At 42.5% G+C, this 72,089-nt stretch overlaps 3 protein-coding genes across 9 annotated transcripts in view; 2 read left to right on the top strand and 1 right to left on the bottom strand.

Annotated features, from left to right (window-relative positions):
* Positions 1-6,555, top strand: part of LOC142661941 (GDH/6PGL endoplasmic bifunctional protein-like) — a 15,908-nt gene extending 9,353 nt beyond the window's left edge. For all 4 annotated transcript variants that reach the window (XM_075839678.1, XM_075839679.1, XM_075839680.1 and 1 more), the window contains exon 6: positions 1,081-6,555. In XM_075839678.1, coding sequence (XP_075695793.1) covers positions 1,081-2,435 — 1,355 coding nt within the window. In that variant the 3' untranslated portion in view covers positions 2,436-6,555. The remainder of the gene's footprint in view (positions 1-1,080) is intronic.
* A 14,237-nt stretch (positions 6,556-20,792) lies between these two features.
* LOC142662738 (protein spinster homolog 1-like) lies at positions 20,793-30,886 on the bottom strand. The gene is made up of 14 exons (XM_075840963.1): positions 30,782-30,886; positions 30,206-30,454; positions 29,849-29,914; positions 28,928-29,064; positions 28,135-28,286; positions 27,941-28,010; positions 27,294-27,436; positions 27,067-27,219; positions 25,550-25,739; positions 25,088-25,153; positions 24,724-24,822; positions 24,048-24,219; positions 22,203-22,301; positions 20,793-21,176 (listed from the first exon to the last, which is right to left on the bottom strand). The coding sequence occupies exons 2-13, from the start codon at positions 30,426-30,428 to the stop codon at positions 22,297-22,299; spliced, it is 1,476 nt and encodes a 491-aa protein (XP_075697078.1). The 5' UTR covers positions 30,429-30,454; positions 30,782-30,886; the 3' UTR covers positions 20,793-21,176; positions 22,203-22,296.
* A 17,705-nt stretch (positions 30,887-48,591) lies between these two features.
* Positions 48,592-64,499, top strand: LOC142661940 (GDH/6PGL endoplasmic bifunctional protein-like). 4 transcript variants are annotated; one of them, XM_075839673.1, is made up of 6 exons: positions 48,592-48,718; positions 52,234-52,319; positions 53,634-54,279; positions 55,336-55,453; positions 56,847-57,116; positions 59,025-64,499. In XM_075839673.1, exons 3-6 carry the CDS (start codon positions 53,653-53,655, stop codon positions 60,377-60,379), a joined length of 2,370 nt encoding a protein of 789 aa, XP_075695788.1. In that variant the 5' UTR covers positions 48,592-48,718; positions 52,234-52,319; positions 53,634-53,652; the 3' UTR covers positions 60,380-64,499. The 4 variants fall into 4 exon arrangements, with proteins under 4 accessions (XP_075695788.1, XP_075695789.1, XP_075695790.1 ...); XM_075839674.1 differs by having other exon boundaries at positions 48,592-48,725; XM_075839675.1 differs by lacking the exon at positions 48,592-48,718 and adding an exon at positions 48,748-48,788.
* Positions 64,500-72,089: the final 7,590 nt, after the last annotated feature.

Raw genomic sequence — 72,089 nt, 5'->3', positions numbered from 1 at the left:
CAGTCCCCAGCAAGAAACCGGAAGAAATTACTAAATATAAAAGAAAAAAAAGTCCTAGTTATTTGAGCGAGCTTTCCTTGTGATATCCGTGTGTGCTCTGATATCTGATCATGTAGAAGATCTTGCGTCACGGTCCAGTGTGACCACAATGCAAATATATGTAGTACAACAATGTAGTGTAGAAACAATTACCTGTATTCAGATCCTGCCTTATAGGAATAGTCCTAAAATACACTACAGACCATAAATACTAAATATGGTTTTTAAAGTGCATGAAAAGTATGTCGAAAAAGGGTTAATAGTGGGAGCTACGTGTTCCCACTATATAGCCTCTGAAGGGGAAAATGGGTAACTGCACACTACTACCGCCCCTTCCTTGAAATAAATGGGAATACATATAATTGACCTAAACTCTTGAGCCTATTACCTGGAGATAGGAGGGGATTCCCTCGCCCTTCATCGTATATATGACTAATTAAATGAGTAGGTGGTAGCAGTGTAGCCCGACAAACTTTGTTTTCGGCGGAGCTATGCAGTGTGTGCCTGCTTGTTTACCTCTTTATAAGCCGCTTTCATATAACCATTTGTGACAGATGCACTTGAAAGAGGACCTTTTAGCTCTCCGTACATGTCTGTAGCAGAATTTAGTAAACTTTCCATGAAATAACCGTGCTTTTAATGAACTCTGCATTGTGCCTTTCCTCTGTTATTCCTCCTGGAAACTTATGGATAAGTTCACAACTGGGCGTTACCATTTCCCTTGTCAAAGAATGTGTCCCTACACTGTCTGACACAGTTGGCACTGATTATACAGTTTAGAGTGGGTAGGGACACGCACCATTGCCAATGGGAATGGTAACACCCAGATGTCTTATTTATTCATATATTTCCAGGAGGAACAACAGAGGAATGGCACAATGTAGCCTTTTAACAAAAGATGCTTCAGAATTGTTGTTTCCTGGGGAATAAAAGCAATTACTAAAACAGACATGTCAGGAGAGCGGACAGGTCCTCTTTAAGAAATATATTGTACTTGTGTTTGAGGCATTGATGTTTTGACTCTTAATCTACATTTTAAAGGTGTCCTTGTTTACATTGACAATGCTCGATGGGAAGGAGTGCCCTTTCTCCTGGTATCTGGAAAAGATTTGGACGAGAGGACATCTTATGTCAGAGTGGTCTTTAAAGATAATTCTTTTTGTGTCCAAAAAGAATCTAAGGAAGAAACTGTAAAAAGTTCATGTCAACCCAAACAGATCGTCTTCCACATTGGAAATGGGGACCTGAATTTTCCAGCTGTTCTAGTAACACGGAGTCTTTTTAAGCCAAGCCTTCCCTTCAGCCAATGGGAGGAAGCATCAGAAGTCCCAAACATCTCTTTTTTTGGTCAACCTATCTCTGATTTCTACGTACACCGTCCAATTCAAGAAAGAGATGCTTATACTGTGCTGATATCGAATATTTATCGTGGAAGAAAGGGGTCCTTCGTCACAACAAAGAACCTGCTAGCGTCCTGGAGGTTCTGGACTCGGCTTCTGGAGAGTCTGGCCAACGGGACACCTAGGATCTACCCAGGAGGATCCGAAACCGGGACTTTGCTAGACTTTGTAATAGAACAGAGGGGGCTACGTTTCCTTACAAATGAGCATTTAGAGATTATGGGTATGGACCAAAAAACAAATGCATTTGCTTCTGCCCAGTCCATCTTCCTTGGCAACACCATGGTGTCTAACTGGGCAGAGCCACTCATACAAAAATTAGCACAAGATATACAAACAGCCGCGGAAGAGGCCGTCAAGAGCAAAGGAACTTTCCACTTGGCCCTCTCTGGAGGCTCGAGTCCTGTTGCTTTGTTTCAAAGGTTGTCTAAGCACCACTACGGGTTCCCCTGGAAACATACCCATCTGTGGATGGTTGATGAGAGGTGTGTGCCATTCACAGACACCGACTCTAACTTTGGTAGCCTTGAGCGGCATCTCCTGCAGCATGTGAGGGTCCCCTATGTGAATATACACCCCATGCCCGTGTACAAGAACCAAAGACTCTGTGCTGAGGAGGACAATGGCACGAAGGACTATGCACAAGAAATCTCTGCTCTTGTCAGCAATTCAAGCTTCGACCTGGTGCTATTGGGCTTGGGTAATGACGGCCACACAGCCTCCATCTTCCCTGGTTCCCAGGATGGCATCACAGGAGATAAACTTGTGGTATTCTCAGAAAGTCCATTAAAACCCATAAACAGGATGAGTCTTAGCCTCCCACTCATCAATAAAGCCCAGAGAGTTCTTGTTCTTGTCTTAGGTAAAGGGAAGCATGATATTATTACACTGATCAGCCGAGCAGGGAGTCAGCCCAATAAATGGCCAGTGTTTGGTGTAAAGCCCGCTTCTGGCCAGTTGGTCTGGTACATTGATTATGATGCCATGTTTAGATAAAATGCCTTGACACTCTCATCCCCAAGTGCCTTATATTTGGTCCCGTTCACACTTTGCAGAGGGAGGGCTTATCTTCTGGTACTGTATTTTAGGATAGACGGGATTAAAATGTTTTTGAACTCCCATTCGCGCACAACATTAGTGAACACTGAAGTTTTGAAAGCCTTTTTTTTTTTTTTTTTTTTTTTTTTACTTCTGCATAACTTCTCCTTGGTACTAAGGTAACTTTACTGCCCCCAATTGATCTTCAATGGGAACCTCACTGGGACTCATGCATATAGTATGGAAGCTCCACAATACTGGAAAGAACTGGGTAGAATTGCCTGGACTATGTAAATGTAAATCCATGTAAACTTGGATGTAAAAATTTATACTGCTTTATATTGATATGCCCCCTATTATATTTGGAAGTTATTAGTCAAATATATAAGTATCTGAACATTTTTGCCCTCACCTATGTGTTCTCACAGAAGAATGACATTCTATCTAGTTGCAAACGTTTTACTAGTAAATATTACACATTGTCCATTGTAATCAATGGGCATTCCTTGTATTTCATTGCGGCCCCATTCAAGTATATGGTGGGAACCCCTTCTCCAAGGATGTCCAAAGATCACTAAGATCAATGCACTGCCCACTTTTGCTTTGAAGACCACTGGGGTCGCTACATAGCAACTGGTAACCCCTGTGAACCCCCTATGATTAAACTTTTTGACATGAATCTATAATGACATGACAAAAGTTTTAGGGCCTGTTAATGTCTGAGTTGGTGTTTCCGTTGTTCTGCTCAGTCAGCGGAGCAGAACAATGATAATACCGAAAGCGCCGGTTCTGTTGTACGGCGGACCATACCGGCGACCGACAGAACACCTTGACTTTAATGGGTTCCGTTGAGCTGTCTGTGATTTCTGCTATTGTTTCCGGTATTTTTGGCCACATCTGCGATGGGGACCCCTAACGGAGCATCCAATGCAGATGTGAACAGGCCCAAAACTAGAGCTACACTTTAATGTTGTTTGCCTATGGGATTACATATAATGAGCTGAATGGCCTGAGCATTCTTGTTTCTGCTCATGTGCTGATTTTGAAGTGGACCACTGAATGATAATGACTACTGAATATTTCAGGTTTTTGATTCTACTGGCGAAAGGAGAATCCACAAATGAATGGTACAATGTTCTCCAGTTGACTTCACTTGTGGCACTTTTGTTTATTTTTCTGCACATTTTTGCCATTGTTTTTTCTTCTTTTTTTTTTCTTCAAAAAATAAAACAAAGGCAGTAAGATATTTTCCTGTTATTTTTACACAAAAAAAAAAAAGCTGTGGAAACGCCATGTGTGAACATACCCTTATAATACATTTTTTTTCATCGGCAGATCCTCTTTTTGTAATATGTGAGTCTGTGTGTAGTTTGTACCTGAATAAATTGGAAAAAAAATATTTTCAAGTCAAATTTTGACTATTGTGTTTTTGCATTTGGAAGGAATATCATTGATGGAACGCGTGAGTTTTCTTAATAATTTATAGTAGGAGACACATCCTCCCATATATAACGTCACCGACATTTCAGGAGTCTGTAGGTACAGATTGTCTGGCGCCGTAGACTCCACCCATCAAGTAGGCCACACCTTAAGTCATTTATGGCTTTAAAATATTTGTCTACTCCTACGATATAAAGCACAAAATTGCGGTGCGGTTCTGACATTATCTAGCGCCCTCTGCAGTCTTCCCCTTACTTACCTCCTCTTGTGAGTGCCTAGTTAATATTTAGAAACATATGATTTACATATGAATATACACACTATTCAGTGTATTATGTAAATTATCCCTTCAGCAAGTGTCCTACACCGACGGTCACCTATAGGCATAGGTCTACTGTCCCTATATGTAAATCCGGCCCTGCTCAGGTGTCTTAAAGTGTTGCATCAAATGTCTCCAACATATTAAAGACCTGCACCAAGTTATAGGTGTATACCAGCTACGAGGTGGGGTAAGGAAGAGAAATGTATGTGACATGCGCAGCAAGATATATAATACAAATTATGCAGCATTCCCCATTTGGATCATTTAGGCCCATAGTTGTTAATGAGAAATTCATGCCTCTTTTGACACTATTGATGATTTTTACCCTAGGTTCAGGAAATATTTACTCCAACTTGACAAATTATATTTTCTCCAAGTCCGATGTATCAGTTACACTCTTCTGCCACAAGGTGGTGCTGCTTCACTACTTGTTCAAAAACCAAGGCTGTTAAACTTTGTAATATTTCAGTCAGTTTGTCAAGGCCAAAATAGTAATTATAGGCAACACGGGGACTCTGCATCACTGGGGCGTTGGGTTAGAATCGAACCTACTATATAATCAACGTATATGTTGCTTATATACCGCCAACATATTCTCAAGCGCTGTACAGAAATGATCATCATACACGTCAGTTGCTCTCAGACACACTAGGGCCAATTTCATAAGTTAATAGGCTTCCTATCAGTATGTTTTTGGAGTATGGGAGGATACCCATGCAAACCCGGGGAGAATATACACATTCCATGCAGATGTTGTCCTTGGTCAGATTAAAGCCCAGGACTCCAGCCCTGCAAGAAAACAATGCTGCACTCTTGTTTTTTATTTTATAAATATTAATTATTGTACATTTTATAATTATATCCTGCAGCTCTCCGATGCCCAGCCAACCCAACTTCACGCATTTTCTTCTAAAAACTCTGCTCTACCTTCTAACTTATCTGACCGGTAAGCAGAGGCAGGCTGAGAATGGTTTGGGCCCCTCCTGAATAAGGGAGGCCTCCCCTCTAGCAGTCTAAGTCCATCCATGTATTACATGGTTGGCGACTGCTAGGTGCCAGGTGTGGCCTCGCCAGGCAAGAACAGCTGAGAGTCAGGAGTAAGAGTAGCCGGACCTGCAGCGATCAGCTTATCACTAGACCGGCTTCGAATTAAAAAAAGGAATTCACCTTGTTAGACATGTTGTATGAGACTAGGAAACATAACGGCTTCTTTTAAGAAACAGGGCTACTATTGTCCATTAGCTGTGCCGGGGTATTGCTGCTCAGCCCCATTCCAGCCACTTTCAAATCCGTCTACAGAATCACTCCTACCCTCCAACCACTAGGGGGTGCCAATATTCCAGGATGTAATAAACGCACGTGTTAAACTTTTTAATACTTTGTCAGCAATAATTTTAAACTACACACACAGATCATTATTGTTATTGTTACTTTCTATAAAAAAAAACACTTCAGCCCATGTGTGATACTTAAGTATTTTTTGGATAAAAACAAAAACAGGAAGGGTAAAGTAAGGCCTCTTTTACACTGCGTTTTATCCGTAAATATTACGAATATGCCGGGAGAGCTCCTGACATTCTCGTTAAACCTGTTTATAGGGCACCGTGTAGGGATATTCTATCCAGAGGCATCTAGTAAAAAAAAAAAAAGTATACATTTAACGAATGCAATAATAGCTTATGAGTGATGGACGCAACTATATGAAACCCCCATATCTAGCCTAGCGCACATTCACCATACCCAACCGAGCAGCGCTCGACTATCCCCTCTGTGCTGCAAGACCTTTAAAGCAGCCCACCTGCTTTTAACCTCTGCCCGGGAAAGCTACCGGCTGTAGCACGGGCCCTGTTTTTGTTGGTCGGCACGGTCCTGAGTAGAGTTTCCCCATGGTCACTATACCCAAACTATACCCTCTCTGTGTCTCCTCCTGGGGAAGCCTCAGTGGCGTAACTGGCCATTTATGAGCAGTTGGGTCACTAGAGCTTACACCGAGCGGATACCCTGCGACACAGGGGGGGGGGGGGGGATTGTCGGGCTGCCGTGCACGTGGGTAAGGTTACCGTGCGCTAGGCTGGGCGGGTGTGGGATTTTCTGGCACAATTGTGTGGGAGCTTCTAAGGCTGCGTTACCGGTTGGAGCGGAGTATCTTGAGCAGCTGGCACGAGGGACCTTGTAGCCGACGTATCTCGCTGTATGTCTCTACAGTGAGGTACAATGAAATTCTCCTGGCGTATACAGCCGAGAGACGGCTCAAAATGCTGTACGAAAGTGGCCTAGACGTAATGCTGCGAAATGTATTTCAAAGGTTTTTTTAAAGTATTTTTGAAAAAAAATCCTGTCCCAAAAAGCTTAGTGTTCTTTTTGATCCTGTTTAAAAACCTCAATAAACTGTATGCGGACGGAAGGAGAACACATTAATCAATGACAATCAGTTTTTATCTTATTGTGTTTTGTTTTTTCTTCGCAACTTGAAAATAAATTTCCCAAAGTTACCTCTTTCATGCGCAGTGATACTGTGGTTAGTAAATCAGGTATTGGTACTTTTGCCAGTGTGGGCAGGTGCCAAGTCCTGCTGGAAAATGAAATCAGCATCTCCATAAAGCTTGTCAGCAGAGGGAAGCATGAAGTGCTGGGAAATGTCCTGGTAGATGCTGCGCTGACTCTGGACTTAATATAACACCAGCAGATGACATGGCCCCCCATCACTGACTGTGGAAACTCCACACTGGACCGCAAGCAACTTGGAGTGATGCTTCTCCACTCTCCCTCCAGACTCTGGGAACTTTCATCTAAAAACAGGACTTTGGACACTGAACACAGACCAGTCCTTTTAAAGGCTTAGGAAACCTTTGCAGTTGTTTTGTGTTGATTCGCTGATTAGAGCGTGACATCAGGAGTCTACAATCTTCAACTTTTACCCAATATTAACATTTTCTGGGAGACTAAATTTGGTGTTTTTATTAACCGTTAGCCATAATCATGAACATTAAAATAAAAAATGCTGGAAATAGATCACTCTGTGTGCAATGAATCTATAGAATATATGAGTTTCACTTTTTGAATTGAATTACTGAAATAAATTAACTTTTTGATTATATGCTAATTCATTGAGAAGTACTAGTATATAATATAATATATCGGGGCTTGCTTCTATCCAACTGGATTAAATGGACAGTTCTTATCCCATTTGGCTATAGAGGTCATGGTCATATCGTTCAGGAGTCTTCAACAGCCACCCGCATTTGACAGCCACCCGCATTTGACAGCCACCCGCATTTGACAGCCATCCGCATTTGACAGCCATCCGCATTTTCGGCCCGTGCACCCATACAAAGTATAGAAGCACGGTCCGTAAAAAGCAAAAGATAGGACATGTCCTATCTATTGCGGAGGCTTTCTACGGCCCAGACACCTTCCCACATCTATACGGGAAGGTGTCCGTGGTCAATAAAAATGAGTTTGTAATTGCGTACCGTAATTACGGTCCTAAATTACGGACGAAACCTACGGTCGTGTGCATGGGGCCTAGTCTAGGCTCAAACCACACTATATTCAGTGTCTATGCTGGGCAATTCCTCCAATATGTACGCCTAATGTGCCCATAGACTGTCATTAGCCAAATGTTCTGGAATAAAGTCATATAAGTCTGGGGCATACTTTTGGTGAAACATTTCAAATGGTCCTGCTAAACTGATTGCCCGAGCGCAATGTGAATGTAATTGTTAAAGCATACAGGGATTTTTAGCATTATTCTAGTATTATGGCATTAACAGTAAATCAGCACCTTGTTTTTCTGAACCTAATATTTTAGCATGTCTTATGGTCCAGTTATAGTCCTAAACTGAATTGTTGTTGTTATAAGCCTCCATAAAATGGAAACCTATATGGGAGTGGAGTTACAAAGTGCATACACGGAAATCACAGAAACACAGAGAAAACCGGATGGGCTCGAGTAAATGCTTCGCCAAATGTACAATTTGTATTTTTTTATTAACACTAAATGTTCACCATATTTAATATACATTGCTCCCCACAGAATATAGCTTCACATTATAGTCATATAGTTACATGATAATAATCTGTCTGCATGCAACCACCACTAGAGGGAGCTCACTGACTATATCTTTATATATCTAGCATTGAACAGTGAAGAACCCCTAGTGGTTGTTACCGGCCAGTCATACCCTTCTCATCATGGGTCCCATATTAGTCACATGGCCTGTCTCTATGGTAGGTTCGCCACTGGGAGTTACCCTTTAAAGGGATAAAAACTGCTTTAGACACTACATATTGCTGTTTGGATTAGACTTCTTTTCTTGGTGGGACTTTGTCAGCTCCGTATATAATATTTCATCAAAGGGATTACAAACTCTGTTAGACATTAGATGATGAAGTAAACATGTAGTTATTATTTACAGTGATTGATGCAAAGTTCACAAATTCCCTTGCATATAATGTATCTAGTAGACAGAATATAGCAAAATGGGCTGCCAGTTCCAAAATCCAGTGCTGGCTGGAAAGTGACAGTAAGACAAAGTGGTCTACGTACAAATGAGCGCAGTGTAATAACAGCGGTGCGGGCTGGAAACAGAGTGTTCCTATGATGGCATTAAGTGAACCACTGCTTCCATTTCACTGCAGCTCCAGGGTGAGATTTAGCAGATGGAGTAGCATAGATTGGATGATTGTCATGCAAGGATTTGGTTAAACTTTGTGAAATGCCGGCTGTTTTGTTGGGCTGTAGCTGATGAGCAGAAACGGTGGAGAGATTATATATTTATACTAGGCTTATAGTGAACATGTGGTTTGGAGCCAATTAATATTACAGAATTGCATAACTATCAATTCCCTAGTATAATGCGATTATCGAAACATTGGCTAGATCCAATAATCACTGCAGGGATGTGAGGGAGCAAATTTTATGCTGTTTTCACTTATTTTTCATTTTTATTTGTGCAGTGTAGAAGGAGAAATATTTTACTGGAAACCATCAGTAAGCTGCAGCCGGCAGTTGTTTGTATTTGTCTCTATTCAGCTCTGCAGCCTGGTGTCTGTCTGTGGGTCTAATTGGCTCAGTCATACCTTACCCAGTGCAAGTAATCAGACCTTATTCACACAATCGTAAAAAATAACGGCCGTACTACATCCAGAAAATGTAGTTGTAAGTCGGCATATTTTCAGCCGTATTGCATTCCATAAGCAGGTCCGTATTACGGACATTTGTCCATATTGGATCCGTGTTTCTGATCCGTTTTTTTCTACATCTCTACATATTTTCCGAAATCATCAACAATAACATTCTCTATCGTCCCAATCATAATACGGATCTAAATCACATGGTTTTTCTTAACCTATTACGGATGCGATTATTTTGGGTCTCCATTGACATTTACGGGCAATTCTCGGACGCAAATCATTATTGGATGAGGCACACTGCATTCGTTGTTTTTTTTTTTTTTACAGTGTCTGTCTAATTTTGTAAATGGTAGACTAAGTCATATCACAGAAATATAATTTGTCACAAAATATTTTGTGTTACAAAATGAAATTGGGTGACACAGTGTGGCGTGATGTATCATAAAAGAAATCTGGTGCCATCTGCTCTTACATCGTTTTCATTGGAATTAATTACAGTTAAAGGGTCCCGTGGATATGCCATAAATATCTTTGATGGGAATAATCCTTTCATGCCTGTTTGCCAATCATATGTGCGTTTATATATTCCATTGGTGAACTATGACTGTTATCTTGGCCAATCATATGCAATTTATACCTGATAATATCTCCTGAACTATGTGTCTGCTCCCAGCACATGTGCATTGCATGGCTATAGGCTTCATTCACCAGACAGAGGCCCGAAGAGTGTCCTTTTTGCCACCGTCGGGATGGTATGCGTCGGCATACTTTTTGTTTTTTACTGTATGGGAAAGCGCAGCAGACTGCATTTTCCTATACAGTGGTCCACAGCAGAAAAACATACTGCACAGTATACGTCTTTTTTTAACAGTGTTGCCAATCGGTGAAGAATGCCACTATGGCCATACAGTGGCATACGTCGGAGCCTTAGGTTAGAGGCCTACGTTGGTAATATATTACCAACATATACCGCCGACGTATTTCTCTGACGTGATGTGAACAGTGCCCAATGTCTGTATGTCGACTAAACGGCATCAGAAGTCTGTTTGACGATTTTTGCAAGATTCTCCTGTAAAACAGGTTTTCTGAAAATGTACCGGGGAGGATTTGTGAGCATTTCTATGCGGTCCAGGGCTTAAAATGTTCCACGCGAGGGTATTCCTATATTGGAAGGTATCCGACTGAACGCAGGCTGCAATTTTCAGGTAGTAGTTTACTAGAAGTGGTCATCCAGAAAAGCCCCCGTCTCTTTTAAGAGACTGTGATAGTTTACTGTCCTGGTACCAGAATCTTCCCTCGTCCATTATGAGAAGTGTAACATCTCATGCACACAACCGTTGTGCCACTCGGGCCGTTTTTGACGGCATCCGAGTGGCACCCGATCGTCTTCCGAGGAAAGATAGGACATATTCTATCTTTCCTTGGATCACTGACGGGACTAGGCCAGCGCACACGGTCGTGTGCATGAGGCATAAGAGTCGTAGCTATTCTTTCCTTCACCTTGGTTAAAGATTCCGCTTGTTGCCCCAGCCCATGGTAGCACAAAGCCCACTAAATCTTATCAACTGAAATAAAACAGACAACAGTTTCTTTGGATAAAAATGCCCACTGTGTTTATTAAGGGTAGCATAAGATAAAATAATTAGAAGAGAATAACCATAAATAATAAAATATAAATATTTAAACCAATAAAAACCAAGTCCGCCCAGCATTAGCTGGGTGACAAACCCCTCTAACAAACATTGTGACGTAAAGGAATTCAAGACATTAGGGAGGGAGGGTGGGCGACGGTCCAAATGTTCAAAACTGGCTGCTTGACCACGACGAACTGCTTCTTTTATATCCAATTTTCCCGCCTTTGGGATTTTGAATGTCCAATCAGCAGACCTTGTCCAGAAATCTTCCTGGAGATAGGAACTACCAGAACATGCTCATGCACTGCATAGCTGACCTGGGTCCAATCAGCTGGGACCAACATAAAAACTGCCCGGAAACAGAAACATCTGGAACCGGCTCGTGCCACCAACACAGCTTACCCGGGGGACACCAAGATGGGAAGTACCATTCTAATATAAAAATAATAATGGAGAAAAGAGGGAATGGGGAGAAAGAAAAACATGCCAAACCAACATACAATATTATTAAAAGCTTATGGGGCCGTGCGACCATGTGTTCCCCAGGCAATAGCCTGGGGGGCCCCTGACATTATCTAAATATTTGGTTAAGGCAGAGTAACTTGTTGGCGCCCTCCCTGGCCCCCGGGGTACATGCCCCGGCAGTCTGCCTGCTCATCCTAGCTGTATCAGTAAATGCTGTGATATCTATCCTTTTCTGATTATCGTGTGTGAACAGCTGGAGTTGAAAGCAATATATAGCAAAAAACAAAAACAACTATAGAGTGGTTCATCCATGCTACGACCTCTAATAGATACTGCAGATAAGGATTCAGGGGTCAACTGTTTATTGCAATTTGGTTTCATATTTATTGCCTTGTTTATGATGTTCTTCCAGTTAACTGTTGTTGAAATAGCTGGGAAAAGGCTTTGAAATTGCAAAGCCCCTGACTCCTAAAGAGTCGTCCTTTGGCACGCAGGAAAGATTAAAAAAAACCCAGTGGTGGAAACATCTACGAAACCATGGCCTCCGGACTGCCCTTCTCCTGGGCTTAGGGGGTCAATACCAACAGATGTAGTTCTATGAGGATAGACATCACTTCTGCGTTTTTGCCTGATGAACTCTTGCCACCTAAATCTTCCTCAGCAACTGCTACCAATAGTTCTTCACAACTAGGAACGCCACCGTAATGCGACAGATCCCTCAGAGCCGCATAGTGACCTGCGGCTATAAACAAGTGTTAAAAACAAGAAGAGGTAGAGCCCACGGATACAAATCAGATTCTAGATAACTTTTTCTTTAAGAAATTGTACAAAAAGAAACATGATTGAGTAATAGATTATTTTCTGGCGTCAAGCAGCTGCATTGCCTTACTTCAGAAACATGCCAGTTAAAGTAGTTTGCAATTTGCACAGCACTCCCCCATTCCCAATAATGGCCATACTTTGTGTGAGCGGAATTATGAATGTGAGTCAAAATGTACTACTACTACTATCAGAGGCGCACCTAGAAATTTTGCTTGGTCCCTGTGCGTACTGCTGCTGCCGCCCTCCAGTGCCCGGTAGATTTCCAGTCCCTCTCTGACCAACTGGGAGTCTTGACGCTGGCCAGCATAAGGACGTTGTGAGTGCAGAGCACACCATGTCATGGTACTGTTTGGTGTCGGGACCCAGTGTGGCAGCGCATACAGAAGAAAGGACCTCGCAGCTCTCTTCTGTGCCCAAAATATAAAAGAGTGGCCAAGGATCCAATCAACCAAACGCTTACCTGTAAATATATAATTAAACTGCTAACAAATCTGGTCTAATATAGAGTTTAAATCTGTTAGACTCCCACCTATCAATTCTTTTAAAAATCCCTTTATCAATCCCTAACCGAGCAGCTTCCGTAGCTGCACCTATCCTAAAGGAATGGGAAGAGATTTTTAAGTGTTCAATCTTCAGGAACTTCAAACATTTCTTCAAAACAGAATTAAACTGAAATCTGGACAGCTGATCACCATTTTGACATTCGAAACTGGGCATAGGACGGAACCAAAAAACGGATTAATTCTAACCAAACAACCTTTTCCTAATTGATCTGTCTTCGATTTTTTTAGCAATAACAAAACATGGTCAACCTTGCAACGAACATCCTGAAATGAAAGGCCCGAGACTGAAACTTTACTCTCTGCTCGCTTATCCGTAAAGCTGCAAAAAACATTAACACTAATGCTGTTCTAAACAAACACACTTCAAACTTATTAAAACAAACTAAAGGTAACACATTATATAATTTTAACAACAATTCTAAAGAAATAGGCCTTCTTCTTTCCACAACCGGAGCTGACCTATGGTAACCTTTCAAAAGCTGCTTAACTGGGAAGAGCGAAGAAATAGCCGGACGACTGTTTAATTTAAGAAAGAACGAAATGCCTGCCAGAGACTTAGAAATGGAGGCAAATGACAGCCTCCTACTAATCAGGCTACATACAAATTTCAAAACTAGACCTACCTAATTATGAAAGAAATTATAGTTCTCATTAACACAAAAAGTAACCCACTCCTTCCAAGCAGCTGAATAATCAGCCCATGTTCTCGGAGACAAAGATCTCTGAATGTTAACATAGATTAATGTCCCAAATCAGATTCTATAAATGAGGAGGACACGGAATTCCACAAAGCTCCGCCCTCCTTGATGATGCAATCGGCTGTACTATCTCCGGCGCTTGGTGCGCACATCCCAAATTGCGCCGCCCTCATCGATGACACTGCTGCTGACTTCCTCTTGGCTGCAGCTGATGACGGAACCTCAAGCAACGACCCGGCAGGAAATACCGCCTCCTCTATGACGTCTTCCGGCGCATTAAGTTCCCTTCTTCCCGCGTCCTCTCTCTCCGGCGCCGCTGCTAGACATTGCATTAGCCCGTCTTCTCCTTCCAACTCCGCTCTTCTCATCAGCTCCATCAGCAGGACATCCGTGACGATCATCCAAATGTTCAAAACTGGCTGCTTGACCACGACGTACTGCTTCTTTTATATCCAGTTTTCCCACCTTTGGAATTTTGAATGTCCAATCAGCAGACCTTGTCCAGAAATCTCCCTGGAGGTAGAAACTACCAGAACCTGCTCATGCACTGCATAGCTGACCTGGGTCCAATCAGCTGGGACCAACATAAAAACTGCCCGGAAACAGAAACATCTGGAACCGGCTTGTGCCACCAACACAGCTTACCCGGGGGACACCAAGATGGGAAGTACCATTCTAATATAAAAATAATAATGGAGAAAAGAGGGAATGGGGGGAAAGAAAAACATACCAAACCAACATACAATATTATTAAAACCTTATGGGGGCCGTGCGACCATGTGTCTCCCCGGCCCCCAGGGTACATGCCCCATCAGTGTGCCGGCCCATCCTAGCTGTATCAGTAAATGCAGTGATATCTATAATTTTCTGATTATTGTGTGTGAACAGCTGGAGTTGAAAGCAATATATAGCAAAAAACAAAAACAACTATAGAGTGGTTCATCCATGCTACGACCTCTAATAGATACTGCAGATAAGGATTCAGGGGTCAACTGTTTATTGCAAGTTGGTTTCATATTTATTGCCTTGTTTATGATGTTCTTCCAGTTAACTGTTGTTGAAATAGCTGGGAAAAGGCTTCAAAATTGCAAAGCCCCTGACTCCTAAAGAGTCGTCCTTTGGCACGCAGGAAAGATAAAGAAAACCCCAGTGGTGGAAACATCTACGAAACCATGGCCTCCGGACTGCCCTTCTCCTGGGCTTAGGGGGTCAATACCAACAGATGTAGTTCTATGAGGATAAACATCACTTCTGCGTTTTTGCCTGATGAACTCTTGCCACCTAAATCTTCCTCAGCAACTGCTACCAATAGTTCTTCACAACTAGGAACGCCACCATAATGCGACAGATCCCTCAGAGCCGCATAGTGACCTGCGGCTATAAACAAAAGCATTACTATACAGTCGTGTCCAACAGTGTTAAAAACAAGAAGAGGTAGAGCCCACGGACACCAATCAGATTCTAGATAACTTTTTCTTTAAGAAATTGTACAAAAAGAAACATATGATTGAGTAATAGATTATTTTCTGGCGTCAAGCAGCTGCATTGCTTACTTCAGAAACATGCCAGTTAAAGTAGTTTGCAATTTGCACAGCACTCCCCCATTCCCAATAATGGCCATACTTTGTGTGAGCGGAATTATGAATGTGAGTCAAAATGTACTACTACTACTATCAGAGGCGCACCTAGAAATTTTGCTTGGTCCCTGTGCGTACTGCTGCTGCTGCCCTCCAGTGCCCGGTAGATTTCCAGTCCCTCTCTGACCAACTGGGAGTCTTGACGCTGTCCAGCATAAGGACGTTGTGAGTGCAGAGCACACCATGTCATGGTACTGTTTGGTGTCGGGACCCAGTGTGGCAGCGCATACAGAAGAAAGGACCTCGCAGCTCTCTTCTGTGCCCAAAATATAAAAGAGTGGCCAAGGATCCAAACAACCAAACGCTTACCTGTAAATATATAATTAAACTGCTAACAAATCTGGTCTAATATAGAGTTTAAATCTGTTAGACTTCCACCTATCAATTCTTTTAATAATCCCTTAATCAATCCCTAACCGAGCAGCTTCCGTGGCTGCACCTATCCTAAAGGAATGGGAAGAGATTTTTAAGTGTTCAATCTTCAGGAACTTCAAACATTTCTTCAAAACAGAATTAAACTGAAATCTGGACAGCTGATCACCATTTTGACATTCGAAACTGGGCATAGGACGGAACCAAAAAACGGATTAATTCTAACCAAACAACCTTTTCCTAATTGATCTGTCTTCGATTTTTTTAGCAATAACAAAACATGGTCAACCTTGCAACGAACATCCTGAAATGAAAGGCCCGAGACTGAAACTTTACTCTCTGCTCGCTTATCCGTAAAGCTGCAAAAAACATTAAAGGGAATGTGTTACCAGAAAAACATGTTTTTTTTAAAAAAATTAAACATTTAGTGTGTGGGTGATTAAACATTGTTCAAATTTTTTTATTTTTTTTGGCACGAGCCAGGAAATATTATAAATTATTTCTAATTTATAATACTACCCATTTTTGGTCACTAGATGGGGCTGTTCCCAAAATTGCAGCATTGCAACATTGGGTTAAAAGCCCTCGCTCTAGTGAGCTCTCAGCATCCCCCCCTCCTTTATCCTGGCTAGTGTCGGGATAAACGAGGGGTTTGAAAGGTTTAACCTCCTACACTGTGTGTCGCCATTTTTTGAGGTAACCCACAGTGTAGTAGGTTTACATACAGTAGTAAACACACACAAACACTAACATACATTGAAATCTCTTACCTGCTCCTGCCGCCGCGGCTCCCTCCGGCCCGTCCGCTCCGTTTGCTGCCGCTGTGCCATGTGCACAAGTCCGGAAGCCGCGACCGGAAGTAGTAATATTACTGTCCGGCCGCGACTTCCGGTCCACAGGAAAATGGCGCCGGACGGCGCCAATTTCGAATAGGACTGTGTGGGAGCGGCGCATGCGCAGTTCCCACACAGACGCCGTACACGGCAGTCAATGGGACGGGAGCCGTTCGCAGTCCCCATGGGACTGTGGCTGCCGTATTCCATGTCTGTGTGTGTCGTTAATCGACACACACAGAAATGGAACAAAAAATGGCAGCCCCCATAGGGAAGAAAAAGTGTAAAAATAAGAAAAAGTAAAACACAAACACACAAATGAATAAAAACGTTTTTATTAAAGCACTAACATCTTTAACATATAAAAAAATTATTTGCGATGACACTGTTCCTTTAACACTAAATGCTGTTCTAAACAAACACACTTCAAACTTATTAAAACAAACTAAAGGTAACACATTATATAATTTTAACAACAATTCTAAAGAAATAGGCCTTCTTCTTTCCACAACCGGAGCTGACCTATGGTAACCTTTCAAAAGCTGCTTAACTGGGAAGAGCGAAGAAATAGCCGGACGACTGTTTAATTTAAGAAAGAACGAAATGCCTGCAAGATACTTAGAAATGGAGGCAAATGACAGCCTCCTACTAATCAGGCTACATACAAATTTCAAAACTAGACCTACCTAATTATGAAAGAAATTATAGTTCTCATTAACACAAAAAGTAACCCACTCCTTCCAAGCAGCTGAATAATCAGCCCATGTTCTCGGAGCCAAAGATCTCTGAATGTTAACATAGATTAATGTCCCAAATCAGATTCTATAAATGAGGAGGACACGGAATTCCACAAAGCTCCGCCTCTGGCGCCAGCGTTCTGAACCTCCGCCACTGACAACGAGATAATGAATCTGCTATATCATTCCTTTTGCCTTCTATATAGCTAGCTTTCAACCAGATATTCAACTTAACACCACAAAAGGTTAAATGTCTTAACTTAACTACCAAGTCACATTTAGAAGATAACGTGTTCATTGCAAAGACCACACCTTTGTTATCCGTAAACAATAAAATTCTCCTATCTTTAAAATAATGACCCCATATAACTATGGCTACCAAAACTGGAAATAATTCTAATAAGACAATGTTTGAAGTAACCTTGTTATCACACCAAGCACTGGGCCATGAATCAGCCAACCATTGACCATTAAAGAATGCCCCGTAGCCTATACTACCGGCTGCATCCGTAAATAAAGACAAAGAGTCAGAATCCTCAAAATTAAACTGCCAGCAACTGTGTCCATTAAATTTAGATAAAAATTCTAACCACACAGCTAAATCTTCTTTAAGCTGAACCGTTAACCTAATATGAGCCGTAGGAGATTTAAGACCCCTTGTTGAAAAATACAGTCGTTTAGAAAAAACTCTTCCCATAGGAATAACCCTAAAGGCAAAGTTTAACAGTGACTGCATATCACGTAATGAACATTTCTTCCTATCTAACATACTAACTAACGATTCCTTTAACTTTAACAATTTAACTTCAGGTAAACTAAATTCCATTCTTTCAGAATCTATTCTAATACCTAAAAATTCTAATGATCTACATGGAAAAACTGTCTTCTCTTCCGCTAATGGAACACCCAAAAATTTCATAAACTCAAAAAACTTTAACAATAAGGAATAACATAACTCAGAACTAGCATCACCTATAAACAAAAAGTCATCTACATAGTGCAGAACACCTCTGTCAGGAATTTGTTTCTGCACTACCCAATGTAAAAAAGATGAAAATGCTTCAAAATAAAAACAAGATAAGGAAAAACCCATTGGTAAACATTTGTCATAAAAATAATTACCTTGAAATTGAAAACCTAGAGAGTTGAAACCTGCAGGGTTAACGGGTCGTAAACGCTAAAAAAGCATTATGACCAAATCGTCTCAATAAAGAGACAGCCTGATCAAAAGACGCATAGTGTACCGTCGCTTTAGACTTATCAGCTTCATCATTTAATGAAGCTTTAAACGGGTAAGCAGTTTCAAGCTCTTTTAAAAAATTTTGATGAACAATATCCTTATGCTGCTGGATGGATTTCAAATTATCCACCCAGCAACAACCAGATCCTTTGAAAGCAGGAATATCAAAACCAAACCTAAAACCATTAACAATTAAATTAGCTTTCTCCCTGCCTGGGAATATTTCTAGCCATGGCGCCATTCTTATTAATTTCACTGGCGTCCATACTTTTTGACAACTGTTCTTTGGTGTTAGGGGTTTGAGACTGGTTTGCTCTTTTGAAACAACGACACATTGGGTGTGAACCCCCACAAAAGGAACATTCGTGTTTATACCGACAATTGTTTAACCATTTACACTGAGCTTCATTATAAGCGGAGCAAACTCCTTTCCTCAACGTCTGCTGTGAACTAGGCTGCTGCTTGGGCACTAACCTTTGTGGAAGCATTAAACTAAGCCACAAACCAACATCCTTAGTGCCCCATTTCAACGAAGGGTAAAACTGCCAACTTCTGACGAAATATTTCATCATAATTGTACCATGCTAAACCACAAATTGGCGGTAAGCCTCCAGAATGATGTCTACATGGTGGAATAAATTACTACAATTAATTGAAGACTTTTCCCCTAAAACAGAAGCATAGATGCAGAAAGCCTGTAGCCAGTTAAAGAAAGACTTAGGTGGAGAACGTTTTTTATCATCATCCTTGTCAGATTTACCATCCAGCTTGACAAGAGTCTCTTTCGCAGACGGTAGTAAGGAAAATAAATCAATAAACTCATTTCTCCAAATACGCTCCTTAATTGCTGGCTGTAAAAGAAAACCCAATGGCGAAATATCGCAAGACATAAGTTCCTTACAACACGTCTGAGAAACACCAACTCCTTTCTCTAAAACAGGAATATTACTAACAACATCCGTCATAAAACTAGTATTCTGTAACTGCTGACTACTATGCTTCCATACATCAGCTGGGGAAATAGAAGGAACAGCTGACTTACTAACCAAATCAGTCAATAACTTTAAATAAATCAAACATTACATTATTATTAAGAGGAGGGGGGAGGGGTGGGACAGATAAGGGGTAGCTGGCCTCTCACCACTCTGTTCCACCTCTCCTGGGTCGGGCACCGCTCCTGCTACAGCCTGCTGCTTGCTTGTAAATCCGGGGGAAACTAGCTGACTGGAAAGTTGACTCCTGGAACCTCTTCTTCTTGATACTTGCGGTGGTGGAGAATAAGCTACCCTAGTCTTTCGGCTCCTCTTCCTCGGTTGCAGCTCCGAAGTAAAGTCCTGCTCCGCCTCTAAATCCAGTGAGGCCGGCGCTTCAGCTGTGTCCTCTATAAAATCCTTAGAGCAGGAGGGGATAGCCGACCAAAAAGCTGTCTCCCGCTCACTACTGACCATCCTTCTAGCCGCCGGCAGATTAATCAATGGAGCCGGCACTTGCAGTGCACTTCCGGTACTGTGCGCCGCCCTCCTTGATGATGCAATCGGCTGTACTATCTCCGGCGCTTGGTGCGCACATCCCAAACTGCGCCGCCCTCATCGATGACACTGCTGCTGACTTCCTCCTCCTGGCTGCAGCTGATGACGGAACCTCAAGCAACGACCCGCCATGAAATACCGCCTCCTCTATGATATCTTCCGGCGCATTAAGTTCCCTTCTTCCCGCGTCCTCTCTCTCCAGCACCGCTGCTAGACATTGCATTAGCCCGTCTTCTCCTCCTTCCGACTCCGCTCTTCTCATCAGCTCCATCAGCAGGACATCCATGACAATCGTCCAAATGTTCAAAACTGGCTGCTTGACCACGACGAACTGCTTCTTTTATATCCAATTTTACCGCCTTTGGAATTTTGAATGTCCAATCAGCAGACCTTGTCCAGAAATCTTCCTGGAGGTAGAAACTACCAGAACCTGCTCATGCACTGCATAGCTGACCTGGGTCCAATCAGCTGGGACCAACATAAAAACTGCCCGGAGACAGAAACATCTGGAACCGGCTTGTGCCACCAACACAGCTTACCCGGGGGACACCAAGATGGGAAGTACCATTCTAATGTAAAAATAATAATGGAGAAAAGAGGGAATGGGGGGAAAGAAAAACATGCCAAACCAACATACAATATTATTAAAACCTTATGGGGGCCGTGCGACCATGTGTCTCCCCGGCCCCCGGGGTACATGCCCCATCAGTGTGCCGGCCCATCCTAGCTGTATCAGTAAATGCTGTGATATCTATCATTTTCTGATTATTGTGTGTGAACAGCTAGAGTTGAAAGCAATATATAGCAAAAAACAAAAACAACTATAGAGTGGTTCATCCATGCTACGACCTCTAATAGATACTGCAGATAAGGATTCAGGGGTCAACTGTTTATTGCAAGTTGGTTTCATATTTATTGCCTTGTTTATGATGTTCTTCCAGTTAACTGTTGTTGAAATAGCTGGGAAAAGGCTTTGAAATTGCAAAGCCCCTGACTCCTAAAGAGTCGTCCTTTGGCACGCAGGAAAGATTTAAAAAAACCCAGTGGTGGAAACATCTACGAAACCATGGCCTCCGGACTGCCCTTCTCCTGGGCTTAGGGGGTCAATACCAACAGATGTAGTTCTATGAGGATAAACATCACTTCTGCGTTTTTGCCTGATGAACTCTTGCCACCTAAATCTTCCTCAGCAACTGTTACCAATAGTTCTTCACAACTAGGAACGCCACCGTAATGCGACAGATCCCTCAGAGCCGCATAGTGACCTGCGGCTATAAATAAAAGCATTACTATACAGTCGTGTCCAACAGTGTTAAAAACAAGAAGAGGTGGAGCCCACGGACACCAATCAGATTCTAGATAACTTTTTCTTTAAGAAATTGTACAAAAAGAAACATATGATTGAGTAATAGATTATTTTCTGGCGTCAAGCAGCTGCATTGCCTTACTTCAGAAACATGCCAGTTAAAGTAGTTTGCAATTTGCACAGCACTCCCCCATTCCCAATAATGGCCATACTTTGTGTGAGCGGAATTATGAATGTGAGTCAAAATGTACTACTACTACTATCAGAGGCGCACCTAGAAATTTTGCTTTGTCCCTGAGCGTACTGCTGCTGCCGCCCTCCAGTGCCCGGTAGATTTCCAGTCCCTCTCTGACCAACTGGGAGTCCTGACACTGGCCAGCATAAGGACGTTGTGAGCGCAGAGCACACCATGTCATGGTACGGTTTTTGTCTGGACCCAGTGCGGCAGCGCATACAGAAGAAAGGACCTGGAACCGGGAGGGTTGAGGATGCTGGCGACAGCATTTATATATGTTTAGATTTGCATGACACAAATAGGCATTTGGGGCAGACCCAACGGACATCTCCTCTAACCGTGTGTGCGCCACTCACTACTTTCACTGTCCAAATAATAGTAGTAGTACAACAGTATTATTAAAGAGGACCTGCTACGCCCTCTGACGTCTTGAAAGAAAAGAAAACCAGCGCTTCTCAGTGCTGCAGCAGCTGAAAAGTTATCTCGGTTGGTTTTAGATGTTAGAGGACTTGACCGGTCCTCTTTAACTAGTACTGTAAGGCCTCCAATATATAGCAGAGCCGTGTGCAAGAGGCTATACGAGTACAAGTAATGGCCTGTCCTAGTCAACAGTAAGAACTGTTTCTGGGAAAACTGAGTGACAACCGATTTGCACCCCCCCCCCTTTCCTCCATACGCCAATATAACTAAGAAACAGTTGAATTAAATTTTTAACAACTTGACAGAATTTCTTATCTAAAATGTTGTTCTATTTACCTGCCCAGTTACTTGTGATCTAGAGATGACAACATGCAGCGGATGACCGTATATTTCAAGCCATGATATCTGGTAATCTGGGATGATGGTAAAGTTAGTCTGGAGGATGGAAGAACACCAAGGAACAGCATGAGTGGAAAGAGGTGAATTGTCATCAGTAGACAGTGTGCGGCTCACAGCAGGAGATGGCAGAGCAGAACACAATGTCATATACAATGATTATACAGTCAGTTATTGTGTTAGAACACAAATTCTATTCTTTCATCAAATAATATAGAAAAAAGTTCTATAAAAAATGGCTAGCAGCATTTTCTTAGGATACTATAATGAAAAATGTGTTGTATATCGTCATTACATTTTCAGTTGTTTTAGGGCCTGTTCACATCAGCGTTGAGCTTCCGTTCAGTGGTTCCGTTAGACCTTTCCGTCAGAGGAACCCATAAACGGAAAGCCAAAGGGAAACCATAAGTTCTATTTGCATTACCATTGATTTCAATGGTAATGCTTCAGTTGCAAATGGTTGCCATTTGTTTCCGTTACGTAGTTTTTCATTCGTTTTTACTCTGTGCAGTATATAAAAATATTGTTGGTTCATAGAAACTTTCAATAAGCTGCTGTCGACAAATCTATTTTGTGTGCGTCTCTGTTAGCGCCTGTTAACATCTGCGTTGGAGGCTACGTTAGGGGCCCTAGTCGCAGATCCGGCAGAGATTACTGGAAACAATTTTGTTTTTGGGATAAAACTCGGGCACCCCGACGGAAAGCCGACTGAACCCATTGTCCGTGGTGCAATGGAACCATAGCTTCTGGTATTCCCTCTGACTGAGCAGGTCAACAGAATGGTCCGATGCAGATGTGAACAGGGCCTTAAGAACTTTGAACTATAATGATGTTCTCCTGTGATTGGGATGTGGGTCTTACTAGCTAAATAACATCTTAATGGTGCTTTCACACAGGCGTTTAACACGGTACTGTGTGGTAAACAAAACCACACCGCAATGCTGCATGCGCATGTCACGGTTTTTAGATACAGTAATTGGCTGCAGTAATTGAGGCCTTATTTTATGCAGGAGGCTTCTCTAAGTACAGGAGCTGTTAGTAACAGCTCCTGCTGACAAAATGAGTGCGCACCACCTACCGTCAACAGACAGTGGGCGGCCGTTAATGGGTAAGCATATAAAATCGTGTGGCCAATAACCACCTCTAGAAACAGCAATATTTTCTAGGTGTTTATGTAGACCATAGTTAGAACAAAAAGACAGTCATGAGATCCGACAGCAGCAGATAGCTAGCTTTCGACAGATTGTGAAAGTGGCACAAAGATTTGAAGGGGTTGTCTAGCTTGGAAAATTCCTTTTATAATACCCTATTAGGAAACACTTAATTAATAGTGGGAGGTTTATCGTTTCGTCCCCTCATCTATTAGCCAGAGTGGAGAGCTCGGGAGAAGTCAACATGTCCATGTATTATACGGACAGACCATTGATTTCATTAGGAACTGTATCTTGTTTCTTTTTCCATGCAGTGCGCTACAGGGAATATGAACACTGTCTGTAGGGTTTCCTCACAGATTACAGATGATTGCTGAGGGTCTCAACAGCGAAAACCCTTCTAACAAAAAGGGATTTCCAAAGCGGACAGCCCTTTTGATGTTAATCCATGGTGAAGCTTTCATTTAATTCCATAGAAGACATGAAAATACTATCTATCTATCTATCTATCTATCTATCTATCTATCTATCTATCTATCTATCTATCTATCTATCTATCTATCTATCTATCTATCTATCTATCTATCTATCTATCTATCTATCCATCCACACACAATATATACACACAAGGCACCTTCTGGTACTTTTTCCTTCCTCTGACGATCTTTCTCAAAAACGATGGCAGTTAACAAAAAGAAAGCTCCTCCAATAACGGCCACAAATGTGCAGACCATGAGGGAATATTGTAGGCTTAGGAACATCCAAAGTGTGGATTCCGGATTCCCTCTACGGATGTAGTCAGACAGCTGAGGAAAAAGGGATGTAGTTATACAACCTGAATTATGTGGATTAGGACAATAAGCATATTTTTCTGTACTGGACGCTTGTCAGGCAATCCTATGACAGCATGGAGTAGGTGATGGCATCACAAAGCTCCTCACCATATTGCAGCATTGGTTTTACCTGCCTGAGTAGTGAACCTGGAGACATGGTTTGTTTGGCCTCTACCTTTAACAGATAATCTACGACATAGTGTCAGGTCATATTGTATTTAGAGTCCCCCTGCATACAGGTAAGAACACTTTGCTTGTATGCACTGTATGGGGGTCATATGGATATTGCTTGTATGCTGAGTAGGTACTCTATGGGTGCTGTATGAGTACTGTATGAGTTCTATAAGCATATTAACTGTTTGATGTATGTATACTGCGTGGGTGCTGTCTACTTGTGGGCGCTGTTCACTCAGGGGGCAAGCCTAATGCCTTCCAACATACATACCATTAAGGAACCAATGTGTGGCTACTACTTACCACCCCGATAACATAGGGGCTGCCGGCATCACCTATCAGATGTGACACCATTATCTGCAGGGCCTCTGCTGTGGATCGTCTTGTTGGAGTTACCACGCTCTGAAATAAGAAGAAATACTGAGTAGGCAAAAGGAAGTCACTGAACCCAATAAAATACCGGCATCCAGGCCAAACATCCAAGTGGCCATATATCCATATTGCAAAATTAGTCAATAACAGAGTCTGCGCATATAGTGCGCCCAGTTTCCATATCTGACAGCTGCTGTAACGCCAGGATCAGTGACATTGCATGGGTTAAGTAAGACAAGAAGATAACAATAAATAGCTATGACAGACAAACCCTTCATGGCTCCTGATCACTCACCAGTAGGATGTCATCCACAATGGCTGCGTTCATTGACAGTAGGGTATCCCCGATGAAGATGAAAACCTGCAATAAAAGCAAAACACTCAGGAAAGACTAAACTGGCAATATAAGAAAAGTACAGGTGCAGGGCCCTAAGGTGAGTTACAGTGGCCCCTGTCTATACCACCCTACTAGACAAGTGTAGAGCACAGATATACGTAGATGGTCATTGGCCTCTTAAGCCTAGTGGGCCCTGGCATCTACCAAGGTTTATCTAGTTTTAACACCGGTGTGTGAACATACCCTAACACACATTCAATTTTCCATGATTTATTTGCCTACATGGGTGCAAGGTTAATCTAGTCATCCAAATTTTCCATATGAACAGTTACAGGGTCCCGACCGTCGTTCTATAACTATGATCAGGAAGTTTTTATCCCAATGAGTCAATAACAACAAATTGTTTTATCATCTACTTACATAGGAGGATACAAGACTGTATTTTGCGGAGACTAGAGCCAAAAACAGGAAGGGGGCTGAGCCCAGCATTCCAAACCCACAAACTAATGGGTCTGCAAAGGGGTTGATTTTCTTGTATCTTCTACTTATTTGCACCCCGGCTGCAACTCCCAAGATGCCTGTGATGACTGTTATCACGCCAAAAATGACACTGCAAAAGAATGTGTAGTTAAAGTTATTAAAGGGGTTCTCCAAATATATATATAAGTAGTGGCACAAATAGTTGATTATGACTAATGTTCCAGCTAACAGATGTATTAACATTTGGCCTCATTATACTATTCTCTGAAACCATAGCTGGACAGAAGGGGATATAGTTTACCTGTGCTGCCTGCAAGTTTGATTGCTCGTTTCTTACCTGTACAAATGGTATATACACAGTCACATTATTATGACCACCTCCTACTTTCGACGTCAGCAGTGCTTAGCCCATGTAGGAAGTGATGTGTCGTGGGCTGGCTTGGTGGGTATATAAGGTGTGCGATAGGCTGTCTGAACACATATCACTCGTTGATGCCATGGGTAAAAGGGGCGATTTAACAGACTCGCAAAAAGGGATGATAATTGGATTTCAGGCCAAGGATGTCGGTATTTCTAAAACAGCGCAGTTTGTGAACTGTTCACGTGATGCTGTGGTGAAAGTGTATCATGAGTGGACAAATAGCACAATTGGGAATAACCAACGTGGAAACTGCGGAGCACCTACGTGCCATTGATGTGGGAGGTGAACATCGGCTACGAAGGTAGAACAGAAGCTGGTGGCGGCAGCGTTATGGTCTGAGGAATTTTTTCATGGCATTCTCTGGGCCCACTCATCCATGTGGAAGGTTCTGAACCGATTTGGGTATGAATCCATCGTTGCAGATTACGTCCACCCGTACATGCTGTTTGTCTTTCCTGGGGCAAATGGAATCTTTCAGCAAGACAATGCGACATGTCACGCAGCTAGAAATGTCCAACAGTGGTTGGAAGAGCACGACCAAGACTTCCAAGTACTTACCTGGCACCCTAATTTGCCAGACTTGAGCCCAATTGAGCATCTGTGGGACCACCTCGATCGTCTTGTTTGGGCAGCATGGTGGCTCAGTGGTTAGCACTATTGCCAAGGACAACATCTGAATGGAGTTTGTATGGGTTTCCTCCCATACCCCAAAAACATACAAATAGGGAATTTACATTGTGAGCCCCAATGGGGACAGTTATTACCTCTGTGAAGTGCTGTGAAATATGTTGGCACTACATAAGTAACAGAAATAAATCCTCCCCAGCAAATGTGGGATGCACTGCAGTCAGCATGGCTCCAGATACCTGAGACAACTGACCAGCGCCTTATAGAGTCACTCCCAGCCCGTCTAGCTGCTGTCTGTGCTGCAGTATTAGCTCTGAATATTAGCTGGTACTGCTAATTCTGTACAGGGGCCAAAATTTAGCAAAGGTAATTATGGTACCTAGAGCGCACACAGAGAATAAGCAATTACCTGTCATCATAGTTGCATATTGCAGTCTGACATGGCTCCGTCTTGTATTGGACGATCCTGGCACGCTTCAGGTAAGTTGATGCCCAGAGATCAAGGGCACCAGATGCAAATTTTCCAGCAGTGTATCCAAATGTAGGAAGCATAAAGCTGGCACTATGGAGAGAAAGACATGTAAGTGAAACAAAAGTCGAAGGATTGACAGTTCTATATACACAGAAGCCACTCACCTTTTTAGTAGGGCTTTCATATCCAAAGCCCAGGATTTGGAGGTCAGGTTTTCCTGAGATTCTCTCTCTGCAGCTCCTCTACGAGGTTCCTTCATAAAGAAGACAATTAGCAAGACCATCAAAAGGCCAAAACCTGGGGTGACCTGTTTGGAAGAAGAAGGAGACATTGTATATTACTGTATACATATACTGAGATCATCACAAACAGGACCAAATTTAAAGGGCCAATAAACCGAGAAATTAATAAGGGAAAAAAAAATAGTCAGTGTGAAAGTGCAGGCCGCCTACCCTAAACATCCATTTTATTCAGGGCAACTGTAGAGATTTATACTTACCTTTTAAGCACTGCTGCTGGGGTAACTAAACTTTCAAAAAACTTTTGACATGTCATAGTGACATGTCAGATGTTTTGATCGGTGGGGGCCTGAGCACTGAGATCCCCACCGATCGCTAGAACGATGGGGCAGAGACACTTGGGTGAGCGAAGTGCCGCATCGTTTCTCGGAAAGCTGAGTGAGCATTGTACGGACTCAATAGAAAGTCTATTTTAACCTTCACATTGCTCTTGGAAATATAATAAATACCTCTATCTATGAATTGTGTGATTTAGAGGTAATTTACAGGAATCCTTCAGGCTTTTTACTTACCCGGAATGCCCAGTGCCAGTCACCACCTGCAGCACTTGTAACTTTGGACCCCACAATGTATCCGAGGCCGCTGTAATAGGCAGAAATTAAGTGGTTTTATAATTGAGAAGGGATCAGTACAAATATCATAAATGTACACTACAATTTACAAGCCCAGGACCTCTTGTCATAAGTTCTGGACACTCTAAACTCACCAGCCTGCTGGAACTGCCATGTGAAAGATGGCTAACATATTGCTGCGCTGGTCTTCCACAAAGAGGTCGGCAATGATGGTGGGAGCAATGGTGGAATAACTCGCCTCTCCGACACCAACCAGACTGCGCATGAGCAGGAACAGAAGGAAATACTGAGGAAAAGAAAAACAAAAAGTCATTCAGAAAATCGTCTTTAAAGCTCTCCCTGAGCAGCAAGTCTGCCTAGTTATACCACGATACAGGAGCAGGGGTTGTGTCACTGAAGAACTAGGCAGATTTACTATGCAGTAATCTGGGGACCATATTTGTTGTCACCTAGTTTTCTTATAGTTCTATATATTACTAACAAATGGTTGCATAGAGTGTTGATAAAAGAGGACACCAAGGATTTAAAGGGTTCGTCCCATTAGGGCAACCCCTGTCCATATTCCATATTAGGGCATATGGACAACATAGAGGAGGGTCCCCCTCTTGGCATCCCCCTCTATTAGCCGGTGTGGAGAGCCATGGTAAACGGTGGCTTCTGCTCCAGAGGACTCAGTGCCACTGTCTTATATGGTTGCCCATTCTTAAATAGGCAACCATGTAATGCCAGATTTCTCCTGCCAGCGGCTGCAGCAAGAGAAGTGTGCAGCCATGCGCAGCTTCTCCCGGCCATAACAGCTGGACCACCGATGGTTTTATCTGCCGTACTTGTTGACTTCGTGATCACCAGCAATGCTATCAATTAGTCATATGGTTTACGAGGGTTTTTTCTATCTTAGTGGGAGATGTGATGAATTGAGGATGTTACCTGGTTGGGAATGAATGAGCTGCACAAGGTGATGATCGACCACAATGAGATTCCTGCACACAAGATGTATTTTCTGTTCCATCGGTCGCCTAAGTATCCAAAGACTGGTGCCAGCACCATGTAGCTGCAGATGAACACTGTGAGGTAAGAGGTGACGAGAGGTTCAGATGGGCAGAATTTGGGTAAGTTCACACGCAAAAAACTCTGCAGCAAATCTTTTAGCTGGATTTTCTGCTGTGGACAACAGAAGAGGGAAAAAACAAATACCTCCCCTGGCACTCCTGTAGTAATGCGTCCCTGTTCCCCCAGCTGCTCTTCCTGGATGACGATTCGTCCCATGTGACGCTGCAGCCCGGGAGCGCCAGGGGAGGGGTGTATGGTATTTTTTTTTATTTTAAAGTGGAAATAGGTCTTTTTTTTTTCTAGTTGTAATTTTTATTGTGGAAATGCAGCTATTCTGCAGCAAAATGTTTGTCATTTGTTGCAGATTTTCACTTCCCTATTGTACTCAATGGGGAAAATCTGCAACAAATGTACTACCATTCCGCAGCATAAATGGACAAGATGCAATTCTGCTATGTGTGAATGTAGCCTTACAGATACAAATCCCGGCCTGACTGCAAGTTGCACATCATGTGATCCTGTTAATTTGAGTCATAGAAATCTCTGTTATGGTGGCATGGCGGCTGTAATACGGCGCAAGAAGTAATATAATAAATATGTTTTATTTGATGAAACTGTAATATCCCTTTAAATATGCACCTTCAGTAAAACAATACTCCCACAGGTGACTATTTTTATAGATTGTACCAATATAGATGCTATCTCATTACTTATTGAGGTCATGGGGTTCCTTCCAGTGAATAGACTGCACAAGACCGTCTCTGAAATATTGACTTAGCCTTTTATGTTTAAATGTACCTGTTTGCACCAGGCCGGATTCACTGTCCTCGATGTTAAAAGCGCTTTTTAAGTCTGGTAGCACACCTATCAGAATGAAAACGAGTAAAAAAGAATCAGAGAACTGCGATAACAGACACACACAGACCCAAACATCCACTCAGCAGAGTACAAAGCCACATAAAATTTTGAGGAACTTTGTAAATAGTTTTCTCCACTTTTTTTTACCTATTTTGAGCTATTTCATGTATTATACTCCAGTCACAACCAGAGCTGCATTTAAAATTCTGTTGGTTGACCTTGGATACAAACAATAATGGTACCTTCACATCTGATAAACCTCACCACTAGAAATAAGTTCAGCCCTCCATCACCTACCAGCGACAGTAAAGCGATCCATATAGTTGAGAAGATTTATGGAGAACAGGATCCCTACAGTAACAACAGAACGGATGTAGGAGTTCCCTGTCAGATCGTGTTCATCCTGTCTCCTTTCACTATCTTCTTCATCCACGGGTGGAGAAGCTCCAATGGCTTTCTCCTCATCCACATTTTCCGCAAGAAATGGGGTCATTTCATCGTGATCACGGCAAGACGCCATGATCACAGACCCCGAGACTGTAAACACTGGAGATAGACGGATATAACATTTTATTATAGTACTAAACTAATATTCCTATTGCCTAGAAATTTAACATGAAATATAAAATCATTTTCAAAAACTGGAAGATTAATATATGTGCCCCCCTCAGGTGTTGCAGGGTATAGGTGACTGCGTACCGGTGTTCTGCAATCTGTGATCTCTAAATATACAAGTCCCAGCATCATCACGCCAGTTAGACATGCTGAAATTTGTAGTTCCACAAGAGCTCCGCCAGCTAATAATAATAATAATCTGCAGGTAAAATCAAATGCCTTATTTTATGGAATCAATAGAATAACCATGGTACTTACCAGCTCCTTTTCTCTGCACCAAAAGTCGCTCACAATTTCTTTCTATCTATATCTATTACTCTCTCGATAGAAAATCTTATGACACACAAGCCATATGACTGCAAAACTGATGTGGAACTCTCCCTAACCTGTTCTATACTTGTGACATCATCGCACTGTCAAAGTCATTGTGATGTAGGCTGCTACAGTATATGACTACTATACAGAAGCTTTATATAGCCACATGCACAGTGAGCTCCCTCTAGTGGCAGTTGTAAGCAGCCACACTTTTATTATTTACTAGACACCAGCGGGTACTGCACTTATATTGCCACATACCCTGAAAAACTTCAGTAGTACAAAACAAAACACAAATGGGTATGTATAAGGCAAGAAATAGTCTCATTGTATACCACAAAAAATATATTTATTAAAGCCAAATACAACACATAAAATAATTAAAAATAGCAATTCCTTGCTAAACCTGATCTCTTGGGGAATGCCACCCTGAAAAGTGACTAGACAAAAAAGCCCCAACCAGACCACCCAAAGAACCCTTGAGGTAACAATGTAGTTACATGTAAATGAATAAAAAGAATATTGCATCAAACCGTTTTGCAAGTGTGCAGCATGGTAACGGGGTGACCAAAGAAGGGTGAGAAGGGTCTGAATGGGCATCTGACCATCCTGCAGATATATAAAGAGATTAATTAGCAAGTCATTTTGGATATATTTAAATAATATTAAACAAGTCACTGCATGGACAGATTCATTTCTTTAAGATGATATACTTGCCTAAATTTTTGTATCTATTTCGTACCTGTCCTGTTGTGTTGAAGAAGAAATTCTTTCAACAGCCTGATCGTATACTGCGAGTTTTATTGGCAGGGTGGTGCTCCTCGGTTCAGCCTTAGTCTATTGCAGGCCCCTAAACAATGGGGATGAATGGCGGCACCAAATCTTAAATTCTACTATTTAGCTTCTCAACTGGTGATTGCACGTTGGTGGATAGATATAGATCTGAGTAATGCAGCCACTGCACTGGCAGGTGCACTTATGACTCCTTATGAAAGTCTGACTAACTTGCTATATAGATTTAAATCTCCGGGTTGCGTACCTCTGCCGCTTCGGACGGTGGCTGTGGCTTGGAGGACTGCACACGCACTGTTGTAGGTTAATACGGTCCCCTCATACTCACCTCGGACTCCACTATGGAATAATCCTTGGTTGCCTCATCTTGAATCGCTGCCGGGAGCGGGGATGTGGTCGGGGGCAGTGGTCAAATTCCTGGGTCAGGTACTGTAGAGTCTGGCTTTGTATCCTTTTCCGAACTTAAGGATAGATTTAATATCTCAGAGAAAGTTTTTTTTCACTACCTGCAGATACGGCATGCCTGGTGTGCCCAATTTGGCTCTATGTCACCTCAGGTGCATTTCGCTAGGCAAGAGGACCTTCTTGGGGCTCCAGATCTCTCAAAGGTCCTCACACAATTATACATCTTCATGACAACCCTGGGTGCTAGACCCTTTGATAAGGCATTTCTGCAGTAGAGGGGTGATGTTCCCAACTTGACAGAGGAGGACTGGCGGGATGTGGAATCCTCGTTTTTTGATTCGTGGTCAGTGCACGGGACTTTCTCGTACAATCTCGGTTTTTGCATAGGATTTATTACACGCCAGTTAGGCTTAAGAGGATGGGAGCATTGGCTTCGGATAGTTGTTTTCGATGCCAATCGGAGGTCGGTACCTTTCTACATTGTGTGTGGATGTGTCCCAGAGTTGCCCCCTTTTGGTCGGAGATGGTGGAATTTCTGCATACCCATTATGAGTTGCCGTGGCTTCTTACCCCTCAGATGTGCCTCTTGGGCATTATGGATGAAGTTATTCATAACCACTATGATAAGATATTCTTTCGCTTTGTTGTTTTTTGTTGCCGGAAGATTATAATTATGGCTTGGAAGAATACAGACAGTCCGAGTATACTGCACTGGCAGCAACTGGTGAATAAATATATACCTATGTATAAAAAGTTGTACATTAGCAGAAAATGTCCAGATAAACTCGGGAAAATTTGGTCCAGGTGGTTAGAGACTCTTGACACTGCGGTTTAATGGTCACTTGAGAGTGACGGAGATGGGTGGGTGTGGGGGGGGAGTTCGGAGCACAAGGATGGCTGTGAGTGAATGTTAGTTTTGATTCAGTCAGGCTTTCGGAGATAGTAAACCTGTACATTTTGTTACTGTCATAAAATGCATATGCTCCGAGTTGACATTTCTATATGGTGCTAATGCCTTTCTGAATGTCTTTCATTTTGTATGGTTTGTATATTGGTACGTGTTTTGTACAACAAAAGTTTTGAAAATAAAGCCTTTAAAAAAAAAAAAATATAGAAATGACAATTCATTGTCCTAGACCACCACACCAGGGACCACCATGGATGTACCCTGTACAAATGCATATAAAAGCAGCTATCAGTCACTTTATGTGGGGGCTGGAAACAGGACTAACAGGCTAAAGGCCCTTTTAAGGCCCATTTACAAGTCCCAATCATCGGCCGAATGAGTGTTCTTACGAACGTTCGTTCCTGATTATTGCCCCATGTAAAAAGTTCAGATGGTCGCATTGTTTATACAGCCTATAAAATCATTGTTGTCAGCAGCACATCTCACCGTGTAAACAGGGGATGTGCTGCCAACAACTATGTAAACTCATAGAAATCGAACGATCGTATTAACGATTGTTCGTCCCTATGTGGTGAAGCATCGGCCCGTGTAAAAGGGCCTGTTAACAAGAGCCAATTCACTTGTTATATCGCTCTGTCCGTGTATTCCATCCTTTACATGATCGGACGAACGAGCGTTCATATGAATGGTCATTCCCGATCATTAGCCTGTGTAGACAGTGCAGCGCTCAGCCAACGAACAAGCAAACGCTCGCTCAGCTGATCACATCTTTTATGTGGCCAAAAAAAAATGGTCGCTAGTCAGCAGCGCTTCTCCCCGTGTAAACAGGGAGAAGCGCTGCCGACAAGATGCAGATGTATGGGGACGAACAATGGTATTAACAATCGCTCATCCCCATACATTCCTATCATTACCTCATGTAAATGGATATAAACAAGCGCAGATCTACAATCATAATCGTTGAGCGCCCGCGTGTTACCAGCCGGGAAATCTGCCCGTCTAAAATATCAGTACTGGCCGTGCTTAAACAGCTATTTACATGTTAACGCTAAATCAAATCATAGAAAATATTTAAAGTTTACTGTTACACCAATTATAAGAAGGATTTCACCACACTACAGTTACACATTGCAGTTCCCAGCATGTTGTATTTTAGGGATTTTCCTTCATGGGAAGAAGTAAATGTAAATCCTGGTAATACTGAGTCACCCGCCATATGTTTTGACCTGTTTGCAGTCAAAAAATAATTTCAATAATTTAGTTTATACAAGCAAAAGTTTCTCCAATGTATTGTGTTAAAATCCTGACGTCTCTAACTTTTTGTTATCATATTGCTTAAGAAATGCCTCTAGTGGCGGAAACGTTGCCCTATTATGTATTCATGCCAGGATTAATGGATTCAAGTCTTTGTTTATCGCATAAAGCTGGAGTCGGTGCCTTGGTTATCTAATATTGCTCTGAGGGAGATCCAATTAAAACTGAACCTTTGTGATTGGGAAATACCAGATGTTAGATAAAGCACACATATTTGGCAACGCTATACACAAATGGCACAAATTTTATTTGTTAAACCAAATATATTAGATAACAAAATGGAAACAGCAAAGAAAAATATATTATATTCTTATTCCTGCCTTTACTGGCTCCAACCTGGTACAATAAGAACCCCCAAAAAATATTTTCTTCTAGAATGCAACATTTATTTAGGTCAAATTTATTTTTGATCCAGGATGAAGCGACCCTCCGATCATGAAGGTTGTCTTATTGACAACGCCTTTTTTAAAGGAGCCATTGTGAGGATCAGTTGATCGCCTCAGGTATGGCTCCTGGAACACCCCGACAAACAGTTGACTTTGAAGGTTAGTCTCGGCCAGTTGAACATTTCCCCCCCAGCTGTGACTGCTGCAGGCAAAATGTAGTATGACTTGGTGGCTATTCAAATGAATTGTTATCCATCTAATACATGGATGACTTAAGTCCTCCATAATGGGAGTCGCTCTTACAGATTCCCCACTACGACGTCTATATGCCCTAATAGGCAGAGAAGAAGGGGAGGAGAACTGTTGTAGGGCTGCAATGACCTTCATTTATATGTATAATGTAATTCTTAAATAAATTCACCAATCTGAAGGTTCATATAAAACAATATTATGACTCTCCTCTTTATCTTTCCTTTAAAGAGAAAACTGTCAGGGATTATGGTATTTGGGGGTGCTGCATGCAGCGTTGGACTGGGGTTCCTTGGGCCCACCAGAGGAGATGATTCTTAGGGCCCTCCATCTATAAAGAACATGTACATGTCCACTTCATTTCATCATAGTCCTTGTTGTTATCATTGTACACACAGGACATATCATCAATCAAGTATAATAGGTAATTTGTGAATCATCCCATAAGAAATAGACCCCAGTGGCAAGTTATTTCTCCAAATGGGGTTATCTTCTGCTGGACCTTTAAGGCCCATTATTCTATTAGTGCCTGGGCCCACCGGAGGATCCTCTGGTTCCCTGTTGGGCCAGTCCAACCCTGGCTGCATGGTTCTGCTTTTTGAGCACTGCTTGGCGATTTTATTTCGTACTATATAGTAATATTATTGGGGCAGTGCAGTTTTATGTAAGCCCTATCTAGCACTATCATTTGAGCATTGTATTGCAGTATTATTTGGTCACCATATGGCAGCATAATTTGGGCATTGTATTGTATTTCTACACAGTGTTCCAAATTATTATGCACATTGGATTTAAGTGTCATAAACATTTAATTATTAGTTTTTCAATTAAACTCATGGATGGTATTGCGTCTTAGGGCTCTTTGGATCATTGTAATCAATCTCAGACACCTGTGATAATTAGTTTGCCAGGTGTGCCCAATCAAAGGAAAACTACTTAAGAAGGACGTTCCACATTATTAAGCAGGCCACAGGTTTCAAGCAATATGGGAAAGAAAAAGGATCTCTCTGCTGCCGAAAAGCGTGAAATAGTGCAATACCTTGGACAAGGTACGAAAACATTGGATATTTCAAGAAAACTTAAGCGTGATCATCGTACTGTGAAAAGATTTGTGGCTGATTCAGAGCAGAGACGGGTCCGTTCAGATAAAGGCATAATGAGGAAGGTTTCTGCCAGACAAATTAATAGGATTAGGAGAGCAGCTGCTAAAATGCCATTGCAAAGCAGCAAACAGGTATTTGAAGCCGCTGGTGCATAAAGCTATTATTCGGCCACCCCTAAACAATGCTCACAAGCAGAAACGGTTGCAGTGGGCTCAGAAATACATGAAGACTAATTTTCAAACCGTGTTGTTTACTGATGAGTGCTGCGCAACACTGGATGGTCCAGATGGATGGAGTAGTGGATGGTTGGTGAATGGCCACCATGTCCCAACAAGGCTGCAATGTCAGCAAGGAGGTGGTGGAGTCATGTTTTGGGCTGGAATCATGGGGAGAGAGCTGGTTGGCCCCTTTAGGGTCCCTGACGGTGTGAAAATGACCTCTGCAAAGTATGTAGAGTTTATGACTGACCACTTTCTTCCGTGGTACAAAAAGAAGAACCATGCCTTCCGTAGCAAAATTATCTTCATGCATGACCATCTCATGCTGCAAAGAATACCTCTGTGTCATTGGCTGCTATGGGCATAAAAGGAGAGAAACTCATGGTGTGGCCCCCATGTTCCCCTGATCTCAACTATATTGAGAACCTTTGGAGCATCCTCAAGCAAAATATCTATGAGGGTGGGAGGCAGTTCACATCAAAACAGAAGCTCTGGGAGGTTATTCTGACATCCTGCAAAGATATTCTAGCAGAAACTGTCCAAATACTCACAAATTCAATGGATGCAAGAATTGTGAAGGTGATATCAAAGAACATGTTAACATGTAACTTGGCCTGCTAAGTTTTTTTTGTTTGAAAGAGCTTTTGGTTTCTGTAAATATGACCTCCTGATGCTGCAAATTCAACAAATTACCATTTTAGTTCTCTTTACAACCTTTAAAATGTTTTGATCTCTGTTGTGTATAATAATGTGAAACAGTGCATTGTGAGTTTTTTACTTCTAAAAATAAACCTGTTATCATTAGGAGATTTGTTCAATACAATTTGCATTATACTCCAATTTGCATTGATGGCTTGAAGATTATACTGACTGTCATTTGCATTGACTATTTAGGAAAATCACCATTCTCCCGATAGGGGGGAAGTTCCAGGGAATGTGAATATGTCATTGAATTGTCTATGTTGAGAAAACCATTTAAAGCAAATTTGTGTATACCCATCTATGCCATTTTTAATATGACATATGCCTCATTTTTCCTCATTGGATGAGGCCAAAACGACAAAGTTTGCCCTAATATATTTATACATTACACTGCTAAATTCACATACACGGCTATTTGGATGCACATAGCTGACACTTAAAGAGGCTCTGTCACCACATTATAAGTGCCCTATCTCCTACATAATCTGATCGGCACTGTAATGTAGGTGACAGCAGTGTTTTTTATTTAGAAAAACGATCTATTTTCACCAAGTTACGACCTATTTTAGCTTTATGCTAATGATTTTCTTAATGCCCAACTGGGCGTGTTTTTACTTTTGACCAAGTGGGCGTTGTACACAGGAGTGTATGACGCTGACCAATCAGTGACCAATCAGCGTCATACACTTCTCTCCATTCATGTAATCAGCACAGCCTGCGCTGTCACTTACACCCACATAAACGTTACTGAAGTGTCTTGACAGTGAATAGACATCACCTCCAGCCAGGACGCGATGTCTATTTACAATCCCGACACTTCGCTAACGTTTGTGCGTGACTTACAGCACAGCGAGATCACGTTGTGCTGTCATTTACAGTGTGATCTCGCGAGATTACCCTTGCTGTGCTGTAAGTCACACACAAACATTACTGAAGTATCAGGATTGTGAATAGACATCCCGTCCTGGCAGGAGGTGATGTCTAGTCACTGTCAGGACACTTCAGTAACGTTAATGTGGGTGTAAGTGACAGCACACGCTGTGCTGATTACATGAATGGAGAGAAGTGTATGACGCTGATTGGTCTCTGATAGGTCAGTGTCATACACTTCTCCTCACAACGCCCACATGGTCAAAATTAAAAACACGCCCAGTTGGGCATTAAAAAAGTAATTAGCATAAAGCTAAAACAGGTCGTAACTTGGTGAAAATAGATCGTTTTTCTAAATAAAAAAACACTGCTGTCACCTACATTATAGCGCCCATCTCATTATGTAGAACATAAGGCACTTATAATGTCGTGACAGAGCCTCTTTAACCCCTTAATGACCAGCCTATTTTAGACCTTAATGACCAAGCCATTTTTTGCTTTTTTCCATCGTCTCATTCTAAGAGCTATAACGTCTATATTTTTGCGTCGACATAGCTGTATAAGGTCTTGTTTTTTGCGGGACAAGATGTGATTTTTAATAGCACCATTTTAGGGTACATAGAATTCATTGATTAACTTTTATTTACTTTTTTGGGGGGAATAGAAAAAAAACTGCAATTTCGTCACACTTTTTTGCGTCCTAAATTTACGCCGTTTACCATGTGGTATAAATAACACAAAAACTTTATTCAGCGGGTTGTTGCGATTGCAACGATACCAAATTGATATAGATTTTGTATGTTTTACTACTTTTACACAGTTAAAACACTTTTTTTTCAAAATTATTTGTTTTTGTGTCTCCATATTTGAAGAGCCATAACTTTTTTATTTTTTCGCCTATGCAGTTTTTTTTTTTTGCGGAACGACTTGTAGTTTTTATTGGTACAATATTTGAGTAGATGCGACTTTTTGATCACTTTTTATTCCATTTTTTTTATAGCAGGATTCAAAGAAAACAGCAATGCATTGTTTTTTATTTTATTTTTTATGACGTTTAACGTGCGAGTTAAATGATGTAATAACTTTATAGATGGGGTTGTTACGGATGCGGCGATACCAAATATGTGTAACTTTTTTACTTTATTTTGTTTTTTATTAATAAACCAGTTTATAAGGGGAAAAAGTGGGTTTTTAATTGTATTTTTTTTTCACTTTTTTTTTTCACATTCTATGAAACTTTTTTTTCACTTTTTTACTAGTCCCACTAGGGGACTTCACTATGCGATTATCCGATTGCATTTATAATACACTGCAAGACTTTTGTATTGCAGTGTATTATGCAGCTGAGAGCAGGGAGATTTAACGGCTCCCTGCTCTGTTTATTAATTCCGATGCAGCGCCGTAAAAAGGCTATTGCATCGGAATAAAGCCCGTTAGTGGCCGCCGTAAAAACACTATGGGGCGGTCACTAACGGGTTAAAGCAGCATACATGGATCTGACAATATAAACAAGCCCAGATACACTTTCAGCCAAAGTCCTTGAGATAAGCCCTAGGGACCAAATTTTTGACAGCAGTAATGTTGCAGTAATTATAGTGTATTTAAAGGGGTTGTCTGTAATGCTTCATTTCCCCTGTGGTGGCGCTGCAGGGGTGAAGACTTGCATCCTGTTACCAGCTTATTTTTTTTAGTAGTCTTCTAACAAATAGGGGTTGTCAAAAGCAGACAATCCCTTTAAGTAACGAGAAGGGAAGGAGTATACAGTGAAGGAAATAAGTATTTGATCCCTTGCTGATTTTGTAAGTTTGCCCACTGTAAAAGTCATGAACAGTCTAGAATTTTTAGGCTAGGTTAATTTTACCAGTGAGAGATAGATTATATTTTTTTTAAAAACTGAAAATCACATAGTCAAAATTATATATATTTATTTGCATTGTGCACAGCGAAATAAGTATTTGATCCCCTACCAACCATTAAGAGTTCAGCCTCCTCCAGACCAGTTACACGCTCCAAATCAACTTGGTGCCTGCATTAAAGACAGCTGTCTTACATGGTCACCTGTATAAAAGACTCCTGTCCACAGACTCAATTAATCAGTCTGACTCTAACCTCTACAACATGGGCAAGACCAAAGAGCTTTCTAAGGATGTCAGGGACAAGATCATAGACCTGCACAAGGCTGGAATGGGCTACAAAACCATAAGTAAGACGCTGGGTGAGAAGGAGACAACTGTTGGTGCAATAGTAAGAAAATGGAAGACATACAAAATGACTGTCAATCGACATCGATCTGGGGCTCCATGCAAAATCTCACCTCGTGGGGTATCCTTGATCCTGAAGAAGGTGAGAGCTCAGCCGAAAACTACACGGGGGGACTTGTTAATGATCTCAAGGCAGCTGGGACCACAGTCACCAAGAAAACCATTGGTAACACATTACGCCGTAATGGATTAAAATCCTGCAGTGCCCGCAAGGTCCCCCTGCTCAAGAAGGCACATGTACAGGCCCGTCTGAAGTTTGCAAATGAACATCTGGATGATTCTGAGAGTGATTGGGAGAAGGTGCTGTGGTCAGATGAGACTAAAATTGAGCTCTTTGGCATTAACTCAACTCGCCGTGTTTGGAGGAAGAGAAATGCTGCCTATGACCCAAAGAACACCGTCCCCACTGTCAAGCATAGAGGTGGAAACATTAAGTTTTGGGGGTGTATCTCTGTTAAGGGCACAGGACTACTTCACTGCATCAATGGGAGAATGGATGGAGCCATGTACCGTCAAATCCTGAGTGACAACCTCCTTCCCTCCACCAGGACATTAAAAATGGCTCGGGCTGGGTCTTCCAGCACAACAATGACCCGAAACATACAGCCAAGGCAACAAAGGAGTGGCTCAAAAAGAAGCACATTAAGGTCATGGAGTGGCCTAGCCAGTCTCCAGACCTTAATCCCATCGAAAACTTATGGAGGGAGCTGAAGATCCGAGTTGCCAAGCGACAGCCTCGAAATCTTAATGATTTACAGATGATCTGCAAAGAGGAGTGGGCCAAAATTCCATCTAACATGTGTGCAAACCTCATCATCAACTACAAAAAACATCTGACTGCTGTGCTTGCCAACAAGGGTTTTGCCACCAAGTATTAAGTCTTGTTTGCCAAAGGGATCAAATACTTATTTCTCTGTGCACAATGCAAATAAATATATATAATGTTGACTATGTGATTTTCTGTTTTTTTTTTTAATATAATCTATCTCTCACTGGTAAAATTAACCTAGCCTAAAAATTCTAGACTGTTCATGTCTTTGACAGTGGGCAAACTTACAAAATCAGCAAGGGATCAAATACTTATTTCCTTCACTGTATGTATACACACATGACTTAGCAGGAGTCTAGATTATTGACGTTTCCTAGAAGGTCAGTGATAGTATTTCACAGAAGCAGGCGTCAGCACCTGCCTGCATACACGGCCTGGCTAAATCAATTCTCTGCAGCACTTTGGAAGAAAGGGTTTGAATTGCAGCGAGCTTCCTGCATATTGGACACATAAATTAATTGTCTATTAAAATAATTTGATGTACTTGTCGGTATGAAAATGAGAGACCGTACAACATAAATGTTAAATGAAACAATGATACTTGTGCACTGATGCTTTAGTTTCTTTACATTTTTTTCTTTTTAAATGGGGTTGTCTCAATAGTGACATATGTGAGTCTGCTCAAAGCACTCCTTGCAAACAATTAATTTTGCCTGGGGAAGCCTTGGCCAGTCAGGCACTTCCCCTGCAGCGGCCACTGCAGGAGAAATATAGTATTACGATGCGACCAATCAGATGAATGACTGTCCACAAAATATGTGGAAGGGTTGAGTCCGCCGGAGCAGGCGCTGCTTTTTCCATTCTGACTCCAAAGATCCTGTGTGCAGATGGGAGAAACTTCCAGAAGATCAACCATCACTGCAGCACTCCACCAATCTGGACTTTATGGCAGAGTGGTCAGAAAGAAGCCTCTTATCAGTAAAAGTCAAATGACAGCCCCCCTGGAGTGTGCAAAAAAGCACCTAAAGGACTCTCTGACTGTGAGAAACAAGATTCTGTGCTCTGATGAAACCAAGATTGAACTTTTTGACCTCAATTGTGACACTCTACGACCGTCTGACCCGAAAATCACGGCCGTGCACATGGCTACGGTCGTGTACATGAGGCCTATGCGTCATGTCTCGAGGAAACCAGGCACTGCTCATCACCTGTCCAATACCATCCCTACAGTGAAGCATCGTGGTGGCAGCATCATTCGGTGGGGGTTTTAGCGGCTGTCACGAAAGGTCTGTGGACCCACTGGGTCGTACCCCCTTGGCGGTAAGGCAGCTGGCCAACAGGGAGCAAGTGAGAGTCTATAGTTCTATAGGTACCTGTGGCAGCTCAGACAGCAGCAGGGCAGGCTCGGCTGGGACTAGGCAGCAGGTAGACGTCAGGCGAGGTGAAGAAGGTCAGACGTGGATGCAGCACGGCACGACTTTGGCACAGCTCTGTGCTAGACCGGGAATGTATGAAATCCTAGGAACAGGAACTGGAACAGGTAAAGGAACTGGAGCAGGGACTGGAACAGGTAAGACATTAGGAGGCAATCACGTAGACAAACTAGGGAACACAACAACGCTCAGGCATCGAACTAGGAGGCTGGAACCCTCTTATAGTCCAGGGTACTCATGGGTCAAAGTTCATCCACAATGTCCGGTGCCTGCGCTGCCCCTTTAAGAGCGGGCACGAGCGTGCGCGCGCACCCTACTGGATCCGGCTGAAGTGAGTGGACGCAAGCGCTGGCGTCTCCTGAGGAGGCTGGAGCCAGCGCTTGCCGACTCGTGGCTGCGGCTGTCAGGGGGAGATTGGAGCTGACGGCCCGCAGCCACGGACATTACAGCGGCTGGGACAGGGAGACTGGTCAGGGTTAAGGGAAAGATGAATGAAGCAAAGTACAGAGATATTTTTAATGAAAACCTGATCCAGAGTGCTGTGGACCTCAGACTGGCCCAAAGGTTCACTTTCCAACAAGACAATGACCCTAAACACACAGCCAAGACTACACATGAGTGGCTTAGGGACAACTCTGTGAATGTCCTTGAGTGGCCCAGCCAGAGCCTTGAACCCAATCGAACATCTCTGGAGAGACCTGAAAATGGCCGTCCACCGATGGTCCCCATCCAACCTGACAGAGCTTGAGAAGAATGGCTGAAAATCCCCAAATCCAGGTGTGCAAACCTTGTGGCATCATAGCCAAGAAGACTGGAGGCTGTTATCACTGCCAAAGGTGCTTCACCTAAGTACTGAGTAAAGGGTCTGAATCTTATGTCAATGCAATATTTTAGTTTTTACCTTTTCAATAAATTAGCAAAGAACTAACATTCTGTTTTCACTTTGTCATTATGGGGTATTGAGTGCAGAATAATTATTTTAGCACAAGATCTCAACATAACAAAATGTGAAAAAATTTAAAGGGTCAGAAGACTTTCCGAATGCATTGTAAAGGGGGGTCTTATTGCCATGTTTATCCTAATGCCTAATCCACTCAAAATCTGAAGTGACAGTAGCGTAGTTTTGTCTTAATACATGACTCCCCCACTTCATACAGAATGTAGAGGAAGCCGAGATCTGATGAATATGGGCAGTTTTACCACTTCACACCACTTTGTCAGACTGATTCATATCATTTATTGCAAAATGTTAGTCTCAGTATTACAACTGTGCATGAAGAACAAATACCACAAAGCCACAATCGCATTGTGCAGTGATCGTTGTGTTCTTATAACACAGTGCATTGTGAAACACAAGCGAGAAACACAAAGAAAGTCAACAAGGAAATATTTGATATGGGATTTGCTTGTCAGTCATCACAAATATTACACAATCTGCATTATGGGGAAGAGCATTTGAGTAGACTGAGGGTCATGCCCTTTTTTCTTTTTTTTACACAAAGAATGGCACCTTATTTTGAAGTCACAGTCACACAGTACACGCAGTACACCGTGGCGTTCCAGCCAGTCAGAAAGAGAACGTAACATGTGTTGTATTGTACTGTCTGTGTGTGCGGTGGAGAGAGGAGAGCGGGGCTTTTAAATTACAGGCCGCCCCTCTCCACCGCACACACAGACAGCACAATACCTCCGGGGGATCGCGAGCCACTCACGAAGTCCCGATTCCAACTGTATCTGCGTCCTCAGGACGCAGATACAGTTGAATTCAACGCTGAAGCATGGAGCTGACGGCTCCTTGCTCCAGCATTTACTCTGCCGTCAGCCATGAGCGGCTCGGCGCAGACAGGCACGATGTAGTGATGTCATCGCGCCTGTCTCGCCAAGTCACTCAGAGCACAGGCTAAAGGAGGAGAAGGATCTCCTCCACTTGTCATGGGAACGGGGCTAGTTAAATAATTATTTTATTATTTTTCTATGGGGGCATTATACTGGGTATGGGAGGGGGGCCGATATGGTGGCAGCTATGGGAGCATTATACTGTATGAGGGGCATTATACTGTATTGGGCAGCTATGGGTGGAATTATACTGTGGGGAAAGCTATGGGGAGCATTATACTGTGGGGGCAGCTGTGGGTGCATTATACTGTGGGGAAAGCTATGGGGAGCATTATACTGTGGGGGCAGCTATGGGGCATTATATTGTGGGGAAAGCTATGGGGGACCTTATACTGTGTGGGGGCAGCAATATACTGTATGGGGAAGCTATGGGGAGCATTATACTGTATGGGGCAGCTATGGGAAGCATTATACTGTGTGGGGGCAGCTATGGGGAGCATTATACTGTATGGGGCAGCTATGGGGGCATTATACTGTATGGGAAAGCTATGGGAGCATTATACTGTGTGGGGGCATTATACTGTGTGGGTGCATTATACTGTGGGGGCAGCTCAAGGGGGCTGTTGGGCAAATTCGCTGGGTATAGGCGCGCAGGGGTCTGGTGGTGTTGGAGGGGTAGGGGTGCCCAAGTTGAATTTTTGCACCAAAGCCCATGAGCCTTTAGCTATGCCCCTGGTATCAATTCACATGTGGCAGATTTGTTGCAAAAATTCCTGTGAACGAGGCCTGCAGAAATTCATGCACATGCTGCAGAAACCCCATTCAGATGTAATGAACAGATTCTCAGGGTGAGTGTATATTCACACAGTGCAGTTTTGGTGCAGTTTTTGAAGCCACAACCAGGTGTGGATTCAAAAAAAGGAGACATAGAATCTATCCTATATACTTTCACTCCCTTAACGATCCAATCCTAGTTGTGGTTTCAAAAACTGCATCAAAACTGCGCTGTGTGAATAAGGCCTTACAGGGTTGCTAGCCGACCAAAGGAACTATGTAGCCTGCAATACAATTGCATATGGCACAGTGTATTAAGAGCCAAAATCTACACGGTCGTGTGCATGAGGCCTATGGGTGTGTTTTTACACATCTGTGCCAAAAACGTGGATAAGGCTAGGGCTACACAGCGACTTTGGTCGTGCAAAAACAAGTCGCACACAAGTTATGAGACCAAATTGTTTGCGACTTGCTGTTGTACGAGTATTTTAGTTTGTGATTTGGTTTCGAGTATTAAGAGATTCAGGCTTCGCGATATCTAAAGGACACCCAAAAAATGAAAATTGGCAACAAGTCGCAAATTAATTGCAGTTGCACCCGACTTACATTAAAGTCTATGCAGGCAAGGGTGCATGCGACTTGTGAACAAATATCCACGTTTGCATTTTCAGTAATTTTCATGTTGCGGCCGCTTTAAGTTGCGTGTCATAATGTGACCACATTCACAATTACTTGTGATGTCGCATTGCGATCTTCATGTCACATGACCAAAGTTGCCATGTAGCCCTCGTCTTATGCATCGCTTTCAGGTTACAATCAGTGGATGCATTTTCTTTTGTTTTAGAGTATGTTTACACGGACTGATTTCAGGCATATTTCGGGGGGTTTACGCCTCGAAAAACGCCTGAAAAAACGGAAGCATAACGCCTCCAAACATCTGCCCATTGATTTCAATGGGAAAAACGGCGTTCTGTTCCGACTGGGCATTTTTTTGTGCCTCGTTTCCAAAAATGTCACGTAAAAAGATGCCCGCGAAAAAGAGGTGCATGTCACTTCTTGGGACGTTTTTGGAGCCATTTTTCATTGACTCGGTACAAAAACATCTCCAAAAACAGCCGTGAAAAACGCGACTTTGATTAAAAAACATCTAAAAATCAGGGGCTGTTTTCCCTTGAACACAGCTCTGTATTTTCAGACGTTTTTGGTTAAGCGTGTGCACATACCCTTAGGGTATGAGCACACACAAAATAAAAAACGTCTCAAAATGCGGAGCTGTGTTCAAGGGAAAACAGCCCCTGAATTTCAACCGTTTTTTATGCATCAAGCGTTTTTTTATGCGTTTTTTACGCCCGTTTTTAGAGTTTTCTATTGAGACAATGAAAAACGGCTCTAAACACGGCTCAAGAAGTGACATGCACTTATTTTTTACGGGGAGCCGTTTTTACAAATGGCCACATAAATAAATGCCCCGTGGGAACGAATGGGCAGATGTTTGGAGGCGTTCAGCCCCCCCGTATCTTCCCCCCGTGGTTACGTCCCGAAAAACGGCTGAAAATGAGCAGTGTGAAAATACCCTTACACAAGGGCGTATAGCTGTAGGGGGTTCTGAGGGAGCATTCACGCTTGGGCCCTGGTGCCTGTCTGCCACATGAGAAAACACCAGTATTAGGGCTCGTCCACACGTAGCAGAATTGCTGCCTTGTTTCCGTCCGGAATTGCGTAAAATAACACAACAGAATACAGTAGCAGCAAACTGGATGACATTTAACAAGTCACATCCACATGATGCGTAAATATTCTGCGCAGAAATTGACCTGCGGTGCGTATTTTTCGGGCCGCAGCATGTCAATTCCTGCTGCGGAAAGTGGACTGAATTGCTGCATTTTTCGGAGATGTCACCATCTCCCAACATTATGAAACGCAGCAAAATACGCACCATTTTCTGCAGTAAAAAAATGCAGGAAATGGTGCGTTTTTGCTGCCGCAGAAAGTCTGCTATATTCAATAGAATTGCTGCAGAAGTGTGTGTGTGTGTGTGTGTGTGTGTGTGTGTGTGTGTGCGTGCGTGCGTGCGTGCGTGCGTGCGTGCGTGCGTGCGTGTAGGGGTTACAGATTTTGCATTGGGGCCCAGAAGATTCAAGTTAAACCACGGCACGTGCCATTTTCCATAGAAATTCTAGGAATATTTAATTGAACTGCTTCTTTAACCCCTTAACAACCATAGTATTTCAGTCCTAAATTACCAGGCACCTTTTTGCAATTTTGCAAATATGGTTCAACGACCTTAAAGGAGTTTTCCTATCTAGGACATTTGCGTCATATCTATAGGATATGCTATAAATGTCTCATAGATGCAGGTCCCACACTTATCTCTAGAACGGGTCCACTGACCCTGTTCCTACCTGGTCCCGCTCCTACTTCTCCCTGCCCACTGACTGATGAACGGAAACAGCCAAGTTCGCTGAGTGAATGGGCATCAGTAAGTGGCTGGGGAGCAGCGAGAGTCAGACAAGGTAGGACAGGGGTTGGGGGCCCCATTCTAGAGATAGGTGCGGGTTCCAGAAGTGCCCAAGATGGGAACTTTTTTTATTTTATTTATTATAATACCAAAATAATAATATAGGATAGGCCATCAATATTTGATCGGTGGGAGTCCGATCTTTGGGACACCTGCCGATCAACACAATGAAGGGTATGCAGAGCCGCACTGACCGAACATTGATGTTAAGTCTAAGGGTATGTTCACACGCAGACGTAAAATATGACTGAAATTACGGAGATGTTTTCAGGCGAAAACAGCTCCTGAATTTCAGACGTAATTGCAAGTACTCGCGTTTTTCGCGGCGTCCATTACGGACGTAATTGGAGCTGTTTTTCAATGGAGTCAATGAAAAACGGCTCCAATTACGTCCCAAGAAGTGTCCTGCACTTCTTTGACGCGGGCGTCTTTTTACGCGCCGTCTTTTGACAGTGACGCATAAAATTACACCTCGTCTGAACAGAACATCGTAAGACCCATTGCAAGCAATGGGCAGATGTTTGTAGGCGTAATTGAGCCGTTTTTTCAGGCGTAATTCGAGGAGTAAAACGCCTGAATTACGCCTGAAAATAGGTCGTGTGAACCCAGCCTAAGAGAACCCCTTTGAATGGAAGAGTTTAAAGGGGTTTTCCAGGGACACTAAATTTTCTGCGCGGGCACGAGGCTGTGGACCAATAGGATGGTCTGTCTCCATAATAACGAACGAGTGTGTGTCGAAGCAAAAAAAACACTAGGCTGAAAAGCAGAACTTCCGGCCGGCCAGGGGTAGGGTGAATAGGAACAAATGTGTTCAGATTTTTGACAGAAGGCATATTAGGAAGTTGATTTACTTTTGACATAGAATATTAGTACATAAATTTGTATCCATTTATCCTTTAATAACAATTAAAGTTTTGGAGCGTCTTCAGCAATGAAAACTAGTTTCTGACTACAACCTAAGTCCATGCAATATTTATAAATTATCACAAAAAAAAACTATGTATCTGAATAGTTCCATTAGATGCTAGCTCTTGTGACTAGACCATATACTGACTACTCAGTATATAATAAGTACAGCAGCGTCATTATAATGTATGCTGCACTATAACTCGTCCTTCACTTCCGGCAATACGCCCGCCTATGAAACCAAATATCCGAGTCAGTCACATGATGTGACGGAAGAGGAGGACCCCTGAGAGCTGCAGCTTTACTTTCTACATCCGCCTGTAGAGAGCGCTGCAGCCACAGGCGTGTATGAGACGTGCACCCCGACGTGTCTGTACATGAAGGAGAGGCGAATGACAAAACGAGACGCCGGCCAGCAGAGGGCGCTGCAGCGACAGGTGTGTAGTAAGTGCGGAGCCCCCCGGTTTACCAGAGGGGAGCAGTTACAGAAGGCGGGTGCTGTACTCGGTATAGACAGCTGCTGTATCCAGAGAATGGCAGTGTTCTGCAACCTGTGTGAAACTACAACTCCCAGCATTCAGTGACAGTCATACAGTTTCATGCTAGGAGTTGTATCTTCACCATAGCTGGAGAGCTTCAGGTTGCAGATAGCACACTATTTATTAACCCATTAACGACCACAATTAAAATAGCTCCTCCCCCTTCTGTCATGGTTGTTTTGATATATACGTATAGTTTGGGGTGATCAGGGTGGGTTACGGGTAAATTTTTGGTGTTCTTTTACTTAATGTGTCTCAAAAGGTCGCAGAACTTTTAAACGTTAAATGTAATTTTTAGAATTTACCGTTTTTTCCTGTAACTAGAAATAGGAGCCATATTTACAGCACAAAATAACCCTCTATGGTGCGAGTAATCACAAGTCTGCTAAGGAGAGTCTAAGTCTAAATCAGGATCAGTTGGCGATCAGGGGAAATCTGTGGATTGCACGTTTGTCCTGTAGCATCCCCTGCTGGAGAAATGTGGTATTACATGAGCCCATTCAAATGACACTGTTCTCTGGAGCTGCCCTTTGCAGTAACTCTCTGTTCTAGCTAATACTCGGTGGTCTCTCACTCCGTGTCGTCCTCTATGACATCCATACTCCCATGGCCTATGAACAGTGTTTGTCCTAATGGTAAAACCCCTTTTAAGGAGCAATTCCTCCAAAAATAAAAGAAAAAGTCTTTACTGTACTGGTGGTTCAAGTCCTTGAGTTGTCCTGAAAGTCCACCAGTCAGCACGTGTTGATAAGGGCGCTTTCAGACGTGTCGGACAACGTCTACTGCGGATTATTCTGTGAATTCGCATATGTTGCATGCAGATTTTGTTGCGGATTAGCCGCAGTTTTCAGCCCATGCATTGTAAGGCGGAAATCCACGGTGAAAATCCACTGCTTCTCCGCAACAGAATAAGCATGACGCTGAATTGAAAATCCACTAAATGTGGATGAGGCTTTGAAAATCCCAGCCACTTGTGTTGTACTGTAAATTGCTGTGGATTTGTGATGGCGGAATCTGCACAGCCAATCCGCCACGTCTGAAGGTGCCGTTTATCATGTGTCCTGCATTTGGGGCTGCATGATTTACCGACGGTTCCAAGATCCCATAAACTGTGTTCTACGGTCCATAGTGCATCCGTATTTGATCCGTATATACGGATCCGTGAAAAAAGGGAGGCTGCAAATGTCACCAACGTCTTGCATAGCAACGCTTCCGTAAATACGGACGGTTTACGCCTGCACATCCATAGCCGTCCGTATTTATGGAAGCACCCATATGCCTGAGTGTCCCTGTCGTAATTACGGACAAGAATAGGACAGGTTCTATCATTTTTTTTCAGCCCGGACACCCATCTGTAAAAATACGGAAAGGTGTCCGTGGCCAATAGAAATGAATGGGTCCGTAATTACAGATGAAAAATACAGTTGTGTGCGGGGCCTTACTATTTAAGTTAGGAGGTAAAAACCTATCCGTTCAGTAATGACAATTGTCCTGAATCAAGAAGCACAGCAGTCCCAGTACACCAGTCTATAGCCATGGAAGCGCATAAGCCTGCTCAGGAGCTGTAGACACAAAACGGAAGAATATTTTAAATCAAAACCTATTGCATTTTTTATTTTAGGTGCGTTGGAGCAATACAAACTCTTGTTTGCAAAGGTGGACATAGCCTTTAGGGTCTGTTCACACGTAGCAAAAGAAGTGGCTGAAAATTACGGAACTGTTTTCAAGCGGACAGTGAAGCTTTTTTTCATGTGAAGCTTCTTTTGAGGCGTTTTTCATCGTGTCAATGGAAAATCGGCTCCGAAAACGCCTCAAGAAAATACACATTTTTGCAACGTTTTCTTAGCATTAACCCATGGTTATAATAAAAAATTTTTTTAAAGGGTCTTGCAATTGTTAAAAAAAAAAAAAAAAGACTCCAGCGACTGCAGTGGCGCTCAGGTTCGCACCTGTCCCCCCTCTTTAGCTTTGTGCATTGTACAGGACACCCGTAATGCATAGTACAGAGTAGTAAGCGTGGACTTCTCTGTTTATCTGTAACCACCACATCCTGCAGCTATGAATTATCCGAGCAGCAGTCTGTATCTGCTCTCTCAGCATTGCTGTGCGGGGGAACTGTCTTGTACAACACTCACACTGAGAAATGTTGGAAATATTTCTGTGCTATGGGCTGTCGTCCAGGCTGGTACTGCGTGGTGAATGTAGGGAACTCTGGATTCCAGATGAAAAATTCCAAGGATATATTCAACTACTTGTTGCAAAGTCACAAGATTTAAAGGGGAATTCCACAAGGGTAAGGACTCTTGTCAGTTGCCACCAATACATACCAGATTTGATACCTGTAATCCCCCCATTCCGCCTCACTGTTTATGGGACTGATGGAAACAGCCAAACGCTGTACTTAGCTGTTTCCATTATTCCCATAGACTTTGAATGAAGCGGCAGCCCGCATGCCCGAACACCACTCAATTCAATGTCCTCCACACTGCGGTCAAGCAGTGAGAAGAAACCGGGGGTTCAGGACCCCCCGTTATTGCGATTAGTGGGGCTCCCCAGTGATCAGACAATTATTACCTATTCCATCGATTGGTAATAATTGTCGATTCTGGGAATACCTCTTTAAGGCCTCATGCACACTGCAAACTCATGGTCTGTAGCACAGGCCCTACGGTTCCGTATTACGAGTGCCACTGTATGGTGCCTCTGTGCTGCACCATGTCCCCCCCTAGAAGCAATGTTTCCGGAGGAGAATACCTCCATAATACAGAATGTGATGGTACATGCCACCCTGTGTGCCTTCATATTACATAGTAGGCACACGTAGGTACAGTAGGGGCACAAGGATTTCTATGGGCGCTGATTTATGACTCTCTACTACACAGATTCATATTACTCCATGTGCAAATGGCCTAAAGTTAATGCAAGCGCAGAATGCACACGTATTCTCATCATCCATATTGTGCCTAATAATATAAAAAAATGTTGTTTTATTCTCAACAAATTAAAGATAAATTGAATCCAAAATAGATTTCTCAGTTTAAAATAAAATCTGGCTAAACTCCCACCCCAATAAGTATACATGGGGTCCATATCTACTGTCGGGTGAGCAGTCCGCATTTTCCAGGACTGCTGCAGGACTGTAGAACTTTCAGGTTTCCAGTGAAGGTTGTGTTGTAACTTTGTTGTGATTGAATTTATATTTCTGTTTGCAAATCCCTTTTATCTCCCTGGTTCCTTCCCCACATTCTGACAGGTTTCCTATAGAGAACAGTTTGGTAATAGTTTGGATGTCCGGAAATTCTGGGCTCTCACTACCAGGAAGAGATTTATTTTCTGCTTGATCCTTGCGTAAAGTTTTCTGCTGTAATGATTAACAGGAGGGTCCTTGAACTGTCTTTTTCACGGTTTTACAGATCGTCTGCATGTTTTCTGGCTGCGCTGCTCTTGTGCACACACACCAGTCTCTGCATGAGGATCCTGAATCATTTCAGCAGACAAGGTAAGCGGCTGACATTGCAGATCATGGATAACTGCCTAGAAACTTGCAGGAGGTGGATAGAGGACTGGCTTAGTAAGAAAGAGATATAGCAGGTCAAATTAGCTGCAGCCATTGTCCCAAAACTGCCAGATGATCATATTCTTCATATTACATTCCATATCCGCTGTGTACTTAAAGTGGACGTTCATCTTTTAGTGAACCTTGTCTTATATATTGTGAATACAGCACATACAGCAGGTCCCTGATATATTTTCCTTTACTAGTAGGAGCAAAGAGAACAATATCAAGGGGAAAAAAAAAATCTCTGTACTCTACCCAGGGTTGTTACTTAGATTTTTGGGGATTTTAATTTTCCTTCCTGGGTTTAATTTAAGCTTCCTGGGTTTTGCATTATTTATGTAATACGGCCATATTTGTAACATATATATTATGGCCGCATGACCCGGATCCCCTGGGGTTCCATGGATCTAAGTTTGGTTCTGTAGGGCCATCGGGAGTCTGGATTGCGGCCATAAGATGTATGTGTAAATGTAGCCTAAATCAGAGGCAGCAGCTGTTATACCACATTCTGTACCTGTTGTGCCATAACAAAATATAGGCTTCTGTAACCAGCGCTCTACCACTTCAATATGATATATTATATGCACTTTATGTAATAATGTTACTGTCTGAGCTGCTCCCTTTACAATTAAGAGTTATGCAGGAGTTAATATGCCGGGTATTGGAGAGTTCCCTATATATGCCCTGCAAGCACGACCATACATTTGGACGCCATTTATGCCAACCTGTTTGTTCAGTCACGCTCCGTTGATGATCCGTTGACAGCCTTTCTGATTGGTCCGTTTACAGAACCCGGGCTGCCATAAATTTCCCTATATTTATTTGACAGTGCAGTGGTGATCGGCAGATTGCTATCAGACTGCTAATATTGGTGAATTATAACTCAATGATTTCATATAATATATAAAACTAGGTCTCTACTTTAAAATGCCATCACTGTTCTTTTATAATGAGAAATGTTCCAATACGGCCTGATTCACGTCTGCATTCGGCATTTCCATTGCTCTGCTCTGTCATAGGTGAAGACCAACGAAAATACTGGAAGCACCAGATCCGTTGCATGATGGACAGCATCGGCGCCCGACAGAACCCATTGACCTTAATGGGTTCCATTGGAGTTCCGTCATGGTGTCCATCGTTTTACATGCTGCGCTATTTTGTCCAGCATTTTTGACCGGATCTATGACTAAGCCTCCAACACAGATGTGAACGAAGCCCAAGACTCTTCTTGATATATATTTTTTTGTCTTTCAGTCGATAATCGCCTGTCACGATGCAGCTGAGAGCCCTGTATTGCTTCCTCCTAGTTGGCGCTGTTGCAGTCTTTTGTAAAGAAAGCAAAGGACATATATCTGTTGTACTCCTTGGGGCTACTGGTGACTTGGCTAAGAAATATCTGTGGCAGGGTCTCTTCCAGTTGTATCTAAACGAGGTCAGTAGTGGCCATAGTTTTAGCTTCCATGGAGCTGCTCTGACTCCACCAGAAAAGGCTGAGACAATACTGTTTAATGCTCTGAAGTCTCTGAAGTGTCCTGCGGAAGTTAACCCAGATAGGTGTGCCCTTGTCAAAGACCAGTTTTTAAAACTTACCCGTTACAGACAGCTAAAGACTGCCGAAAATTATACAGCATTGCATCGGGACATATTGACTTCATTGGCTGAAGAGGGACTTCATGAGGCCGGCAGACTATTCTATTTGTCAGTTCCACCGTTTGCGTATGCCGATATAGCACAAAACATCAATGGCAGCTGTCGGCCGCCTCCCGGTGCGTGGCTGCGGGTAGTGCTGGAGAAACCTTTCGGTCATGACTATGAGTCTGCAGAGAAGCTGGCCAGTGTTATGCAGACCTACTTCAGAGAAGAAGAGATCTACAGGGTTGACCATTACTTAGGAAAACAGGTGAGATATCGCCAGCAATAATATTTCGTATTACCACTTGCTGCGCTGTATTTTATGACCGCCTGTAGACTAGAGTCCCTTGACCTCTACTGTACACAGCCGCCTGTAGTCGGTTGATGGATTTGTAGCGCAAGGGATAGGACATTGACAGCCCTACGTGAATATTATTGGGACATTCCTTCATATACGGTGATTGCTATGTAAGCAGTTTCTTAATATATTTATGCAGGTTCACCAAACCTTTGTTAATGATCCATGTAACAGAGACTCTACATGTGGTTGCCGAGCACCTGCGGTATGGGAACAAGTAGACACAGAACTGTACATGGGATCAATGACCCCAGTGACGGCCACATTTTATGGGAAGCTCCGCAGCAGTTTAACCCCAGTGAATGTTTCCTGAAAGAGATATGTCTGATTTTGGGGTAAAATTCACAGATTTATAGAACAATTACACAGCCTTTCCGTAGCAGAAGTGTCTATACATCTAAGGTCCTGTTCACATCACGATTTTTTGGCTGGTAAAAGCTCCCAACGTAAACATTAAATGTAGGCTGAAACGTATACCTAACAGTGGCATCAGTCACCCGTAGATTATTATGGAATCCATTTAACGGATACGCCATGAGCTTTTCAAGATGCATACGTCACCCATAGGCTTTCATGTTTTAAAATATAAAAAATCGTACCCTGCAATATACATTTTTAAAGGGATCCTGTTCTACTACGCTATTCCATACCTAATAAAACCAAGGAACGTATACCGACGCATACCAGCCTGACCAAGGCCAATAGGATATTCTTTTGGCCTCCGTCGGGCTAATGGAGCCCTATGGTCACACTTGGCTTGTACATCAGGAGCTTTCCTGGCGTACATGCTAAATTTAAGACAAAAACGTGATGCGACCAGGACCTAAACCAGAATATAGTGCTAGCCAAGAATTATAGAATACTACGTCTCCTCTACAACAAACTTCTTTGAGGTAAAAATGAGATCAGGGATCCTCAGGAATGGCAAATATTTGCCAACAAGATCTTTAACTGTTTTTATTGTAGACTGTTCAACAGATTCTTCCTTTCCGGCGACGGCACCAAAAACACCTAGATCTGATATGGAACAGACACCATGTCGAGAGAGTGGAGATTGTAATGAAGGAAACAGTTGATGCAAAAGGTATTTGGAAACGTATTACATTTTTCACTCCTTCTTTTTGTTTTGGAGAAAACTGAGCCATAGCGAGTGGCACCAACTTGGTTGTATAATGGTCATCCCAGGCAGCTAGGTGACATTGAGCCCATTAAAGGCTAATGGAAGGGGTTGTCTGAGATTTTAAACAGTGCCACTTTTGTCCATAGGTTTTGTCTGGTATTGCAGTTCAGCCTCATTATGTACAAGTGTGGTGCTGTTTCTCTAAAAAAAAAAAAAATCTGACCCTTTTTCCAATAGACAACCCTGTTCACAAATAATGGTACCGATGTGCCAGATTACACGTGTGCCATTAAGAAAGTGTTACCATGTGAGTGTCTATGAGGACCAAACTGCTTTAATAGATTAGCCACTGTAAAAAGAGGTATCCATCTGAAAAGGACATGAGGGGGGAGAACTGGGAGTCCCGTCAGTAAACTGCTCTCAGCCAGCGAGTATTGCTGGGACTGTTCTCATCCCCCTAATGTCCTTCTCAGTTGGATGCTTGCACATCACCATCATATTAAAATATAGAACCCTTTAAATGCAGGACATGTTTCCAAGCCCACCTATTATTACTTTCGGGCCATAACATTAAATTACTTGACTGGAGATCTTTAAAGGGGTTGTCCACTTTTGAAAAACAATCAAGCAATACCTATTAAATATTTATTCAAGTATTTTTTAAATATACTCACCGTCTCAAAGTTGCAGATGTCTTCTAATTCCGTCTAGTGTCACGTGACTCCGCCACCGTCTGAGCTTTTTCTTCCACTGACGTCTCGTTCGGTCTTCTTCAATCCTGAATTCCGGACAAGCTCCTCTTCCGGTCTTCTTGCTTCATTTCTTCTGAATGACATCTTCTTCCCCGTGCGCCGACGTATGCGCAGTAACCTACAATATTTTGCGCAAGTTTATTGCGCCTCTGTTTGAGGCATCCTAAGCCTCCTCAATACCCGCCCCGTTCTTTGATAGATTACGCCTCAATGCGAGCACGATTTTATTTTCATTCATGTTATCCCTCAGTGCCCGTGCGCCCCGCAAAGATGGTATCTACAGTGATAATGGCACTGAGGGATAACATGAATGAAAATAAAATCGTGCTCGCATTGAGACGTAATCTAATAGAGAATGGGGCGGGTATTGAGGAGGCTTAGGATGCCTCGAACACAGAAGCAATGTACAAACTTTTAATGCTTTCATTGCGCATTTGTAAAATATTGTAAACCACAATATAAAAAATACAGCGTAAAGCTGATTTAGTTAAATAAAATTATTTAAACTATAGTCAGGGGACAAAATTACAAGGCCGCAGCATTGCAATGAAAAAAAAAAGTAGTGAAAAAGCCCTTTGTAAATATGAATTCTCTTTACCGTTCAGGTCGCACCAGCTTTTATGAAGAATACGGTGTTATACGGGACGTTATCCAGAACCACTTGACAGAAATTTTGACCTCTGTTGCCATGGAAATTCCCCGCAACCTCAGTAACTCGGATGATGTCCTCAGAGCGAAGTTAGAATTACTGGGTTCCCTTCAGCCCCCAGAGCACAACAGTGCAGTCGTTGGTCAGTATCAGAACTACTTGCCGCAGGTGAGAGAGGAAATGGAGACAAACCAAAATTATTTCACCAACACACAGACGTTTGCGGGTGAGTTGCTATTATAAAACCTCTCTATAGTTCACCGATGATACATTTTGAAGAGAATCTGTCATCAAACAGACTCCTTTTAGTAAAGAGCATGCATAAGATGCTTATGGTGCTGTTGGACCTGCGGAACGGTGCCATGAATTCTTGTTACTGGGAATTTGAAAGTGGGCACCATATGCTAACTACGGCACTTCTCGATTGGCCAAGAAGGATCACATAGTCATGACTTTTTTTGGCACACAAGTGTTTTTGCCGCAACCACACGATACCTTACAGGGCAGCCACATGGAGCTTAAATTATCTGTAGCACTCCTGTCATCCTGTCAACATACATAGGCTGTTATATAAAGGTGCCCATACATGTTAAATCAGTTATCCAAGCCCGCTGCTTTCAGCAGGACCAGTTGACCATCTAATGTGTGTGGGGGTATCCCGACTCCCCCCGACGGCAGATTTTGGGGGAAAGAAAGATCGGGTATGTTGGATTTTAGCATTCCTGATCCTTTGTTCGGCCAAAGATGCCTGGTAGCAACCTCTTCCCCTTTCACCAATGAGTAAGCGTGCATGCTTGGCCACGCGTGCATGTTTCTGGAGGGATGGCGAGGAATAGCTGTCAGTCTAAGGGCTCAGGCCGCCTGTAGTCTGCTTCCCATTCACGGACATTGTGCTATCATTAACAGTACTAGTACTTTGTAGTCTCAGGGCATGGAGAGGAAATTCCATGCAGCTCCATATATATTATCTGAATGCTGATAGTATTTCTTTTAAATCTACTAGCCCGCCTACTGTATGTTTCTTCATCTCTATTTGTACAGAATTTCTCAAGAACAGTCCCCAGCAAGAAACCGGAAGAAATTACTAAATATAAAAGAAAAAAAAGTCCTAGTTATTTGAGCGAGCTTTCCTTGTGATATCCGTGTGTGCTCTGATATCTGATCATGTAGAAGATCTTGCGTCACGGTCCAGTGTGACCACAATGCAAATATATGTAGTACAACAATGTAGTGTAGAAACAATTACCTGTATTCAGATCCTGCCTTATAGGAATAGTCCTAAAATACACTACAGACCATAAATACTAAATATGGTTTTTAAAGTGCATGAAAAGTATGTCGAAAAAGGGTTAATAGTGGGAGCTACGTGTTCCCACTATATAGCCTCTGAAGGGGAAAATGGGTAACTGCACACTACTACCGCCCCTTCCTTGAAATAAATGGGAATACATATAATTGACCTAAACTCTTGAGCCTATTACCTGGAGATAGGAGGGGATTCCCTCGCCCTTCATCGTATATATGACTAATTAAATGAGTAGGTGGTAGCAGTGTAGCCCGACAAACTTTGTTTTCGGCGGAGCTATGCAGTGTGTGCCTGCTTGTTTACCTCTTTATAAGCCGCTTTCATATAACCATTTGTGACAGATGCACTTGAAAGAGGACCTTTTAGCTCTCCGTACATGTCTGTAGCAGAATTTAGTAAACTTTCCATGAAATAACCGTGCTTTTAATGAACTCTGCATTGTGCCTTTCCTCTGTTATTCCTCCTGGAAACTTATGGATAAGTTCACAACTGGGCGTTACCATTTCCCTTGTCAAAGAATGTGTCCCTACACTGTCTGACACAGTTGGCACTGATTATACAGTTTAGAGTGGGTAGGGACACGCACCATTGCCAATGGGAATGGTAACACCCAGATGTCTTATTTATTCATATATTTCCAGGAGGAACAACAGAGGAATGGCACAATGTAGCCTTTTAACAAAAGATGCTTCAGAATTGTTGTTTCCTGGGGAATAAAAGCAATTACTAAAACAGACATGTCAGGAGAGCGGACAGGTCCTCTTTAAGAAATATATTGTACTTGTGTTTGAGGCATTGATGTTTTGACTCTTAATCTACATTTTAAAGGTGTCCTTGTTTACATTGACAATGCTCGATGGGAAGGAGTGCCCTTTCTCCTGGTATCTGGAAAAGATTTGGACGAGAGGACATCTTATGTCAGAGTGGTCTTTAAAGATAATTCTTTTTGTGTCCAAAAAGAATCTAAGGAAGAAACTGTAAAAAGTTCATGTCAACCCAAACAGATCGTCTTCCACATTGGAAATGGGGACCTGAATTTTCCAGCTGTTCTAGTAACACGGAGTCTTTTTAAGCCAAGCCTTCCCTTCAGCCAATGGGAGGAAGCATCAGAAGTCCCAAACATCTCTTTTTTTGGTCAACCTATCTCTGATTTCTACGTACACCGTCCAATTCAAGAAAGAGATGCTTATACTGTGCTGATATCGAATATTTATCGTGGAAGAAAGGGGTCCTTCGTCACAACAAAGAACCTGCTAGCGTCCTGGAGGTTCTGGACTCGGCTTCTGGAGAGTCTGGCCAACGGGACACCTAGGATCTACCCAGGAGGATCCGAAACCGGGACTTTGCTAGACTTTGTAATAGAACAGAGGGGGCTACGTTTCCTTACAAATGAGCATTTAGAGATTATGGGTATGGACCAAAAAACAAATGCATTTGCTTCTGCCCAGTCCATCTTCCTTGGCAACACCATGGTGTCTAACTGGGCAGAGCCACTCATACAAAAATTAGCACAAGATATACAAACAGCCGCGGAAGAGGCCGTCAAGAGCAAAGGAACTTTCCACTTGGCCCTCTCTGGAGGCTCGAGTCCTGTTGCTTTGTTTCAACGGTTGTCTAAGCACCACTACGGGTTCCCCTGGAAACATACCCATCTGTGGATGGTTGATGAGAGGTGTGTGCCATTCACAGACACCGACTCTAACTTTGGTAGCCTTGAGCGGCATCTCCTGCAGCATGTGAGGGTCCCCTATGTGAATATACACCCCATGCCCGTGTACAAGAACCAAAGACTCTGTGCTGAGGAGGACAATGGCACGAAGGACTATGCACAAGAAATCTCTGCTCTTGTCAGCAATTCAAGCTTCGACCTGGTGCTATTGGGCTTGGGTAATGACGGCCACACAGCCTCCATCTTCCCTGGTTCCCAGGATGGCATCACAGGAGATAAACTTGTGGTATTCTCAGAAAGTCCATTAAAACCCATAAACAGGATGAGTCTTAGCCTCCCACTCATCAATAAAGCCCAGAGAGTTCTTGTTCTTGTCTTAGGTAAAGGGAAGCATGATATTATTACACTGATCAGCCGAGCAGGGAGTCAGCCCAATAAATGGCCAGTGTTTGGTGTAAAGCCCGCTTCTGGCCAGTTGGTCTGGTACATTGATTATGATGCCATGTTTAGATAAAATGCCTTGACACTCTCATCCCCAAGTGCCTTATATTTGGTCCCGTTCACACTTTGCAGAGGGAGGGCTTATCTTCTGGTACTGTATTTTAGGATAGACGGGATTAAAATGTTTTTGAACTCCCATTCGCGCACAACATTAGTGAACACTGAAGTTTTGAAAGCCTTTTTTTTTTTTTTTTTTTTTTTTTTACTTCTGCATAACTTCTCCTTGGTACTAAGGTAACTTTACTGCCCCCAATTGATCTTCAATGGGAACCTCACTGGGACTCATGCATATAGTATGGAAGCTCCACAATACTGGAAAGAACTGGGTAGAATTGCCTGGACTATGTAAATGTAAATCCATGTAAACTTGGATGTAAAAATTTATACTGCTTTATATTGATATGCCCCCTATTATATTTGGAAGTTATTAGTCAAATATATAAGTATCTGAACATTTTTGCCCTCACCTATGTGTTCTCACAGAAGAATGACATTCTATCTAGTTGCAAACGTTTTACTAGTAAATATTACACATTGTCCATTGTAATCAATGGGCATTCCTTGTATTTCATTGCGGCCCCATTCAAGTATATGGTGGGAACCCCTTCTCCAAGGATGTCCAAAGATCACTAAGATCAATGCACTGCCCACTTTTGCTTTGAAGACCACTGGGGTCGCTACATAGCAACTGGTAACCCCTGTGAACCCCCTATGATTAAACTTTTTGACATGAATCTATAATGACATGACAAAAGTTTTAGGGCCTGTTAATGTCTGAGTTGGTGTTTCCGTTGTTCTGCTCAGTCAGCGGAGCAGAACAATGATAATACCGAAAGCGCCGGTTCTGTTGTACGGCGGACCATACCGGCGACCGACAGAACACCTTGACTTTAATGGGTTCCGTTGAGCTGTCTGTGATTTCTGCTATTGTTTCCGGTATTTTTGGCCACATCTGCGATGGGGACCCCTAACGGAGCATCCAATGCAGATGTGAACAGGCCCAAAACTAGAGCTACACTTTAATGTTGTTTGCCTATGGGATTACATATAATGAGCTGAATGGCCTGAGCATTCTTGTTTCTGCTCATGTGCTGATTTTGAAGTGGACCACTGAATGATAATGACTACTGAATATTTCAGGTTTTTGATTCTACTGGCGAAAGGAGAATCCACAAATGAATGGTACAATGTTCTCCAGTTGACTTCACTTGTGGCACTTTTGTTTATTTTTCTGCACATTTTTGCCATTGTTTTTTCTTCTTTTTTTTTTCTTCAAAAAATAAAACAAAGGCAGTAAGATATTTTCCTGTTATTTTTACACAAAAAAAAAAAAGCTGTGGAAACGCCATGTGTGAACATACCCTTATAATAAATTTTTTTTCATCGGCAGATCCTCTTTTTGTAATATGTGAGTCTGTGTGTAGTTTGTACCTGAATAAATTGGAAAAAAAATATTTTCAAGTCAAATTTTGACTATTGTGTTTTTGCATTTGGAAGGAATATCATTGATGGAACGCGTGAGTTTTCTTAATAATTTATAGTAGGAGACACATCCTCCCATATATAACGTCACCGACATTTCAGGAGTCTGTAGGTACAGATTGTCTGGCGCCGTAGACTCCACCCATCAAGTAGGCCACACCTTAAGTCATTTATGGCTTTAAAATATTTGTCTACTCCTACGATATAAAGCACAAAATTGCGGTGCGGTTCTGACATTATCTAGCGCCCTCTGCAGTCTTCCCCTTACTTACCTCCTCTTGTGAGTGCCTAGTTAATATTTAGAAACATATGATTTACATATGAATATACACACTATTCAGTGTATTATGTAAATTATCCCTTCAGCAAGTGTCCTACACCGACGGTCACCTATAGGCATAGGTCTACTGTCCCTATATGTAAATCCGGCCCTGCTCAGGTGTCTTAAAGTGTTGCATCAAATGTCTCCAACATATTAAAGACCTGCACCAAGTTATAGGTGTATACCAGCTACGAGGTGGGGTAAGGAAGAGAAATGTATGTGACATGCGCAGCAAGATATATAATACAAATTATGCAGCATTCCCCATTTGGATCATTTAGGCCCATAGTTGTTAATGAGAAATTCATGCCTCTTTTGACACTATTGATGATTTTTACCCTAGGTTCAGGAAATATTTACTCCAACTTGACAAATTATATTTTCTCCAAGTCCGATGTATCAGTTACACTCTTCTGCCACAAGGTGGTGCTGCTTCACTACTTGTTCAAAAACCAAGGCTGTTAAACTTTGTAATATTTCAGTCAGTTTGTCAAGGCCAAAATAGTAATTATAGGCAACACGGGGACTCTGCATCACTGGGGCGTTGGGTTAGAATCGAACCTACTATATAATCAACGTATATGTTGCTTATATACCGCCAACATATTCTCAAGCGCTGTACAGAAATGATCATCATACACGTCAGTTGCTCTCAGACACACTAGGGCCAATTTCATAAGTTAATAGGCTTCCTATCAGTATGTTTTTGGAGTATGGGAGGATACCCATGCAAACCCGGGGAGAATATACACATTCCATGCAGATGTTGTCCTTGGTCAGATTAAAGCCCAGGACTCCAGCCCTGCAAGAAAACAATGCTGCACTCTTGTTTTTTATTTTATAAATATTAATTATTGTACATTTTATAATTATATCCTGCAGCTCTCCGATGCCCAGCCAACCCAACTTCACGCATTTTCTTCTAAAAACTCTGCTCTACCTTCTAACTTATCTGACCGGTAAGCAGAGGCAGGCTGAGAATGGTTTGGGCCCCTCCTGAATAAGGGAGGCCTCCCCTCTAGCAGTCTAAGTCCATCCATGTATTACATGGTTGGCGACTGCTAGGTGCCAGGTGTGGCCTCGCCAGGCAAGAACAGCTGAGAGTCAGGAGTAAGAGTAGCCGGACCTGCAGCGATCAGCTTATCACTAGACCGGCTTCGAATTAAAAAAAGGAATTCACCTTGTTAGACATGTTGTATGAGACTAGGAAACATAACGGCTTCTTTTAAGAAACAGGGCTACTATTGTCCATTAGCTGTGCCGGGGTATTGCTGCTCAGCCCCATTCCAGCCACTTTCAAATCCGTCTACAGAATCACTCCTACCCTCCAACCACTAGGGGGTGCCAATATTCCAGGATGTAATAAACGCACGTGTTAAACTTTTTAATACTTTGTCAGCAATAATTTTAAACTACACACACAGATCATTATTGTTATTGTTACTTTCTATAAAAAAAAACACTTCAGCCCATGTGTGATACTTAAGTATTTTTTGGATAAAAACAAAAACAGGAAGGGTAAAGTAAGGCCTCTTTTACACTGCGTTTTATCCGTAAATATTACGAATATGCCGGGAGAGCTCCTGACATTCTCGTTAAACCTGTTTATAGGGCACCGTGTAGGGATATTCTATCCAGAGGCATCTAGTAAAAAAAAAAAAAGTATACATTTAACGAATGCAATAATAGCTTATGAGTGATGGACGCAACTATATGAAACCCCCATATCTAGCCTAGCGCACATTCACCATACCCAACCGAGCAGCGCTCGACTATCCCCTCTGTGCTGCAAGACCTTTAAAGCAGCCCACCTGCTTTTAACCTCTGCCCGGGAAAGCTACCGGCTGTAGCACGGGCCCTGTTTTTGTTGGTCGGCACGGTCCTGAGTAGAGTTTCCCCATGGTCACTATACCCAAACTATACCCTCTCTGTGTCTCCTCCTGGGGAAGCCTCAGTGGCGTAACTGGCCATTTATGAGCAGTTGGGTCACTAGAGCTTACACCGAGCGGATACCCTGCGACACAGGGGGGGGGGGGGGGATTGTCGGGCTGCCGTGCACGTGGGTAAGGTTACCGTGCGCTAGGCTGGGCGGGTGTGGGATTTTCTGGCACAATTGTGTGGGAGCTTCTAAGGCTGCGTTACCGGTTGGAGCGGAGTATCTTGAGCAGCTGGCACGAGGGACCTTGTAGCCGACGTATCTCGCTGTATGTCTCTACAGTGAGGTACAATGAAATTCTCCTGGCGTATACAGCCGAGAGACGGCTCAAAATGCTGTACGAAAGTGGCCTAGACGTAATGCTGCGAAATGTATTTCAAAGGTTTTTTTAAAGTATTTTTGAAAAAAAATCCTGTCCCAAAAAGCTTAGTGTTCTTTTTGATCCTGTTTAAAAACCTCAATAAACTGTATGCGGACGGAAGGAGAACACATTAATCAATGACAATCAGTTTTTATCTTATTGTGTTTTGTTTTTTCTTCGCAACTTGAAAATAAATTTCCCAAAGTTACCTCTTTCATGCGCAGTGATACTGTGGTTAGTAAATCAGGTATTGGTACTTTTGCCAGTGTGGGCAGGTGCCAAGTCCTGCTGGAAAATGAAATCAGCATCTCCATAAAGCTTGTCAGCAGAGGGAAGCATGAAGTGCTGGGAAATGTCCTGGTAGATGCTGCGCTGACTCTGGACTTAATATAACACCAGCAGATGACATGGCCCCCCATCACTGACTGTGGAAACTCCACACTGGACCGCAAGCAACTTGGAGTGATGCTTCTCCACTCTCCCTCCAGACTCTGGGAACTTTCATCTAAAAACAGGACTTTGGACACTGAACACAGACCAGTCCTTTTAAAGGCTTAGGAAACCTTTGCAGTTGTTTTGTGTTGATTCGCTGATTAGAGCGTGACATCAGGAGTCTACAATCTTCAACTTTTACCCAATATTAACATTTTCTGGGAGACTAAATTTGGTGTTTTTATTAACCGTTAGCCATAATCATGAACATTAAAATAAAAAATGCTGGAAATAGATCACTCTGTGTGCAATGAATCTATAGAATATATGAGTTTCACTTTTTGAATTGAATTACTGAAATAAATTAACTTTTTGATTATATGCTAATTCATTGAGAAGTACTAGTATATAATATAATATATCGGGGCTTGCTTCTATCCAACTGGATTAAATGGACAGTTCTTATCCCATTTGGCTATAGAGGTCATGGTCATATCGTTCAGGAGTCTTCAACAGCCACCCGCATTTGACAGCCACCCGCATTTGACAGCCACCCGCATTTGACAGCCATCCGCATTTGACAGCCATCCGCATTTTCGGCCCGTGCACCCATACAAAGTATAGAAGCACGGTCCGTAAAAAGCAAAAGATAGGACATGTCCTATCTATTGCGGAGGCTTTCTACGGCCCAGACACCTTCCCACATCTATACGGGAAGGTGTCCGTGGTCAATAAAAATGAGTTTGTAATTGCGTACCGTAATTACGGTCCTAAATTACGGACGAAACCTACGGTCGTGTGCATGGGGCCTAGTCTAGGCTCAAACCACACTATATTCAGTGTCTATGCTGGGCAATTCCTCCAATATGTACGCCTAATGTGCCCATAGACTGTCATTAGCCAAATGTTCTGGAATAAAGTCATATAAGTCTGGGGCATACTTTTGGTGAAACATTTCAAATGGTCCTGCTAAACTGATTGCCCGAGCGCAATGTGAATGTAATTGTTAAAGCATACAGGGATTTTTAGCATTATTCTAGTATTATGGCATTAACAGTAAATCAGCACCTTGTTTTTCTGAACCTAATATTTTAGCATGTCTTATGGTCCAGTTATAGTCCTAAACTGAATTGTTGTTGTTATAAGCCTCCATAAAATGGAAACCTATATGGGAGTGGAGTTACAAAGTGCATACACGGAAATCACAGAAACACAGAGAAAACCGGATGGGCTCGAGTAAATGCTTCGCCAAATGTACAATTTGTATTTTTTTATTAACACTAAATGTTCACCATATTTAATATACATTGCTCCCCACAGAATATAGCTTCACATTATAGTCATATAGTTACATGATAATAATCTGTCTGCATGCAACCACCACTAGAGGGAGCTCACTGACTATATCTTTATATATCTAGCATTGAACAGTGAAGAACCCCTAGTGGTTGTTACCGGCCAGTCATACCCTTCTCATCATGGGTCCCATATTAGTCACATGGCCTGTCTCTATGGTAGGTTCGCCACTGGGAGTTACCCTTTAAAAGGATAAAAACTGCTTTAGACACTACATATTGCTGTTTGGATTAGACTTCTTTTCTTGGTGGGACTTTGTCAGCTCCGTATATAATATTTCATCAAAGGGATTACAAACTCTGTTAGACATTAGATGATGAAGTAAACATGTAGTTATTATTTACAGTGATTGATGCAAAGTTCACAAATTCCCTTGCATATAATGTATCTAGTAGACAGAATATAGCAAAATGGGCTGCCAGTTCCAAAATCCTGTGCTGGCTGGAAAGTGACAGTAAGACAAAGTGGTCTACGTACAAATGAGCGCAGTGTAATAACAGCGGTGCGGGCTGGAAACAGAGTGTTCCTATGATGGCATTAAGTGAACCACTGCTTCCATTTCACTGCAGCTCCAGGGTGAGATTTAGCAGATGGAGTAGCATAGATTGGATGATTGTCATGCAAGGATTTGGTTAAACTTTGTGAAATGCCGGCTGTTTTGTTGGGCTGTAGCTGATGAGCAGAAACGGTGGAGAGATTATATATTTATACTAGGCTTATAGTGAACATGTGGTTTGGAGCCAATTAATATTACAGAATTGCATAACTATCAATTCCCTAGTATAATGCGATTATCGAAACATTGGCTAGATCCAATAATCACTGCAGGGATGTGAGGGAGCAAATTTTATGCTGTTTTCACTTATTTTTCATTTTTATTTGTGCAGTGTAGAAGGAGAAATATTTTACTGGAAACCATCAGTAAGCTGCAGCCGGCAGTTGTTTGTATTTGTCTCTATTCAGCTCTGCAGCCTGGTGTCTGTCTGTGGGTCTAATTGGCTCAGTCATACCTTACCCAGTGCAAGTAATCAGACCTTATTCACACAATCGTAAAAAATAACGGCCGTACTACATCCAGAAAATGTAGTTGTAAGTCGGCATATTTTCAGCCGTATTGCATTCCATAAGCAGGTCCGTATTACGGACATTTGTCCATATTGGATCCGTGTTTCTGATCCGTTTTTTTCTACATCTCTACATATTTTCCGAAATCATCAACAATAACATTCTCTATCGTCCCAATCATAATACGGATCTAAATCACATGGTTTTTCTTAACCTATTACGGATGCGATTATTTTGGGTCTCCATTGACATTTACGGGCAATTCTCGGACGCAAATCATTATTGGATGAGGCACACTGCATTCGTTGTTTTTTTTTTTTTTTACAGTGTCTGTCTAATTTTGTAAATGGTAGACTAAGTCATATCACAGAAATATAATTTGTCACAAAATATTTTGTGTTACAAAATGAAATTGGGTGACACAGTGTGGCGTGATGTATCATAAAAGAAATCTGGTGCCATCTGCTCTTACATCGTTTTCATTGGAATTAATTACAGTTAAAGGGTCCCGTGGATATGCCATAAATATCTTTGATGGGAATAATCCTTTCATGCCTGTTTGCCAATCATATGTGCGTTTATATATTCCATTGGTGAACTATGACTGTTATCTTGGCCAATCATATGCAATTTATACCTGATAATATCTCCTGAACTATGTGTCTGCTCCCAGCACATGTGCATTGCATGGCTATAGGCTTCATTCACCAGACAGAGGCCCGAAGAGTGTCCTTTTTGCCACCGTCGGGATGGTATGCGTCGGCATACTTTTTGTTTTTTACTGTATGGGAAAGCGCAGCAGACTGCATTTTCCTATGCAATGGTCCACAGCAGAAAAACATACTGCACAGTATACGTCTTTTTTTAACAGTGTTGCCAATCGGTGAAGAATGCCACTATGGCCATACAGTGGCATACGTCGGAGCCTTAGGTTAGAGGCCTACGTTGGTAATATATTACCAACATATACCGCCGACGTATTTCTCTGACGTGATGTGAACAGTGCCCAATGTCTGTATGTCGACTAAACGGCATCAGAAGTCTGTTTGACGATTTTTGCAAGATTCTCCTGTAAAACAGGTTTTCTGAAAATGTACCGGGGAGGATTTGTGAGCATTTCTATGCGGTCCAGGGCTTAAAATGTTCCACGCGAGGGTATTCCTATATTGGAAGGTATCCGACTGAACGCAGGCTGCAATTTTCAGGTAGTAGTTTACTAGAAGTGGTCATCCAGAAAAGCCCCCGTCTCTTTTAAGAGACTGTGATAGTTTACTGTCCTGGTACCAGAATCTTCCCTCGTCCATTATGAGAAGTGTAACATCTCATGCACACAACCGTTGTGCCACTCGGGCCGTTTTTGACGGCATCCGAGTGGCACCCGATCGTCTTCCGAGGAAAGATAGGACATATTCTATCTTTCCTTGGATCACTGACGGGACTAGGCCAGCGCACACGGTCGTGTGCATGAGGCATAAGAGTCGTAGCTATTCTTTCCTTCACCTTGGTTAAAGATTCCGCTTGTTGCCCCAGCCCATGGTAGCACAAAGCCCACTAAATCTTATCAACTGAAATAAAACAGACAACAGTTTCTTTGGATAAAAATGCCCACTGTGTTTATTAAGGGTAGCATAAGATAAAATAATTAGAAGAGAATAACCATAAATAATAAAATATAAATATTTAAACCAATAAAAACCAAGTCCGCCCAGCATTAGCTGGGTGACAAACCCCTCTAACAAACATTGTGACGTAAAGGAATTCAAGACATTAGGGAGGGAGGGTGGGCGACGGTCCAAATGTTCAAAACTGGCTGCTTGACCACGACGAACTGCTTCTTTTATATCCAATTTTCCCGCCTTTGGGATTTTGAATGTCCAATCAGCAGACCTTGTCCAGAAATCTTCCTGGAGATAGGAACTACCAGAACATGCTCATGCACTGCATAGCTGACCTGGGTCCAATCAGCTGGGACCAACATAAAAACTGCCCGGAAACAGAAACATCTGGAACCGGCTCGTGCCACCAACACAGCTTACCCGGGGGACACCAAGATGGGAAGTACCATTCTAATATAAAAATAATAATGGAGAAAAGAGGGAATGGGGAGAAAGAAAAACATGCCAAACCAACATACAATATTATTAAAAGCTTATGGGGCCGTGCGACCATGTGTTCCCCAGGCAATAGCCTGGGGGGCCCCTGACATTATCTAAATATTTGGTTAAGGCAGAGTAACTTGTTGGCGCCCTCCCTGGCCCCCGGGGTACATGCCCCGGCAGTCTGCCTGCTCATCCTAGCTGTATCAGTAAATGCTGTGATATCTATCCTTTTCTGATTATCGTGTGTGAACAGCTGGAGTTGAAAGCAATATATAGCAAAAAACAAAAACAACTATAGAGTGGTTCATCCATGCTACGACCTCTAATAGATACTGCAGATAAGGATTCAGGGGTCAACTGTTTATTGCAATTTGGTTTCATATTTATTGCCTTGTTTATGATGTTCTTCCAGTTAACTGTTGTTGAAATAGCTGGGAAAAGGCTTTGAAATTGCAAAGCCCCTGACTCCTAAAGAGTCGTCCTTTGGCACGCAGGAAAGATTAAAAAAAACCCAGTGGTGGAAACATCTACGAAACCATGGCCTCCGGACTGCCCTTCTCCTGGGCTTAGGGGGTCAATACCAACAGATGTAGTTCTATGAGGATAGACATCACTTCTGCGTTTTTGCCTGATGAACTCTTGCCACCTAAATCTTCCTCAGCAACTGCTACCAATAGTTCTTCACAACTAGGAACGCCACCGTAATGCGACAGATCCCTCAGAGCCGCATAGTGACCTGCGGCTATAAACAAGTGTTAAAAACAAGAAGAGGTAGAGCCCACGGATACAAATCAGATTCTAGATAACTTTTTCTTTAAGAAATTGTACAAAAAGAAACATGATTGAGTAATAGATTATTTTCTGGCGTCAAGCAGCTGCATTGCCTTACTTCAGAAACATGCCAGTTAAAGTAGTTTGCAATTTGCACAGCACTCCCCCATTCCCAATAATGGCCATACTTTGTGTGAGCGGAATTATGAATGTGAGTCAAAATGTACTACTACTACTATCAGAGGCGCACCTAGAAATTTTGCTTGGTCCCTGTGCGTACTGCTGCTGCCGCCCTCCAGTGCCCGGTAGATTTCCAGTCCCTCTCTGACCAACTGGGAGTCTTGACGCTGGCCAGCATAAGGACGTTGTGAGTGCAGAGCACACCATGTCATGGTACTGTTTGGTGTCGGGACCCAGTGTGGCAGCGCATACAGAAGAAAGGACCTCGCAGCTCTCTTCTGTGCCCAAAATATAAAAGAGTGGCCAAGGATCCAATCAACCAAACGCTTACCTGTAAATATATAATTAAACTGCTAACAAATCTGGTCTAATATAGAGTTTAAATCTGTTAGACTCCCACCTATCAATTCTTTTAAAAATCCCTTTATCAATCCCTAACCGAGCAGCTTCCGTAGCTGCACCTATCCTAAAGGAATGGGAAGAGATTTTTAAGTGTTCAATCTTCAGGAACTTCAAACATTTCTTCAAAACAGAATTAAACTGAAATCTGGACAGCTGATCACCATTTTGACATTCGAAACTGGGCATAGGACGGAACCAAAAAACGGATTAATTCTAACCAAACAACCTTTTCCTAATTGATCTGTCTTCGATTTTTTTAGCAATAACAAAACATGGTCAACCTTGCAACGAACATCCTGAAATGAAAGGCCCGAGACTGAAACTTTACTCTCTGCTCGCTTATCCGTAAAGCTGCAAAAAACATTAACACTAATGCTGTTCTAAACAAACACACTTCAAACTTATTAAAACAAACTAAAGGTAACACATTATATAATTTTAACAACAATTCTAAAGAAATAGGCCTTCTTCTTTCCACAACCGGAGCTGACCTATGGTAACCTTTCAAAAGCTGCTTAACTGGGAAGAGCGAAGAAATAGCCGGACGACTGTTTAATTTAAGAAAGAACGAAATGCCTGCCAGAGACTTAGAAATGGAGGCAAATGACAGCCTCCTACTATTCAGGCTACATACAAATTTCAAAACTAGACCTACCTAATTATGAAAGAAATTATAGTTCTCATTAACACAAAAAGTAACCCACTCCTTCCAAGCAGCTGAATAATCAGCCCATGTTCTCGGAGACAAAGATCTCTGAATGTTAACATAGATTAATGTCCCAAATCAGATTCTATAAATGAGGAGGACACGGAATTCCACAAAGCTCCGCCCTCCTTGATGATGCAATCGGCTGTACTATCTCCGGCGCTTGGTGCGCACATCCCAAATTGCGCCGCCCTCATCGATGACACTGCTGCTGACTTCCTCTTGGCTGCAGCTGATGACGGAACCTCAAGCAACGACCCGGCAGGAAATACCGCCTCCTCTATGACGTCTTCCGGCGCATTAAGTTCCCTTCTTCCCGCGTCCTCTCTCTCCGGCGCCGCTGCTAGACATTGCATTAGCCCGTCTTCTCCTTCCAACTCCGCTCTTCTCATCAGCTCCATCAGCAGGACATCCGTGACGATCATCCAAATGTTCAAAACTGGCTGCTTGACCACGACGTACTGCTTCTTTTATATCCAGTTTTCCCACCTTTGGAATTTTGAATGTCCAATCAGCAGACCTTGTCCAGAAATCTCCCTGGAGGTAGAAACTACCAGAACCTGCTCATGCACTGCATAGCTGACCTGGGTCCAATCAGCTGGGACCAACAT

This window comes from Rhinoderma darwinii, chromosome 10 (assembly GCF_050947455.1).
Source record: "Rhinoderma darwinii isolate aRhiDar2 chromosome 10, aRhiDar2.hap1, whole genome shotgun sequence".
NCBI lineage: Eukaryota > Metazoa > Chordata > Amphibia > Anura > Rhinodermatidae > Rhinoderma > Rhinoderma darwinii.
This window is presented reverse-complemented; position numbering and strand designations above follow the sequence as displayed.

What these genes read in the sequence shown, in the direction of transcription:
- LOC142662738 (XM_075840963.1), bottom strand. Translation starts at nt 30,428, where the DNA reads ATGGCGTCTTGCCGTGATCACGATGAAATGACCCCATTTCTTGCGGAA. An exon ending in ATGGCAGTTCCAGCAGGCTG is followed by an intron (nt 28,011 to 28,134) that starts GTGAGTTTAGAG and finishes TGCCTATTACAG; the next exon opens with CGGCCTCGGATACATTGTGG. An exon ending in GCCCCTATGTTATCGGGGTG is followed by an intron (nt 24,220 to 24,723) that starts GTAAGTAGTAGC and finishes CTTTTTCCTCAG; the next exon opens with CTGTCTGACTACATCCGTAG.
- LOC142661940 (XM_075839673.1), top strand. Translation starts at nt 53,653, where the DNA reads ATGCAGCTGAGAGCCCTGTATTGCTTCCTCCTAGTTGGCGCTGTTGCA. An exon ending in ACCATTACTTAGGAAAACAG is followed by an intron (nt 54,280 to 55,335) that starts GTGAGATATCGC and finishes TTTTTATTGTAG; the next exon opens with ACTGTTCAACAGATTCTTCC. An exon ending in GGAAACAGTTGATGCAAAAG is followed by an intron (nt 55,454 to 56,846) that starts GTATTTGGAAAC and finishes TTTACCGTTCAG; the next exon opens with GTCGCACCAGCTTTTATGAA.